Here is a 72,089-nt window from a genome sequence, read left to right as displayed (position 1 = left end):
GCAAAAATGTCCCCTTTTCCTCACATCTTCCCTCGAAATTTGTTGTTTCTGTCCTTTATAATGTATGACATTCTTATAGGTGTACAATGGTACCTCATTGTTGTCTTTATTTGTGTTTATAAAAGAAAGTCTGCACATCCAAAAAAACTTGTCCCCTCTCTTCACACACTATTTCCTTTATTCTCTCCTTTCTTTCTTTCTTTCTTTCTTTCTTTCTTTCTTTCTTTCTTTCTTTCTTTCTTTCTTCCTTTCTTCCTTTCTTTTCTTTCTGTTTTATTTTCTTTTTTTTTAAAGCTTGGACCTCACATGATGTGTGATATCACTACTCTCAGTCCACATGTTTTCATTCAGATGGAAAGACAGAGAGAAGGGGGTGGGTCAGTAGTGCAGTGGATTAAGCACACGTGGCTCAAAGTGCAAGGACTGGCGTAAAGATCTGGGTTCCGAGCCCCCAGCTTCCCACTTGCAGGGGGGTTGCTTCACAGGCAGTGAAGCAAGTCTGCAGGTGTCTATCTTTCTCTCCCCCTCTCTATCTCCCCTTCTCTCTCCATTTCTCTCTCTTCTATCTAACAACAATGACATCAATAACAACAATGATAACCACAACAAAGATAAAACAACAAGAATAACAAAGGAGGAGGGGAGGGAGACACTACAGCACTAGATCTTCTGCTATGTGTGCTGCTGGGGCTCAAATATGGGCTGCTGCGTGTCAGGTCACAAGTCCCACCTGGTGGGCAGTTCCTCTGGCCTTCCTCTAATTTTCATGGTGTTGATCTTTATAGTCTTCCTGCTTATCACGATATGAACTTTCTTTGGGGCATTTCCACTAGACATTCTGATCACCCATAAGTTTATGCTTATGCTTCTGGAAAATTTACATATAAAACTTCAAGTTATAGGTGGTGGGCACTGGTGCACCTGGTTAAGAATGCATAGTACTGTTACGCACACGTGGAACAAAGAGCAAGGACCATCGTAAGGATCCTGGTTCGAGCCCCTGGCTTTCCACCTGCAAGGGAGTCGCTTCATAAGCAGTGAAGTAGGTCTGCCAGTGTTTATCTTTCTCTCCTCCTCTCTGTCTTCCCCTCTTCTCTCCGTTTCTCTCTGTCCTATCCAACAACAATGACATCAATAACAACAATAACTATAATTACAACAATAAAACAACAAGGGCAACAAAAGGGAATAAATAAATATTTAAAAATATATTAATTTTTTAAAAGAATGCATAGTACTAAGCACAAGGACCAGCACAGGGTTTCAGTTTGAGTCCCCAGCTCCCTACCTTCAGGGGGGGCGCTTCACAAGTGGTAAAGCAGGTCTGCAGGTGTCTCTCTTTCTCTTCTTAAAAAAACTATATTTATTTTATTTATTTATTGGATAGAGACAGCCAGAAATAGAGAGGGAAATGGGTTTGAGAGAGAGAGAGAGAGAGAGACAAGTGCAGCCCTGTTTTACCGCACATGAAGCTTTCACTGATAGTGGAGGCCAGGAGCTCAAACCCGGGTCCTTGCTCATTATAACATGTGTGCTCAACCAGTTGCACCACTGTCCTGCCCCCAAGTTGTCTCTTTTTCTCTCCCTCTCTGTATCTTCCCTCCCTTTTCAATTTCTCTCTGTCCTGTCCAATAAAATGAAAAAAAAAAATGGCCACCAGGAGCCATGGATTCATAGTGCTTGCACCAAGCCCCAGTGATAAACCTGGAGGAAAAAACAAAAGAAAACCAAGAAGAAAAAGCAATTTATAGTTATAGAGAGAGAAGTAAGTGGTTTTTGCACCAGATTTTCATGTAACAGACCCAGAGATCCCAGTTTTAATCCTCAGCACCACTATAAACCAAAACTGAATAGTACTCTGTTGTCTCTCATTAAAATAAATAAAACATTTAAAAATATTATTTGTTTATTTGGGATACAAATATAGAGAAATTGAGAGGAAAGGAGAACTAGAGAGGGAGAGAAAGGGGGGATGACAGAAATCTGTAGCACTGCTTCACCACTCTTGAAGCTTGCCACCTGTGGGTAGGGGCTGAGGGCTTGAAACTGGGTTCTTGTGCATTGTAATGTGATCACTCAACCAGGCATGCCACCACCTGGCACAATTAATAAAATATTTTTTTAAATCTTCAATTTATGGTTATTTTAAATGTCTAGTGTGGAAAAGACTACTGCCTGACAGTGAGATTTTTCAGATCAAACAACAAGGACTCGTTGGGATGTAAATATTCTGTTTGCATAGAATTTCCCTTGAAGTACTCCTAATTCTTGGCATATGGTATTTCAGTAAGGCCTACACAAACCCTAAAGCACAGAGAAGAGTGGAAGAGCAAGAGGATATCTGTTCAATAGATATGGATATCAAAGCACTCAGTGAAGGTCACTAGTAACTGAAACGTATTTAAAACAAGCATTTATTGGATTGCTTCTCACTGTGTAGCTTCAAAATTGGCTCTCTCTGCTTCCTTAAAAAATCAATATGCACATGGGAAATAAAATGTCCACTTTATGTTCATTTTCAGAACATCAGAAACACAGGTTCTCAGGGAAGTTTCGAATTGCCTATTACTCATCCTTAATAGAGTTCACACATTTAACTGAAAGACGAAGCTGCTACAGTCAGGGTTGTGAAAGGAATTGATTTTGTGTACTTCATTGGGTGGGAACTTGTTAAGGACACCAATTTAAAACTTCACACAAAATGATTACAAGAATTCTGGGGCAGAACTGTGGTGACATATGCACAGAAATAGCCCTCCCCCAACAACAAATTTTAAAATAAAATATCAGGGTCAGGCAGTGGTGCACTTAGTAGAGAGTACATGTTACAGTGTACAAAGACCTACCTGGATTCAAGTTCCCTGTCCATGAATGAGAGAAGGCTTCATGAATGATGGAGCAGGGCTGCAGGCGTCTTTCTCTCTCCCACTTCCCTCTCAATTTCTGTCTCTATCCAAAAATTAAATGGAATTAAATATACAATGAATTGTATTAGAGCACAGCTGGATTTTTCTGGTAAAGAAAACAGTATCACTAAAGATAGGTAACTGCACATGGACATCAGGAACAAGAGGAGAGGGAGAATAAGACTCAAGCAAAGATGAAGCACTGTGTGCAAGGAGGAAAAAAGACGCCCCTCTTCCCCTCCTCTCTTGATTTCCCTCTGTCCTATCCAACAACGAACGACATCATCAACAACAATAATAACCACAACAAGGCTACAACAACAAAGGCAACAAAAGCAAAAGGGGAAAAAATAGCTTCCAGGAGCAGTGGATTCATGGTGCAGGCACTGAGGCCCAGCAACAACCCTGGAGGCAGAAAAGAAAAGAAAAGAAAAGGAAAGGAAAGAGAAGAAAAGAAAAGAAAAGAAAAGAAAAGAAAAGAAAAGAAAAGAAAAGAAAAGAAAAGGGATAGGATAGCTATCAGGGGAGGGGGTGGGATACGGAGATCTGGTAGTGGGAATTGTGTGGAGTTGTACCCCTCTTATCCTATGGTTTTGTCAATGTCTCCTTTCTATAAATATTTTAAAAAGTTTGCCATTACCAGACCTGTGTTGCAAGAGTTACCAAATAATAGTCACATAATAACAGAAAAATTTCCATATCAGGAAGCAGAGAACTCCCAAATACCTATACCCAGATTAACCTACACAAAGGCACATCATTATAAACCCATCAAAAGTCAAGGACGGAGAGCCGGGCGGTGGCGCAGTGGGTTAAGTGCACATGGAGGAAAGCACAGGGACCAGCATGAGAATCCCGGTTCCAGCTCCAGGCTCCCCACCTGCAGGGGAATCGCTTCACAAGCGGTGAAGCAGGTCTGCAGGTGTCTCTCTTCTCCCCCTCTCTGTCTTCCCCTCCTCTCTCCATTTCTCTCTGTCCTATCCAACAACAACAACAGCAATAACAATAATGATAACAACAATGAGGATAAACAACAAGGGCAACAAAAGGGGACATGTTTTTAAAGTAAGGACAAAGAAAAACTTACAAGCTGCCAGGGTAAAAAAGATAGTGCCTTCTAAAAATAGCACAGTCAGACTCTTATTAGACTTTTCAGCAGGAACCTTGGAGGCCAGGAGAGAATGGGATGGCATATTCAAAGTGTTTAGCTGCAATAAATGCCAGTCACATGTACTTTATCCTACAAGACTATCATTCAAATATGAAGGAGCAGTCAAAACTATACCAAATCTATAAAAGCTATAGAAGTTTGCCATTACCAGACCTGTGCTGCCAGAGTTATCAAAGTGCCACATAGAAAGAAACAAGGCTCTTAACAAGGTGATATACAGTAAAGCAGGCCCGCAAACATAAGCTGTAGAAATGTGAGAAAATGTTAAAGTAGGAAAGTAAAGGAACTGTGGCCAGGTGTTGGTGATGCTGGTAGAGAGCTCATGTTACTGTGCTTGAATACCCAGTTCAAGCCTGCAGTTCCCATCTGTAGGGGGGAAGCGTCATGAGCAGTGGGACAATGTTGGTGATGTCCCTCTTCTCTCTGTGTTTACTTCTCTCCCTATCATTCTCTCCATTTTTCTCTATCTCTCAGGAAAGGAAAATAAACAAATAATTGGAAAGTGAAAGGGTAAGAAGAAATTGTTCAAATGTGTGTGTGAATGTGTGTGTGTATGTGTAGGACACGCTTATGAGTGTATGTATATACGTTAATGTGTGGATAGTATGCAGTAATGACTGTGTGGGTCTGTGCAGCCCTGGAAAGTGATAATCATAGAGGTGAGAGTAAGAAAAGCGTATGATTGTGGAAACAGAGAGCATGAGAGTGGGAGCAAACTCACAACTAGACATTACCAGACCTGTGGTGCAAGAGTTAAGGAAAAAGAGCATGAGGAACTCTGATTCAAAGTGATGTGATTCAAAGACTCTTAATTTAATCTGCTCTATTCCTACATTTCCATTCCTGTTTATTAAACAATTTTTCCTGCTTTATCTCTTAACACCTTTCAGCCACCAAGTTACAGACTATGATTTCATCCTGACCTCCCTGGGCAGATAAACCCACCAGCATGTCCTAGAACCTCACCTCTCAAGAGCCCTACCCTACTAGGGAGCAATAGAGACAGACTGGGGGGATGGATCCACCTGCCAATGTCTATGTCCAGTGGAGAAGCAATAACAGAAGCCAGAACTCCTACCTTCTGCACCCCAAAGAGAATTTTGGGTCATACTCCCAGAGGAGGATAAATGTTAGGGGAAGGTGACTAGAGGGCTCTGAACTCAAGTTCCATCAGGACCTTGAGAAAGAGAAGGAAAAAAAGGAAGGACAGTCAAAAGTAGTTAAAGGTGTAGGTGTGACTTAGAAAGGAAGTAAAGGCAGAAACCTAGAAAAAATGGGCAAAAAAACAACCCATAGATGATAGATAGACAGATAGACAGATAGCTAGAGATAGAGAAAGAGATAAAGATGTAGTTATAGATATAAAGTCATCCCTAATCTATAACCTTGGGAAAACTACTGCAGGTTCCAATGGAGGGAATGGGGACAGAACTCTGGTGGTGGGAACCATATGGAATTATATCCCTGTTATCCTACAATTTTGTACATCAATATTAAATCACTAATTAAAAAGCTAAACAACAACAACAAAAAAAAACACCACCTGACATCAATCAAACTGAAAAGCTTCTGTACATCAAAAGAAAGCTCTAGAAAGATAAATGGGCACTTGAGCCATCACACGTCACACATCTGACAAGAGATTGAGATTAAATACCTATAAAGAACTCATACTGCTCAGCAACAGGATACCAAATAACCCAATAAATAGTGGGGAAATACCTAAAGTTTTCTAAAGAAGAGACACACCTGGATCACAGAAATATGAAGAAATGCTCCATTTCACTCATTATTAGAGAAATGCAAATTAAAGCCACAGTGAGATGATATGGAGAATCCTCAAACAAATACAAATGGAAATACCTTATGATCCAGCAACTCTACTCCTAGGCATTTATCCAAAAAAGATAATAACATTAATTCGAAGGGATGTACGTATCCCCATGTTCATAGCTGTACTGCTAATAATAGCCAAAATATGGAAGCAACCAAAATGCCCTTCAACAGATGACTGGATAAAAAAGTTATAAGACAGATACTCAATGGAGTACTACTCAACAATGAAAAAAGATGATAATGTGTTTTTTGGAATAAAATGGATGGAATTGGAGAAGATTACACTTAGTGAAGTAAGTAAGGAGGTAAAGGACAACTATAGAATGGTGTCACACACACACACGTGAACTATCAGACTTGAACATACAAACATGAAAACAAACAAGGAAACAAGAGTCAACCCATATCCAAAACTGTGGGAAAACTATAGTAGTTATCTAAGGGGTGGAGGAGAGGGGAACAGAACTTTGGCAGAGGTACTGGTGTGAAATTGTACCCCTACTAACTTATAATCTTATAAATCACTATTAGTTCAATATGTCAAGGAAAATTTTGATTTAATACTTCAAGTTATCTAACTGCCTAGATCATAGCTCTGAGTATACATCTTTTTTTTTTTAGCCTAAGTACTTAGTGTTTCAGATTCGTAAGATGATGAAATTCTGATACTGGGCTTAAATTGTATTAGCAGCTCTAAAATACATTTGTGTGTATACATATTGTTTAAATACCTAAGTTACCTTCAACTTAGGACAAATAGATTGAAACTATTTGGCCCTGTCAGTATCTGACATAATGTTATTAGTAGACATCTTTTTAAAAATTTATTTATAAAATAAAAATATCAACAAGACCATAGGATAAGAGGGGTACAATTCCAAACAAATTCCATTACCAGAATTTCGTATCCCATTCTCTCCCTTGGAAGAAGACATTATTAGACATCTTTAAATAGTATAAAACATAGTGAGGTCAAGTATATTACGGTAAATCCCAAGCACTGGATTTTCAAAGAAAAGCAAGCTCCCTTGGACTGGAGTTGGTGTATTGCACTAAAGTAAAAGTCTCTGGGGTGTGGGGGGTGGAGTTCAGGTCCTGGAACAGGATGGCAGAGGACCTAGTGCGGGTTGTATCATTGTATGGAAAACTGAGAAATGTTATGCATGTACAAACTATTGTATTTACTGTTGACTGTAAAACATTAATCCCCCAATAAAGAAATAAATCAGGACTTCCGGAGGCGGGGCTACAAGCAGCAGCATATCTGTTTCTCTCCTCTCCTCTCCCGGATCAACTAGGAATACCAAAGGAGACCACCTGGGACCGAAACAAGACAGGACTACAGGACAGAATGTCTACAGGAACCCACCAAATCACCGGTGAGTGCAAACACACATTGCTGGTGACAGAGAGGAGCCTAGGGAGAGACTAAGTGGCTGGTAGCAGTCCGGCAGTTTATCAGCTGAGACACCACCTCCAGTCTGCTCCACCAACAAGGAGACAGCTAAAGAGAGGAGACGACTCCCCAGAGACTCACCAAGTGCAACTCTGAGTCTCCATTGCTACTGCCCTCAGAATCTGGAGCAGTGTCAGGGAGGGACACTGGGGGACAGAGATCTAACCAGGAAACTCAGGAGAAGACCTATACCTCGGTGGCATAGCTGTGGGGCTGTGAAAGTCTCTTTGCATAACCACCGGATTATCTCTGCCACACCCTGCTTTGTCTCTTGGTCAAGAAGCCTAATTATAGTTTAGAAGCCCTCAGGCTCCCATAACTACAGAGAAAAAAAAGAGGCTTTTAAATCACTGAGCTCCAACTCAGGAATTAAATACTATTGAAACAACTGTTAACTTATACCACTGTGAACCCTTTAAATACCTTACTTAGACACAAGTCAATCCAGGAAATAGTGATCAGTAATTTGAAAAGTACTAAGAGAGGGAACACATAACATAACATAATATATAAAATGGATAAACCAACAAGAAGAAATATTGGAGAAACTAACCAGGACAACAGTCCAGCTAAAAGCCCCCCAAAGGGTGAAGCACAAAATAACGAGAACACAACTAGCTGAACAAGCTAAACAGTATCAGAACAGGGAAACAAAATAGATGAACTCCAGAAAACAGTAGAGGGCGGAGAGAATAGAATCAATGAGGATGAAGACAGAATTAGCAAGATCGAGGATGAATCAGAGACAATTAAAAAAGAAGTAAGAGATCTCAAAAAAAGATTAAGAGATGCTGAAAACAACAACAGAGACCTATGGGATGACTTCAAAAGAAACAATATACACATTATTGGCTTACCAGAGGAAGAAAGAGAGGGAGAGAAAGAAAGCATTCTTTAGGCCATAATAGCCGAAAACTTCTCTAGTCTAGACAACATCAAAGACATAAAGATTCAAGAAGCCCAGAGGGTTCCAAACAGAATTAACCCAGACTTAAAGACACCAAGGCACATCATATTTAGAATGGAAAGGAACAAGGATGAAGAAAGGATCCTGAAGGCTGCAAGAGAAAAACAAAGAGTCACCTACAGAGGAAAACCCATAAGGTTAGCAGAAGATTTCTCCACACAAACACTACAGGCCAGAAAAGAATGGCAAGATATCTATCGAGTGCTCAGTGAGAAAGGCTTTCAACCAAGAATACTATATCCTGCTAGATTGTCATTCAGACTAGATGGAGGCATCAAAACCTTCTCAGACAAGCAACAGTTGAAGGAATCGACTATCACCAAGCCTGCCCTGAAAGTTCTGAAAGGTCTTCTAGAAACAGTCAGACCATCATAAATAGGACATATATCAGAACACTCTAAAACTCTACAAGAATGGCATTAAAATATCTTCAATCTTTGATATCAATAAATATCAATGGCCTGAATTCACCCATTAAAAAACACAGAGTAGGAAGATGGATCAGAAAATACAACCCAACAATATGCTGTCTAGAGGAAACCCACCTAACACAACAAGACAAACACAGACTTAAAGTGAAAGGATGGAAAACTATCATACAAGCCAATGGCCCACAAAAAAGGGCAGGAGCAGCTATTCTCATATCTGACATGATAGACTTTAAAATAGATAAGATTAAAGAAGATAGGAATGGACACTACTTAATGCTCAGAGGATCAGTCAATCAAGAGGACTTAACAATTATTAACATCTATGCACCCAATGAGAAGCCATCTAAATACATCAAATATCTACTGAAAGAGCTACAGCAATACATTAATAGCAACACAGTCATAGTAGGGGACTTCAACACCCCACTCTCTCAACTTGACAGATCATCCAGGCAGAAAATCAATAAAGACATAAGGGAGCTAAATGAAGAGATAGATAAACTAGAACTATTGGACATTTTCAGAGTCATTCATCCCAAGAAACTGGAATACACATCTTAGTGTATTCCACATGGATCCACATGGGTCATTCTCAAGGATAGACCACATGTTAGGCCACAAAGACAGCATCAGCCAATTCAAGAGCACTGAAATCATCCCAAGCATCTTCTCAGACTACAGTGGAATTAAACTAACACTTAACAATCAACAAAAGATTAGTAATAGTCCCAAAATGTGGAAGCTCAACAGTACACTTCTTAACAACATCTGGGTCAAAGAGGAAATCAAGGAAAAAATCACAATGTTTTGAGACTTCAATGAAAATAAAGACACAAGCTATCAAAATATTTGGGACACAACTAAGGCAGTACTGAGAGGGAAGTTCATAGCTATACAAGCACACATTAGGAAATAAGAAGCACAAATAAACAGCCTGATTGCACATCTTAAAGACCTAGAAGAAGATCAACGGAATCCTAAAGCAACAAGAAGGACAGAAATCACTAAAGTTAGGGCAGAAATAAATAACATTGAGAATAAGAAAACCATACAAAAGATCAATGACAGTAAATGTTGGTTCTTCGAAAGAGTAAACAAAATCGACAAACCTTTAGCAAGACTCACAAAACAACAAAGGGAGAAGACCCAAATAAATCGGATAGTAAATGAAAGAGGAGGTATCACAACAGACACCGCAGAAATTCAACATATCATGCGAGGCTTCTATGAACAACTATATGCCACCAAGCTAGAGAACCTGGAAGAAATGGACGATTTCCTAGATGCCTACCAACTTCCAAAACTAAGTAGAGAGGAAGTGGATAACATGAATAGGCCCATCACATTTAATGAAATTGAAACAGTTATCAAAAATCTCCCCCAAATAAAAGTCGTGGACCAGTGGTTTTACAAATGAATTCTACAAAACCTTCAAAGAAGAACTAATACCTCTACTTTTAAAAGTCTTCCAGAAGATTGAAGACACTGAATACTCCCTGCCAGCTTCTATGAAGCCAACATCACTCTGATCCCAAAAGCAGACAGGGACACAACCAAAAAAGAAAACTACACACCAATATCTCTGATGAACATAGATGCTAAAATACTGAACAAAATTCTAGCCAACCGGATACAGCTGTATATCAAAAAGATTGTTCATCATGACCAAGTGGGGTTTATCCCAGGCATGCAAGGTTGGTTTAATATACGTAAATCAATCAATGTGATCCACCACATCAACAAAAGCAAGACCAAAAACCACATGGTCATATCAATAGATGGAGAGAAAGCCTTTGACAAAATACAACATCCCTTTATGATCAAAACACTACAAAAAATGGGAGTAGATGGAAAATTCCTCAAGATAGTGGAGTCTATATATAGCAAACCTACAGCCAACATAATACTCAATAGTGAAAAACTGGAAGCATTTCCACTCAGATCAGGTACTAGACAGGGATGCCCACTATCAACATTACTAGTCAACATAGTGTTGGAAGTTCTTGCCATAGCAATCAGGCAGGAGCAAGGAATTAAAGGGATACATATTGGAAAAGAAGTCAAACTCTCCCTATTTGCAGATGACATGATAGTATACATGGAAAAACCTAAGGAATCCAGCCAGAAACTTTTGGAAATCATCAGGCAATACAGTAAGGTGTCAGGCTACAAAATTAACATTCAAAAGTCAGTGGCATTCCTCTATGCAAACACTAAGTTAGAAGAAATTGAAATCCAGAAATCAATTCCTTTTACTATAGCAACAAAAACAATAAAATATCTAGGAGTAAACCTAACCAAAGAAGTGAAAGACTTGTATACTGAAAATTATGAGTCACTACACAAGGAAATTGAAAAAGACACAAAGAAGTGGATATTCCATGTTCATGGGTTGGTAGAATTAACATCATCAAAATGAATATACTACCCAGAGCCATATACAAATTTAATGCTATTCCCATCAAGATCCCAAGCATATTTTTTAGGAGAATAGAACAAATGCTACAAGTGTTTATCTGGAACCAGAAAAGACCTAGAATTGCCAAAACAATCTTGAGAAAAAAGAACAGAACTGGAGGCATCACACGCCCAGATCTCAAATTGTATTATAAGGCCATTGTCATCAAAACTGCTTGGTACTGGAACATGAATAGACACACTGACCAGTGGAATAGCTTGAGATCCCAGAAGTGAGCCCCCACACCTATGGACATCTAATCTTTGACAAAGGGGCTCAGACTATTAAATTGGGAAAGCAGAGTCTCTTCAACAAATGGTGTTGGAAACAATGGTTTGAAACACGCAGAAGAATGAAACTGAACCACTGTATTTCACCAAATACAAAAGTAAATTCCTAGTGGATCAAGGACTTGGATGTTAGACCACAAACTATCAGATACTTAGAGGAAAATATTGGCAGAACTCTTTTCCACATATATTTTAAAGACATCTTCAATGAAACGAATTCAATTACAAAGAAGACTAAGGCAAGTATAAACCAATGGGACTACATCAAATTAAAAAGCTTCTTCACAGCAAAAGAAACCACTACCTGTGCTCATATTTCTTGATGTTTCTTCTCTCTGATCTCTTTACTTGTTATACTGCCTCTGTTGACCTCAACTAAATCAAGTTACCAGTGCCACCATGCCACATTATGCTGCTACTGACTTATAACTGTATATTGTTGCCGAAGACACCAAGCCTGAGATGTCAACCTCCCAACCCCCCTAATCTGATGAGATCTTTCCTAACACAGGGTACTACCTGGATCCATTACAGATGGCATGTTTTCTAACACAGTTACAGATACTAGATACAGGCCAGGGCCTAGGGCTCTGGGCACATCTGTACATGTATCCATAAGCAAGGAGCAATTATATGCCTCAAAGTAAAAGTGCTCAAGAAGCCCTCCATAATTAGACTTAGACCTAATAGCCTGGAGTTTTTGTAAAGACCTAAAGAGGGCATCATAAATTCTCTAATAAAATATTTACTACTTAGGCCTTAGACCCTCCTCCCCTACCCCTTACTTTACTTCCCTTAATCAGTCTATCTATTCCATTAACTATACAAAAGGAAGTAAGATATATTCTCCCATCTTTTTAAGTCTCTTCTGACAGAGCATCAACATTATTGTTATCCCTTGATAAGCTTTAGAAGAAACATTATATGACTGGCTAAGAAATATATTGTCCAAAACTATATATATCAAGTAAAGGACAATTATTGTCCCTGTAAAAAACTCCTGTTTCACATTGGACTGTATTCAGAGATGCCAAACCTGAGATGTCAACCCTCCAACTCCAATAATTTGGTGAGAACTTTCCTAACACATGGGACTCCCTAGTTGTTTTTCAAATGGCTCATTCCCTAACAAAGTTACAGACTGTAGATGTAGAACAGGGCCTAAGGGACAGGGTGCATGTGTACATGTATCCATAAGTTAGGGGAAAATATAGACCTTAAAAGTGTGCAACAATCTGCAGCAAGTAGTCTTAGACTCAGTAAGTGCAGCAAGCAAGTAGAAAGACCTAAAGAAGATACCTTATAGTACCTAATCAAATATTTACTACTTCGAACTAGACACCCTCCTCTCCTACCCCCTACTTCACATCCCTCAATCATTTTATCTACTCAATTAACTACAAAAAAGAAAGTAAGAGGTATCCCATAATCTCTTCTGACAATGGCATTAATGTCACCCCTTTGATAATCTTTAGAAGAAATACTGTATACAACTGGCCAAGAGATACACTGGCAATATATATATATGAAAGGACAATTACAGCCTCCTATGACGACCTCTATTATAATCAGAAAACAACTAAAAGGCAGTAGAACTTAAGGATTCTAACATCCCCCCCTTTCCTTCCCTTCCCCCCTCCCCTATACTCCCTTCCCCTTCTTTTACCAGAGTCCTTTTCAGTTCTGGCTTTTGGTAGTTCCTAGGATTGAATCTGAAACCCTGGAGCCTTAGGTATGAAAGTCTTTTGCATAACAAATGAGCTACCTATCCCCTCACGCACACAAAAATACGGGGGGGGGGGGAGAGGCAAAGTCAAGAAGTTTTATTCTTCATTTTTAAAAATTATTAAATGACTAAGAAATAAATTAGAGGTTGGGTAAACAGCATAATGGTTCTGCAAAAGACTTTCATGCCTTTCTGAGAGGTTCCAGGTTCAATCTCCAGCACCACCATGAATCGGAGCTCAGCAGGGCTCTGGTCAGTCTCTCTTTCTCCCCCCACCCCCATATTCTCCTCACTCTAAAATAAAGAAATAAATTAAAACATAATAATAATAAATCACAAATAAGCTGATGCTAGCAATTACTGTGTAAAACTTAAGTAGAAGAAATGACAGGCACAGTGCACCATTCTTGCTTAATAAAAACTTGTCCTTGAGGTAGTGACACTATTATTTATTATTGCAATAATCCTTGAAGACTAATATTACTGTCCTTCTTATTTTCAAGTAGAATAAACTAAAGGTTAACAACTAAGATATATAGGAAATAGAATTAATATAGCATACTGATTGTAGATGAGCTTTAAGGAAGTGAAATCTCCATAATACCTAATTTTATACTGTGGGCAACTGATCACACGATGATGTTCCTCTGTGCCAAGGCATTAGAGAGGAAAGTAGGAATATGTTAACTAGGCTAGTATGGTGCTTTGCCATGTGCCTGACCCTCATTTGAGCACAGTCCCCACCACACTGGAGGAAATTTGGGGGCTATAGCTTCTCTTTTTATCTTCATCTGCCCTCTCTCTACTTTTCTGTCCCTATCTTTAAAAAGAAGAAGACATGTATCAAGTAAACCGATGGCAGTCGTAAGCTTTGGGATCTGAAATAGGTGCCCAGTTGTCATAAATATCTCAGTCTAGGTTATAAGAGATTTTTTGGACTTCGTTTATGTGGGAACATCAGCAGAAAGAATGACAACCAAAACAATGGAAAATATTGAACCCATTCAAGAAAAGTTGGAAGCGGGAGAAAAGAAGTGAATGTAGGGAAGAGCTTTGTGAATCATGGACCTATGAAAAGAAATTAAGGAACTGTCACAAAAATGGGAGGGAAGCCAGGAAGGTGTAAGATCTTAGGAAGACTACAGAGAACAGAGAGTAATCTGAAGTGAACGTTTGTGCATCACCCCAATTTATAAATAAGATCACTGGTATTCAACATTATGATATTTGGAAATGAGGACTCCGGGAAGTCATGAGGTCCTAATTTCGATGCCATCATGAATGGAATGAGTGTCCTTATGAAAGCTGTGAGAGAGATGAGGATACACCAAGAAGGCAGAATTCTGCAAGCCAGGAAGTGGGTTTTCTACAAAACTTGACCGCACCAGCACTGCACTCTGAAACAAGCCAGTCTCCAAAAATTCAAGATTTTGTTATTGTTGTTGTTGTTGTTGTTATTTAAGACATCCTGTCTATGGTATTTTGTTAGGGGTGATTAAAATGAAAAAGATTTCAGGAGGGAGGGACTAAATAATGCAATATATCTTAGAGTTGAAATATGGTAATGGTTGAAAAGCACACATTACACTTTTGTGCGATCAGATGCAAAACTGTGGAAAATTTTTACTGGAGAGGTAGGAGAAAGACCACAGCTTTCTATGTGTGGCAAGGGTCTTTTATTTGTTTGTTTGATTGATATTTTTGAGGTGGGTGCAAATGTTGAGTTTGGAATGGTTTAAATGGTAGAAATTTTTCAGAATTTTTTTTTTTTAACCAGAGCACTACTCAGCTCTGGTTTATGCTGGTGCAGGGGATTGAACCTGGGTCATGAGAGTTTCTTTGCATAACCATTATGCTATCTAGCCCCCTGCTCATGGTAGAAATGATTTATTTATTTGATTTTAAAAAATCTTTATTTGTTTATTCCCTTTTGTTGCCCTTGTTGTTTTATTGTTGTAGTTATTACTGCTGTTGTTGATGATGTCGTCGTTGTTGGCTAGGACAGAGAGAAATGGAGAGAGGAGGGGAAGACAGAGAGGGGGAGAGAAAGACAGACACCTGCAGACCTGCTTCACCTCCTGTGAAGTGACTCCCCTGCAGGTGAGGGGCCGGGGGCTCGAACCCGGATCCTTACGCCCGTCTTTGCGCTTTGTACCGTGTGCGCTTAACCCGCTGTGCTACCACCCTACTCCCTATGGTAGAACTTTTGACAATCTCTCAATACCGATAGCGGAGACAGCAAGTATGGAGTCGCTGATGAGTCCTGAGATGGAGATGGTTTCATCATGGAAATGATACTGTGAGTTGATAACACAGACTGGGGATATGAAAGGTAGGGGGCAGCCCTAGATCAAAGGAGCGTAATTGTATTGTTATTGTTGCAGTAACAAAGGGAGAAAAGATTGCAGAGTGGTACAAGGTGCTTGGGAGATTTCATGGTGAAAGTAGGAGGGACTTGTGGTAGCAGACATTCGAATTTTTCTGGAAAATAACTGGCGACGCCAGCGGCGAGATGAAGTGGCAGGATGGAGTGGTAAACTGAGTTCGTCTTTCTTCTCTACAGAGTTGTACTTGTTTCTATCTGCTGCCGAGATGAAGCGAGCACGAGAGTTCTACTTGTTTACCGCCGTCGGTGGGGCCAGGACGCGGCCAGTGGGAACTACTACTCCCGAAATGCACCAGCACACCTGAACAGCACGGCGTTGGAAACGCAGCACGCCCGGCCGGCTCCCGCTCCCATTGGTGGAGGGTTCCCTTCCCAGGAGTCCGCGCGCGGGCGGGGCGCTGTACGCGGAAGCGGGCCGTGTCGGTCCCAGGCTCCTCGGAGAGTGGGCTGTAGCACCGCACGCAGGCCCGCGCCCTTGTCCCCAGCCCGCGCGCTCTCCGAGGTTGCGCGGACAGGTAAATGGAGCGGGGCGCGCTCAGCTGGTGATGGGGAGCCGACGACCGAGGGACGGCAGACGCGTCCAGGGAAGGTGCCGCGGGGGAGCGAGGTAGCAGTCCAAGGGTGACTGGCATTCTCTGTTGTCGGCGAGTCCAGTTGTCCGGTTCCAGTTTTGTCGAAATGCCTTTTCCGCTGCTGTAAAGGGCCCTAGTTAAATAGTGTCAGTATATGTCACTTCGTTGTTAGAGTAGGGAGAAAAGACCTTTTTAAAACGTTCCGTTTACATTCTGCAAGACCTGCTGTAGTATTAAAATCTCCCGAGGTGTCTTCTGCAAACTCCTCTCCTATGTGCTTGTTTAATCATCGTCACTTCCTGCTTCCCCTCCTACTTCTGGGCTCCTTCAAGAGTAGGTTCTGGCCTTCACGCTCTTCCTTGGCGCCGCCTTCTGTTGCTATTCCTTTTTCTTGCTCACTTTAAGAACTGTCTAGCCCCTCCCCTACTGACTTCCTCAGCATCAGACCAATACGTTATTGCTATCCTTATTGACCAGTATTTGACAAACTGAATATGCTACTAGACTCTTGCAAGTACCTTGCATCCCTCTCCCCTATTACCCTCACAAAGTAATTAATATCATCACAGTTATTTTCTTCCTGTCTTATTTACTGCTCTCTATCTGTACCACCATTGATGGCATGGGATACTACCATGTTTATAATGAATAGCTCGGCCACTCAGAATTTAACAAATACTTGTCGAACAGTTGATACAAGCTACATAAGTGTAAGCGCTAGGGCTATGGCTGGAAACAAGACATAGGACATCAGTACTCTCAATGGTTTCCATAGTTTTATATGTGCGCACCTAAACAAACACGATCAAGATGATGGTGTGTAGTGGCTGCAGAAGAAAACATGATTGACTTGACAGAGTACGCTCTGCTTTTGAGAAAAGAGGCTTGAATTGGATCTCGGATCAGTCCGAAAAGAATACTTACGATATCAGCAAGTGTAATCTTGATCTCTGGTGACCAGGTTTCAGGTTTTTCATAAACACCTTGCTATCATAAACACCTCCAACATCCCTACATCAGAATTGGTGGTTTCTCTGTCATTAGCTTATTTCTTCCAGAAATCCAGATTGAAGCGTTTAGAGTTGGATTACTCTTAGGTCAGCTGCTTTACTTAGTAAGGTGATTTATAGTAATATTTGGTCTTACTAAATACAAAGTTTTCTGTCATAGCTAGACATAGTAGGTATTTATTCAGAAGATTCTTGAGTGGATATTGTCTAGTATATCACGATCTGTTCTTAGCACTGAGGACTTCAGGTAAAATATTAACTTCTTTTTCAAGGAGAACTAATTGTTACAATATCTCAATGAAAGCTCCTATATACAGACTAATACCTGCATTGTTTTTCCCCCATCATTTTATGGAGGTGGGGGGTGGGGGATAACAATACTCTTCACACAAAACTATTAAGAAATACCCCAATTGGATTATTAAAAAGTTCCATTCTTAGATGGCTCACTATTATGCTTCACTGCTTTTCTTTCTATTCTTTCTGTTGGTATTCATACCTGCTACATTGTCTGCCATAAAGTGGACCCTCAGAACATGTGCTATTTTGAAAATGGACTATTTGATTCAATACAAATAACTTGATTTATACAAGCTTCTCTTTATAAAATGCCATCATGATTTCTCCTTGACTTCTTTTATTTCCCCTTTTGTTGCCCTTGTTTTTTATCATTGTTGTTATTGATGTGTCGTTGTAGGTTAGGACAGAGAGAAATGGAGAGAGGAGGGGAGGACAGAGAAGGGGAGAGAAAGACAGACACCTGCAGACCTACTTCACCGCTTGTGAAGCGACTCCCTTGCAGGTGGGGCCTCCAACCGGGATCCTTACACCAGTCCTTGCGTTTCGCACCACGTGTTCTTCTTTTTTTTTTTTTAAATGTATCTTTTATTATTATTTATTTATTTTCCTTTTTGTTGCCCTTGTTGAGCACCACGTGTTCTTAACCTGCTGTGCTTCTGCCTGACTCCCTCTCCTTGACTTTTTTTTTTTATTCACCAGAGAGTGACCAGTCAGCATACTCAGGCTAGTTTATTTACTTTCCCTAACAGGTTCTCATTTTTATGCTTACTTAATACCTCTATCCTAAAATGAGTTCCCATATCTGTCCTGAGCACCTTGTATACCACTCCTCCCTTATTTAGCTGGCCAGTTGAATTGTGTATGTCAGTATCCCACCTGATTCAGGGCAAAAAACCTTGACTTCCGTTTTATATTTCCTATGAGACATCCTACAGACTGACTGTTGCAAGGATATGTGTACTATGTCTCCTTGTGATACTACTAATTATGATACAAAAAGATTTCTTTGGGTTTTGCATTGAATGCTGCCAGGTACTATGGTGAAGACCCAATTCTTTAAAAAAAGTATTGGGAGGATTAATAGTTTACAGTAAATACAGTTATTGGTACATGTGTGGAATTTCTCAGTTTTCTGAAAAACACTCTCACCCGGAGCCTAGGTTCTCTTCCAACATCATGTGCCAGGATCTGAATGCCCCCTCCCCACCCAGAGCCCAAACCCAGTCTAAGTTCTGCTTTGTGTTTCCCCTTATGCTCTGATTTCTCAGCTTCTGTCAATGAGTGAGATCATCTCATATTCATCCTTCTCTTTCTGGCTGATCTCACTTTATAGGATTATGAATACCTACTTCTTACACTGTTTTGTTTTGTTTTGTTTTGTTTTTTGTTTAATGATTGCAAGATCTCTTGGTTTCTACTTGGTGAAATAAGTAATCTGTGAGGAGCATTTTCTCCTTAGCCTGAGATGATTGGTGTGTGCTATTCTAGCACACTGTTGTTTTCACTATGTTAAATAAAAGTTTTAATTCTTGGGGAGACGGGCGGTAGTGCAGCGGGTTAAGCGTACATGGCGCAAAGCGCAAGGGCCGGCGTTAGGACCCCGGTTCGAGCCCCCGGCTCCCCACCTGCAAGGGCCGGCTCGCCACCTACAGGGGAGTCGCTTCACAAGCGGTGAAGCAGGTCTGCAAGTGTCTGTTTTTCTCTCCCCCTCTCTGTCTTCCCGTCCTCTCTCCATTTCTCTCTGTCCTAGCCAAGAATGACAACATCAATAACAACAATAATAACTACGACAATGGCAACAAAAGGGAAACTAAATAAATACTTTAAAAAGTTTTAATTCTTAAAGACATTTTCCATGCAAATACCTTTCCATTGTTAGTTGTTATTGCTACAAACCTTTGCCTGTTAAACTGACTAAAATGTTGCAGGTATGCAACAGGGTTTGAATCATGGCTGTCATGACTTCAGAGTGTGCCAAGCTAAGAGCAGCAAGCAGACTCCCAGGGCATTAAAATTTAAGTATTGCCATTTAAGGATATTGCTCTGCATACTTAATGCAGACACAGCACATTTATAAGGTATATGTGTTGATGATCCTAAATATGCATATGCCTTTTTGAGGTTTTCCAAACAGAAATACATAAATCGTTTCTCAGAACATAGAGACTTGACCTATGTCAAGTGTGAGAATTACCAACTTGACCATTTGCTTCTACTTAATGCCCTGATACCTTCTTCTACTTGTACTGACTCCTTCACTGAGGAGGATTGTATTGTTCTTGTGTTCTTATATAAGCATTCTTTTAAAAATACAGAGACTCCCTTACTTGCAAATTAATATATCCCAAAAGTTCACTAGTAAGATTTTTGCTTGAAATTATTGATACATTTTTCTTTATGATTCATGTAATCCATAACATTTCAGTTGTCGGCCCAACTTTCTTTTTAAATTTTAAATATATATTTATTCCCTTTTGTTGCCCTTGTTGTTTTATTGTTGTAGTTATTATTGTTGTTGTCGTTGTTGGATAGGACAGAGAGAAATGGAGACAGGAGGGTAAGGCAGAGAGGGGGAAAGGTAGACACCTGCAGACCTGCTTCACCGCTTGTAAAGCGACGCCCCTGCAGGTGGGGAGCCAGGGGCTCGAACCAGGATCCTTAAGCCGGTCCTTGCGCTTTGCACCACGTGTGCTTAACCCACTGTGCTACCGCCTGGCTCCTGTCGGCCCAACTTTTTTTTTTTAATATTTATTTTTATTTATTTATTCCCTTTGGTTGCCCTTGTTGTTTTATTGTTGTAGTTATTATTGTTGTTGACGTTGTTGGATAGGACAGAGAGAAATGTAGAGAGGAGGGGAAGACAGAGAGGAGGAGAGAAAGTCAGACACCTGCAGACCTGCTTCACCGCCTGTGAAGCGACTCCCCTGCAGGTGGGGAGCTGGGGTTCGAACCAGGATCCTTATGCCGGTCCTTGTGCTTTGCGCCACCTGCGCTTAACCCGCTGCGCTACAACCCGACTCCCCGGTCCAACTTTTAATGGAGTTTTGCCACTGTTTATCATGATCCTTTTGTCAAAGTATGCATTTACAGTTTTCACTGCATTTATTCATAATATAGTTTTCTTTGGAGTTCCATGAACTGGAACAAGGATATCCTTTCCTTGGAATATTGTAGGCAGTAGAAATAGGCATTTCTTTAAAAAATTTATTTCAATTAATTAATTTTATTAGTGATTTAATGATGATTGACAAGATTGTGAAATAAGAGGTGTACAATTCCATACAATTCCCACCTCCAGAGTTCCATATCCTATCCCCTCCATTGGAAGGTTCCCTGTTCTTTATTCCTCTGAGAGTATGGACCAGAGATCTTTATGGGGCACAGAAGGTTGGAGTTCTGGCCTCTGTAATTGCTTCTCCACTGGACAAGAGCATTGACAGGTCAATCTATATACCCCCAGCACAGAGTGTAGTGGCAGTGGTACTTAAAGAGATTAAAAAAAAAAAAAAACTCTGTTCCTTAATGTATTTTAAGATTCAGTACACATTTTAAAGAATCAATGACCTCATGTCCTTTTATAGTGAACTTTCTTTTTTTATTTATTGCCACCAAGGTTATTAACTAGGATGCCATGCCTGTGGGATAAATCCACCACTTCCAATGGCTGTTATTTCTGTTTTTTCTTTTTTTTTTCTTGCTATTTTATTCTTATTTATTTATTTTTGCCTCCAGGGTTATCCCTGGGTCTTAGTGCCTGCACTACGAATCCACTGCTCCTGGAGGCCATTTTCCCCACGTTGTTGCCCTTGTCGTTGCGCTTGTTGCAGTTATTATTGTCACAGCTGTTGTTTTTGTTGGATAAGACAGAAAGAAATTGAGAGAGGAGGGGGAAGACAGAAGAGGAGAGAAAGATAGACAGACACCTGCAGACCTGCTTGACCGCTTGCAAAGCGACCCCCCTGCAGGTAGGGAGCCAGGGGCTTGAACCGGGATCCTTATGCCGGCCCTTGGGCTTTGCACCATGTGTGCTTAACCCGCTGTGCTACCGCCCAGCTTCCTTCTTACTATTTTATTTATTTATTGGATAGAGACAGAAGGTGAGAGGGGAGAGAGCGACAGAAAGACACCTGCGGGATTGTTCCACCCTTTGTGAAGCTTCCCCGCTTACAAGTGGGGATTGGGGACTTGAATCTGGATCCTTGCACATTGCTGCATGTACACTCAACCAGATGTGCCACCCCCTGGCCCCTTGTTTTTTCTTTCCTGTTCTTTTCTTTTTGATAGAGGCAGAGAAAACTGGAGAGAGACAGAAAGCGACTTGCAGTGCTGTTTCACCGCTCCTGAAGCTTCCCACCTGCAATTGAGGATTGGGAGCTTGAAAGGGGTTCATACACATAGTAACATGTGCTCTACTAGATGGGCCAATGGCCAGCCTTTTTCATAATGAACTTGTGAGAAACTAAGACACTGTGCTTTCTTTATTAAGCTGTTAAGGGATTGAGGCTATGACTTTTTCATCTATGGAACTGATTTCTTGTCTGTTTTTATACTACTTATACTGCATGTTTCTCTGAGCATAGTCAATGACCTTCTTCCTTGTAACTTGCAATAACTTTTATTGTCACACTGTGCATCAGTAAACACTGCCAAGAGCTGATACACTTGTTCCTTCTTGAAGCGTTTTTTTTTGTTGTTTGTTTTCTTTCTTTTTGGCTCTCTGCTTATCTACCTTTCCATCAATTACTTGTTGTGCCTTGATTTTTTTTTGTTCCCTCAACTTGATTGTGCCTTGATTTTTTGTTTAGTGTGCCCTCAGCAAATAAAGCATTTTTAAGAGGGCAGGGATAGAAGAACTCATCTAGGGATAAGAGGGCACAGAACCAGTCTCTCTGGAAATGTAACATGTAGAAGTCAACTTGAGTTAAGATAACTCATCAAGAAGACAGAAGGAACAATGAGACATGTAGAAGTAGTTCAAGAAGCAGAATTAGTCAGTGATGACTGTTACACTGAGATATTAGTTGAGGTAAGAATAGAGAAATGGCCAATACTTTTTGCAACATTAGATGATGTTGGTGATTTTTGCAACAGCTTGAGTTTGTGGAATGTTAAGGACAAAGTCAATATGGTGAGTTAGAAGGTAGAGAAGCAGAGATAAGTGTATAGATGGTGGTTTTAGAAATAATGCAGTGCCTGGAGAGTGTTACAGGGTCAACTAAAGCTTTGGGGACCAAGGGACATAATATATGAGAAAATGAGTTAAAAGTACGCCTACATAGGCATGACTTAGAAAGGAAGTCAAGGCAGAACCGTAGAAAAAAATGGAATATATGTATGTGTGTATCTATTTATATCTATATAAACTACCGATATCATACACACAAACACACATAATATAGTTAGATAGTTATAAAGTCAACCCATATCTGCAACTTTGGGAGAACTGTAGTTTCCAATGGACAAGGACACAGAACTCTTGTAGTAGAAATGGTATGGAATTTTACCCCTATTGTCTTATAATTTTGTAAATCTGTATTAAATCACTAATAAAATATCAGTTAAAAAAACGAAAACATGGGAGTCGGGCTGTAGCGCAGCGGGTTAAGCGCAGGTGGCGCAAAGCACAAGGACTGGCATAAGGATCTCGGTTCGAACCCGGCTCCCCACCTGCAGGGGAGTCGCTTCACAGGCGGTGAAACAGGTCTGCAGGTGTCTATCTTTCTCTCCTCCTCTCTGTCTTCCCCTCCTCTCTCCATTTCTCTCTGTCCTATCCAACAACGACGACAACAACAATAATAACTACAACAATAAGACAACAAGGGCAACAAAAGGGAATAAATAAATAAATAAAATAAAATATTAAAAAAAAAATGAAAACATAAAGTACACCTACATATATATAAGGACAAATGTAGGAAGGTGGCTGAGGACACAGACCTTAAAGAAGCCTCACTTAGGGGCCGAGTCGTGATGCACCTGGTTGAGCGCACATGTTACAGTGCGCAAGGACCCTGGTTGGAGCCCCTGCAGGGGGAAAGCTTCACAAGTGATGAAGCAGGGCCACAGCTGTCTCTCTGTCTCTCTCCCTCTCTATCACCCCTTTCCCTCTCAATTTCCGGCTGTCTCTATCCAAATAAATAAATAAAGATAATTTTAAAAAGAAGCCTCATTTAGAGAATGGAATAAAGAGAAAGTTTTGGTTATTCACACTGTTTCTGTTACAGATGATGGCTTTTTATTAGAGGTAGTATACACAATCAACTATGGATTCTAGAATCGTACTGCCTAGGTTTAAACTCCAGCTCTTACCACTTTCTAGCTCTCTAATTTTGGGGAAATTACTTAAGTCATCTATCTGTACTTTTTTAAAAATCTGTCATGGAAGCCTAACTGTATAATTCTACTGATGTACAAATCCAATTAGTTAATGATTACAAAATACTTAAAATAGTGCCTGGCACATACTACAGACTAAATAAAGATTGTGTATTATTGTTAATGTTAATGGGGGTCTTTGTGAACCTGGAATCTAAGTTCTGTTGAAATATTTGCCTAAGATACATTTTTAAAATGGGGGGTGTCGGGCGGTAGTGCAGCAAGTTAAGCGCAGGCGGCACAAAGCGCAAGGGCCGGCGTAAGGATCCCGGTTCGAGCCTCCGGCTCCCCACCTGCAAGGGAGTCGCTTCACAGGCGTGAAGCGGGTCTGCAGGTGTCTGTCTTTCTCTCCCTCTCTCTGTCTTCCCCTCTCCTCTCCATTTCTCTCTGTCCTAGCCAACAACAATGACATCAATAACAACAACAATAATTACTACAACAATAAAACAACAAGGGCAACAAAAGGGAATAAATACATAAATATTTTTTAAAGTTTTTAAAAAGATGGGATTATTATATTCAAGGATAAAGATAGTTTTATGTTTTCTATATCTTATAATTATTGCTTATTGCTTTTCAAAGGATGGTATTTAGTTGATATTGTCACATTTTGTTTGTTTTTTGCAATTGTTGGGGCTTCACGGCACTACAATGGCTTTTTCAGATACATATATAGAGAGGGAAGAGATAGACTGACAGAATGTGTGCATGCGCACACACACACACATGCACGCATGCATGCACACGTGTGCACTACAATACCAAAACTTCCTCTAATGTGGTGGGTACCGGGTTCAAACCTACCTGGGTCCCACACATCACAAAGCAGGTATACTGGCTGGGTGTCCTATTTTGCTGGACTAATATTAGATGACTTGTAAAATTGACCTATTTACCAATATATGGCACAGATCCAACATATCTACACAGAGACACATGCATACCCTTATGTGTGTATTCCGAGTGTGTATACAGAGTGTGTCTCTATCCATCTGTGTGCATCAGCATGATTTAACTGGTTATACTGAATGACATGGCACGTTGGCAAGAAGTTTCCAGGTGCAGCTTTGCCTTGTGTGTGACCCAGATTTGAGTCCAGGCCCCATGACATTGGAGGAAGCTTTGGTGCTATGGTTTCTTTTACTTTGTCTAATAAATAAATGAATAAAATGTTTCCAGGTGGATGTCAATAAATGATAATATATAAGTTACTTTTGAAAGATTATGTCATATAGTTGTTCTAAGTCTCGTGTCTTTTATTATTTTTTTTTCTCTTGATAGATCGAAGCCATGGCCATTCTTTTTGCTGTTGTTGCTAGGGGAACCACTATCCTTGCCAAACATGCTTGGTGTGGAGGAAACTTCCTGGAGGTGACAGAGCAGATTCTGGCTAAGATACCTTCTGAAAACAACAAATTAACATACTCACATGGCAAGTGAGTTCTGTTCTTCATGTGATAGAGAGTAAAAGAAGTGGATTCTGTTATTGTAATCAGCAACAGAAGACTAGAAAACAGATTTCTCAGTAGATAATTTGAATAAGCTTTCAGGACAGTCACTTTTAACAACTTAGAAAGTGTCTGGTTCAACTAACTATAAATTTAACACGTAACTATTTTATTCCATCATCAAAGTAGTACTAACATTTAAAGAATGATTCAGAAACCTTAGATGTAAAATTGACTGCTGTAGAGTTCTAGAATAAGTGAAATTTGATAACATATAAGATAAATAATATTCCTTTGTTCATTCTTTCATTAAATATTTACTGAGCACTTGACTGTTGTCAGGCAACTCACTTGCTACTGGGGACACAATATAAAGTACAGTACTTACCCTTATAGAGGTTATAATTTGATTAAAGAGATGATGACTATTATAGATAATCATGGTCGAGGGATGGAGCTGTAGAAGGAACAGCTTGAGGAAGTCGGGCAGTAGCGCAGCAGGTTAAGCGCACATGGTGTGAAGTGCAAGGACTGGCGGAAGGATCCCGGTTCGAGCCTCCGGCTCCCCACCTGCAGGGGGGTTGTTTCACAAGCGGTGAAGCAGGTCTGCAGGTGACTATCTTTCTCTCCTTCTTTCTGTCTTCCCCTCCTCTCTCCATTTCATCTGTCCTAGCCAACAACAATGACATCAATAACTACAACAATGAAAAACAACAAAAGGGAAAATAAATAAGTAAATAAATAAAATTTTTTTTAAAAACAGAAGGAACAGCTTACAGAGAAGTGTAGGGCAATTAGATCAGAGGAGATGTTTAGGGAACCATGTGTAGTTCATTGTTTTCACCATGCTGTAAAGCTGGATAGATGTCATACAGAGCCTCATAGATCATGTTAAGAAATTGGATTTTACCCTGGTGGCAGTAGAAAGGCACTGGAGGTTTTCAGGTAGCATATGATATGGTCTGTTTTTACTTTAGAAAGGTCATTTGCAGCCTGGAGAAACAGCTCAGTAAATAGGGTACCTGCCTTGCCATGCTTGCAGCCCAGATTCAAGCACCAATGAGAGAGAAGTGCTATGATGGCACTGGAGGAGGTACTGGTGTTGTGGTATCTCTCCTCTCTCTGTCTCTTTCTCCCCCCTTTTTTTGCCATCAGGATTATCACTGTGTTTCAGTGCCAGTATTATGAATTCACTGCTCCCAGTGGCCATTCTTTTCCTTTTTTTTTCATCCTTTTCTGTTCTATTTGATAGGACAGAGAGAAATTGAGAAGGGAGGGGAGATAGGGAGAGAGAAAGATACACACCTGTAGACCTGCTTCGCCGCTTGTGAAGCATCCCCCCTGAAGGTAGGAAGTGGGGGAGTGGGGGCTCGAACTCTAGTCCTTATGCATGGTAGTATGTGTGTTTAACCTGGTGTGCACCACCTGCCTCCTGCCTCTGTCTATCTGAATGAAAAAGTCAGCCCAAAGCAGTGAAAATGTGCATGTACAAGGTCTAGGAAACACTAGAAAAGAAAAAAGAAAGATCATGTTAGTTTCATGGGTTGAAAAGGACATAGATGGGAGATCCTGTTAATTGGATAAAAAGTGCCTCAGCCATCCTCATCAGTATTTTAAAAAGCGTTTATAACTTAGTTCGTCTCTGTCTCCTTAGTTTATATTTCAGATGGAGGTCCATATTGCTTGCAGGGTTAATTCTTCTGTAGTTTGTACTCTAGTCTAAGCTACTGCAATAAAGAGGCCTCCCAAATAGTTTGAATTGAGTTACCCCAGAGACAAGTGGTTCAGGGCTCTCCAACTCTTGCCATGGCAGTTCTTACTGTTCTTGTTACCTCCTTGCTTTTGTCCGGTATTTTTTTTAATGGTTATGCAAAATATTTTCTTTTTTTGTCTTTTTTTTTAAGTTTTTATTTGTAAAATGGAAACCTGACAGGGCCATAGGACAAGAGGGGTACAATTCCTGCCACCGGAACTTCATATCCCATCCCTTCCCCTGGTAGCTTTCCTATTCTTTAACCCCATGGGAGTATGGACCCAGGGTCATTATGGGGTGCAGAAGGTGGAAGGTCTGGCTTCTGTAATTGCTTCCCCGCTGAACATGGGCGTTGACAGGCTAATCCATTATTTTTAAAAGCAAAGCTCAGAAGTAGCTTGCCATTTTATTGTTTAGAAGCTTTGATTTACATTTCATTGTTTGCTGTATAGTTTTTTCCCTTTCGTTGCCCTTGTTTATTGTCATTGTTGCTATTGTTATTGCTGTCATTGTTGTTGGATAGGACAGAGAGAAATGGAGGGGGGGAGAGAAAGACAGACACCTGCAGACCTGCTTCACCGCTTGTGAAGCGACCCCTCAAGGGCTTGAGCCAGGATCCTTACGCCGGTCCTTGCGCTTCACGCCATGTGCGCTTAATCCGCTGCATACTGCCTGCCCCCCTGCTGTATAGTTTAGGTAGCTGACTTACTTAGAAGGTAGAATTTGTCTTTCTGGCTATGCAGTAATAACTGAAACTCTGTTACTCTGTAAGAGATTATCAGTTTATCAGGAGATAACTTGCAGTCTTCTAGTCTACTTTATTCTAGTAGTGGTTTCTTTGGCCCACGGATCATAAACTAAATGACAAGTCATACTATGTTTCCTGTGCTCCTCCGTCCAAGCCCAGTAGACAGTGGCAGGAAAAGAAGAACATCATTAGGATGGAGGTTTCAACCTCTAATAAGAAACATGTAGAAGTCACCACCTCCTAGCAGCATTCTACTGTGCCACTTCCTGGGCCACATTGCTGACCTTTCTGTCCAGATTACAGTAAGACATCCTGCCATTCTCTGACCTAGCCTGTTATTTCAGCATTTATTTTTGGTTTCTTTGTTTGTGCCATGCTTTTATATTGCGAAATGCCTTTCCCTTCCTGGCTTCCCTGATAAACTTAAGTTTATCATTTTACAAGTCTGTGAGAAATGTTTTCTTAAATTATTACTTCAGTCCATCGAAAAGGGTAATTCTGATCATGTCTTTTCGTACAGTAAGTGCTTACCCATTAGAACACACATATTACCATGTGCAAGGACCCAGATCTGAGCCCCAGGTCCTCGCACGGGAGCACCGATATGCAGGAGCTTCATGAGTAGTGGAGAAGTGTTGGTGTAGTGTCTCTCCTTCTCTGTCTCTCATCTAGCTCTGGCTCATTATCTAAAGGAAAGGAGGAAACGGTCACTGTGAGGGGTGGAGTCACACAGGTACCTAGCCCCTTTGGTAATCCTGGTGGCAATAAAGACATAACAAGTAAAAATGATTCCATTAAAAGAAGGCTATGGAAGGTTCTTCCGGATCTGTTGTTGTTCCTTCCTTGGCTTAGCTTTCAATACTTTAATTCTCAGTTTTGTTCATCATACTTAGGCATTTGCATTTCAACTTGAGTTCTGTTACCTTTTATGGAATGTGTCTGTCTTACTTGCTTTTTGAGCTTACCTGTTTCCTCCTCTGGAAATCCCTGAACTCCCAAACTGGGTCAAGTGCTTCCTTTTTATGTGTTTCCATAGCATCGTGTTTTTGTTCATATTGATCCATACTTCTCACACTGCATTAAAATTTCAGCCTTTTTTTTGGGGGGTGGGGGTCTGTCCCCTGATAGTAGGTTTTCTTTTTATTGTAGACATTGTGCCTTAATACCTTTTCTGTTGCATATTCTGGCTCTACCTTGCCATCTCTTATTGATTTAGATCTCAGCTTAGACATCGCTTATTCCAGGAAATCTTCCCTATTTCCCTTTGCCAAACTCAGGTTCTTCCTGTGTGTTTCTAAGAGCGTCATCATGTGCTGCCTTTAAACTCATAATACCCTACTTCCCTTACTGCTCTGTAATTGTTTGCACTGTATCTCTGTGAAAGCAGAGCCCGGTGGTGATGGTTTTGCTTATTTATAGCCTCAGCACCCAACCTAGCAACTGGCTCTGGCTCAGAGTAGATAACAAACAAGTATTATTGTTGAATATTTGGTTGAAAAATTGTTCACTTGTAGATGGGCGTAGATAGCATCATGTTTATGCAAAGAGACTCTTATGCCTGTGGCTCCAAGGTCAGTCCCCTGCACCACCATAAGCCAGAGTTGAGCAGGGCTCTGGTGTAAAAAAAAAAAAAAAAAAAAAAAAAGTCCCAAAATTGTTCACTAAATATCTTAAGGAAAAGCAAGGAAGACTATAATGACCTGGTGTGTTCCTTCTAAAATGTTATTTCTTATTCAAGCCTTAAGAGTCTAACTGTGCTGAGAAATGTTATACATATATAAACTACTGTTCTTTACTGTTGACTGTAAACTATTAATCCCCCCACCCCCCAATAAAGAAAAAAAATGATTTAAAAAGTCTAAGTGTGCTTTTGCAGCATTTTAGTGAAATCGTGCATACCATGGTGCTGTGCAGCTAAAGTAGAGATCTTTTAATGTCTTGTTGATTTTTATCAGGTCAACTCGAGAGAAACAGTATATAGGGGAAGGGTAGAGGAAGACTTAGTACCTAAATAATATGCTAAAATTGGCTATATTTAATTTGCTTATACGTAAGTAGAAATGAAAGAGATGTTGCTCATAACCACAGTAAGTTCTATATTTTTTTATTCTGCAGTTATTTGTTTCATTACATCTGTCAAGACAGGATTGTTTATCTTTGTATCACTGATGATGTAAGTAACCGAAAATATAACACTATTTGAATATGTATGCAATTGGTAGAGTCAGTTATCTAAAGGTGATGCAAATACAGCTGTCATAGGTGACATTTTTATGTACTTTGTATTAATCGTATTGAATGCAAATGACAAGAAAGTTGATATCTGGGTAAGTGTAAATCATCACATTTTAAAGTGTTAGCTTAAGTTATGGCAACTTTTACATTCATATTATGTAGTAAGAATTTAGATTCTTACTGGGGAGTAGCATAATGGTTATATAAAAACTTTCCTACCTGAGGCATCTCACATCCCAGGTTCAGTCCCCATCACTACCATGAGCCAGAGCTGAGCAGTGCTTTGGTATAATGAAAAAATAAGGTTCATAATTATGATCCCTACTATAAACACTTTCAAAATGTATCTAAAATATTAACCTACATATATTATTGCATTTCTCCATCCAGTAGTTGGTTGGTAAAATTTTTGATGTGTATGAAATTTGGGAAAACAAAATCACAGTGCATTATGATCTGCTTTGCAAATCTGTCATCCATGTTGGTAGGTTGTTTTTAAGTTTAGACTCTAGACTCAAAATGCTCAAAAAATTAAGTGTTATCAAGGCCCTTTCTCTTTGCTGACTATAATGTTGGCTTTTTCTACACATTCACCTAATTGTTGCATGAAACCACATATGTATTTATTCATATCCAGAAAAAAATGGGCCCGTGTCTTCTTAGTCTCTTGTATAATTTGGAAAATATTTCCCAGATGCTTGCCTTTCCCTCTCTCTGCTTTCAAAGTAGACTTCCTGTCATATTTTTTAAAAAATTTATTCCCTTTTGTTGCCCTTGTTTTTATTGTTGTAGTTATTATTGTCGTTGTTATTGATGTCATTGTTGTTGGACAGGACAGAGAGAAATGAAGAGAGGAGGGGAAGACAGAGAGGGGGAGAAAGATAGACACCTGCAGACCTGCCTCACCACCTGTGAAGTGACCCCCCTGCAGGTGGGGAGCTGGGGGTTCGAACTGGGATCCTTACGCAGGTCCTTGTGCTTTTCGCCAGGTGTGCTTAACCTGCTGCGCTACCACCCAACTCCCTCCGTCATAGCTTATTGGCCAAGACTAGATTACTAATTTCCGTACTGATCACTGAGAAGAGGCATAAAATTGGCATGATTGCCCTATGTCAGGGTTCCTGACCCTTACTATGTCATAGATTCCTGAGACCTGTGAACCCTTCTCCAAATGTTTTGACATGTATGAAATGAATAAGTGAATCAATTATACTGGCATACAATGTTTAAAATAGTAATAATTGGCACATATGCATTTTTGTGAATCCATTTAAAAAGGTCTAGTTATAGATTGAATAACCAATGATAAATTTGAAGTAGCCTTGAATATAAGTGAGATTTTGAGATGTCAATAACTGATGGTATGTGAAAAAAGATTTCTGCTGGTCACAGAGCCAGGTACTATTTAATACTATTCTGGTTTGTTTACCTGCCTTCACAATTGAACTTAAAAGTAAAGATTGTTGAAAGTAATGGTGCACATTTTTTATACAGTTATATGGGCTGCTTGAATGTTATCCAGTGTCCCCAGTTTAAGAGCCCTTGACTTATTTAATCATATATGTGTAGTGGAGATGAGTCTCAACCACAGTGGATATCACACTAATTTTTTATTTCTGGTTTTTAATATTTTCTAAAATAGTAAAAAATATTAATAACCCTTCTGTATTTAAAATGACTAATATGAAGGAGCTTGGAGTAGTAGGAAATATCACTAAACATATGTAGGTTTTGATTGCTTGGGACTAGACACAAGTATATCATTTGACTTTATAAATGTATCATCACTATATAGAAAAATACCAATGTTCATATCAACATAGTATTATCTTTATGTGTAAAAGACTACTATTATTGACTTACTATACATATACTTAACATCTTTTTATACTAGACCTTCTAGTAGATTATCTGAAAGAAATGGAGGAAACTGCCAATTCCTGCTAAGAAGCTAAAGTTGGTACCATTATCTTTAGTTGTTCATAATCAGACATTTGAATTATACTCTCTGCTCTTTGATTTACTAGTTGTTTGAGTTTTGGCAAGTTTGTTACCTTTTCAGTATTTATTTCCTTATTTGTAATATGAGGTACCTTTTCTTTCTTATAGAACCTTTGTTCAGTAAATCTTAGTTATTCTTATTGGTTGTTGTTAATCACCCACACGTTCTTTGATTACTTTCTAATGTGAACAATGTCTGGTCTCTTTTCAGGATTTTGAACGTTCCCGAGCCTTTAATTTTCTGAATGAGATAAAGAAGAGATTCCAAACTACATACGGCTCAAGAGCACAAACGGCACTCCCATACGCCATGAACAGTGAGTTCTCCAGTGTCCTGGCTGCACAGTTGGTAAGATATTTAGCAGGATAGAGCATTCTGATTATATCCCTTATTACTCTAAAGCACTGTGACTAGAAGGAACCCTGACTTGCAATTTACTTTTCTGACTTTGTTATTAAACACCAATAAAATAAAATTTCCCTGACCAAAAACAAAAAACAAACAACACCTGGCTACTTAGTGTGGCAAACAGCAATCAGTGATGTTCTTTATTGACAGCAATGAGAGTATATCAAGATTGGGAAAAGCATAGAAGATCACCTACTTCAGTTATATGTCTGAGGCACTAATCAACATGGCAAATGACCCCTTGGTTTATACATTAGCCTTCTACTCTCCCAATAGATAAGTTTGATTTTTTTATCAGTTCATATCAATCATTTCAGAAAGCCTGATCATCTGTATGCATACCTAATGGTCAACTGTAATGTTTTCTGCATTTGTCTGTCTGTCTGTCTGTCTGTCTATCATTTTACCAGACAGTATGCCATCTCCCCCACCCCGTCTTTCCTTCCTTCTCTATTGGCATTGCTGGGGCCTGTTACTTACATAGTTTCACTGCTTCAGATTGATTGATTGATTGATTGGACAGAGACAGAGAAGGAAGAGGAGATAGAGAGGGAGGAAGGCAGGTAGAGAGAGAGAGATGCCCTGAGACCAAGACCTGCAGCACTACTTTACCACTTGTGAAACTTTTCCCCTGCAGGCTTGAACTGGGGTCCTTGCACATTGTAACATGTGCACTCAACTGGCTGTGCCACCAGACATTGTTTTAGACAGAGACAGTCAAAGATAGGAGAGACACTGTAGCACTGGAGCTTCCCCACTGCCACAATACTCTGATGTGGTGCTGAGGACTCAAACCTGGGCCACATGTGGTAAGGAAAGTGCCCTGCAGGTGAGCCATCTGTCTGTCGCCCACCCCATAGTGTCATGGTTTATGTTTGTACACATCTGTGGGATATTACTCATTTCAGTCTAGAAAGCATCTTCATGTCCTAATGTCCCTCATGTGCCTTTTGCAGGTAGCTCTCCCCTTACACACACTCTGTCCAGGCAACTACTATTCTGTTTTCTGCCGCTATTCATCTTTACTGGGATTTCCTATAAATGGAGTCATATTTTATATACTTTTTTGTGTCTTGCTTCTTCTACTCAATGTAAGACTTTTGAACTTTGATGTCATCCATGTTTTGTGAGCTTTTTTTATTCTGCTGGGTAGTAGTATATGGGTATACCACACTATATTGTTATTATTTTCATTATTTATTTATTGAATAGCGAGAAAAATTGAGGGGCCAGGTGGTAGCGCACCTGGTTAAGCATTCACATTATAGTGGACAAGGACCCAGGTTCAAGCCCCTGGTCCCCACCTTCAGGGGAAAAATTTCACAAGTGGTGAAGCAGGGCTGCAGGTGTCTCTCTGTCTCTTTCCCTTTCTATCTCCTCCTCCCATCTCAATTTATTTCGGTCTCTATCCAATAATAATAAATAATATATATAATTTTAAAATGAGAAAAATAGAGAGGGGAGAGAGATAGAAAGAGAAAGTACCTGCAGCACTGCTTCACCACTCATGAAGATTCTCCCCTATAGTTGGGGAGCAGGGATTTGAACTTGGATCCTTGCACTCTGTAATGTGTGTGCTTAACGGGGTGCGCTACTGCCTGGCCCCCCACAATTTGTTTATATACTTACCTGCTGCTAGATATTTGAGTGCTTCCAGTTTTCAACTATAGTGAATAAAATTTATGAATATTCTTGTATGTGTCTTTGTGCAGACATCTGTTTTATTTCTGGTAGATGGCTGCAAATGCAATTGCTGGGTTACATAATGAGTGATATTTAATTTTTTGATTATCAAAAGTTTTTCCAAAGTGGTTTATCATTTGTAGTCCTGCCGACAGTTCTAGTATTTCTTCATTCTCGTTGTGGTCTGTCTTGTTAATTCTAGTCATTTGAGTGTGTGATAAAAATTCATTGTGGCTTTAATCTGCATGTCTCTGAGGATAAGAGGTGTAGAGGAGTTGGCAAGATAGCTCACTAGGTAGGGTGCCTACATTGCGATGCATGCCATCTCAGATTAAGACTGAGCCCCTTCACCACATGAGAGGTGCTTCACTAAAGGAATCTTCAGTGCTTTGATCTCTCTCTTTCTCTCTTTTTCTCTCCCCCCCTCTCCTTTCTCCCCTCCCTCTCTCCCTCCCTTCCCCTCTCTATGTCTCTGTCCTCCATTTCCCTCCCCTTCTCTCCTGTAGAGTTCAGGACTTACTCTGGTTTCAAGCCATGGTACCACATGGGAACACTATGGATGGTGGAACAGTGCTGTGGTATCTCTCTTCTGTCTTTCATGGTCTCTCTCTCTCTCTCTCTCTTCCCTTCTCTCTCTAAAATAAAAAAATGGCAGTAGAGTGGGCAGGGTGGTGACACACCTTAGAGAACATATGGGTTACCATGCTTGGGACTTAGTTCAAGCCCTGAGTCCCCATCTGCAGAGATAAAGTTTCACTAGAGGTGAAGCAGGGCTGCAAGTGTTTTTCTCTCTTCCTCTCTATTTCCCCCTTCCTCCTCAATTTCTCTTTGTCTCTATCCAATAAATAAATAATTAAAACTTTAAAAAAATTATTTATAAAAAGGAAACATTGACAAAACCATAGGATAAGAGGGGTACAGCTTCGCACAGTTTCCACCACCAGACTTCTGTATACCAACCCCTCCCCTGATAGCTTTCCTACTCTTTAACCCTCTGGGAGTATGGACCCAAGATCATTGTGGGATGCAGAAGGTGGGAGGTCTGGCTTCTGTAATTGCTTCCCCGCTGAACATAGGTAGGTGTTGACAGGTCGATCCATACTCCCAGCCTGTCTCTCCCTTTCCCTAGTGGGGCAGGGCTGTGGGGAAGCGGAGTTCCAAGTCACATTGGTGGGGTTGTCTGTCCAGGCAAGTCTGGTCGCATCCTGCTAGCGTCTGGAACCTGGTGGCTGAAAAGAGGGTTAATATACAGAGCCAAACAAATTGTTGGACAATCATGGACCTAAAGGCTGGAATAGTGCAGGTGAAGCGTTGGGCGGGGGGGGGGGGGTGTGTCCTCCATTTTGTAGATAGCAAGTAGGCATATTTTAGTTCTATTTCAATAATTAAAAACTTTTAAAATATTTTATTTATTAATTACAAAGATAGGAAGAGAGAAAGAAGGGACCAGACATCACTCTGGTACATGTGCTGCCAGGAATTGAACTCAGGACCTCATGTTTGAGAGTCCAATGCTTTATCCACTGTGCCACCACACAGTAAATTATTACTATTTTTTAATATTGGCCCTGGGTAGGCTTCTTATATGCATGAGACCCTGGATTCATTCCCCAGAGCAATATATGTCCCAATGCACAGTAAAAAAATACTTAGGGGGGTTGGGTGGTAGCGCAGCGGGTTAAGCACACATGGTGTGAAGCGCAAGGACCAGCGTCAGGATCCCGGTTTGAGCCCTCGACTCCCCACTTGCAGGGGAGTTGCTTCACAGGCGGTGAAGCAGGTCTGCAGGTGTCTCTCTTTCTCTCCCCCTCTCTTTCATCCTCTCCTCTGTTTCTCTGTGTCCTACCCAACAATGACAATCAACAATAATAACTACAACAATAATAAAACAACAAGGGCAACAAGAGGGAAAATAAATAATAATAATAATAATAAATATTTTTTAAATACTTAGGATCGGGCTGGGGAGACAGCATAATGGTTCTGCAAAAGCCTTTCAAGCCTGAGGCTGTGAGGTCCCAGGTTCAATCCCCAGCACTACCATAAGCCAGAACTGAGCAGTGTTCTGGTCTCTTTTTCTCGGTATCTACTTTCTCATTAAAATAAAATAAATAAAAATATTTTTTAAATACATAGGATCAGGTCCAGAAAGCTAGCTCACAATGTGCCTCACCATGCACACGGCCCCTGTTTGAGTCCCTAGCGCCACATGGGGGTGTTACTGGCACTGAAGTAAACACTGGTGTTCGGGGCCGGGTGGTGGTGCACCTGGTTGAGCACACATGTTACAGTGTGCAAGGACCCGGGTTTGAGTCCCTGGTCCCCACCTGCAAGGAGAAAGCTTCACAAGTGGTAAAGCAGGGCTGCAGGTCTCTCTTCTCTACCCTCCCCTTCCCTCTAGATTTCTGGCCATCGCTATCCAATAAATAAATACATATAATAAAAAAGAAAGCACTGGTGTTGTGATATTTCTCTCATTCTCTATGTCAGTGAAAAGCTTGACTAGGGCTCCCCATAAACAACCTTGACCCAGACTCCCAGCTCCATCAGCACCCAGAGAGAGAAGGAAAAGGAGAGGGACATAGGGAGGTAGCTAAGATGCTATGAGTGGCTTAGAGGGAAGAGAGGGTTGAATCAGAAAAAGAAGGGGCAACTATGTATAAATGTGGACAGATAGTGGTAGAGAAGATGGTTGGCCCATGTCTACAACCTTAGGGGAACTGTGGTGGATTACAGTGGGGGGACTGAAGATTCAGAACTCTGGTGGTGGGAATGGTGTGGATTCAAACCCCTGCCAACATGTAATTCTGTACTATAAAATTTTTTTAAAAAATTAAAAATTGACTAGAGAGTGGTGAAATTGGCTATGCACGAGGCCCTGAGACTGCAAAATAAATAAATAAATAGCATCAGTTGGTGGCAAAACTTTCAACTTAGTTTGTCAGTTAGTTCCAAATCTCCACATCTCTTAAGTCTGTGTCATTTTTTTTTTATATATAAATGAAGAGTAGAATAAGTATCTTCATCATAGATTTTAGAGGTCCGTTTACTAATGTCTCCTATTTCAAGCACGTATTTCACATAATGAAGTGATTAGAATATTATGTATTGGGGCCTGGCAGTAGTGCACGTGGCTGAGAGCACATTACTGTGCGCAAGGACCTGGTCCCAAGCCCAGGGTCCCCACTTGCAGGGGGATGTTTCACAAGAGGTGAAGAGGTGCTGCAGGTGTCTCTTTCCCTCTCCCTATTCCTCTTTCCCCTCTCAATCTCTCTGCTATCAAATAAAAAAATATTTAAAATATTATGCATAACGTATTCCATAACTGTTATCTGTAGGTAGTGATTTAAAAACATACTTTGGTGGGTGTAGTGTGGAACTGTACCATGTAATCTTAGAATCTTGTAAACTACCATTGATCACAAATGAAATAATGGCTTCACAAAAAAGCAGGATGAGTTGGGGGAAGAGGTAAAGGGGAAAGAGAAGAAGAAGAAGAAACAGGTTATCTGAGTGAGAGAGCTAGCTTGCTGGGTAAGGAGCACGCACTTCAGATCTGGGCGATGGAAGCAAGAGAAACTTTAATGCCGTGGTGCCTGCCCCTCTCACTTTTTCTGTCTCTGAATGACAAAGTCATCTAGGGAGCAGTGAAATTGTGCGTGCATAGACCCCAAGGCTGCAGAAACAAAGCAGCATGTACTGTTATCATTGTCTTAGATTTCTAGATCCTGTGAGCAGTTAGTCAAAACCAGATGCTTACTCTGATCCCAACAGATACAAGGACAAAGACTCAAAAGCTGAGCCACCGACTAACCTCATCATACCCAAGAAGTAGGAAACAATTGGAGTGGCCTTTCTTTGGCCTGTTCCCCCAGCCCCAAGTATAGTCTTCTCCTTTCTCCCTTATCTTAGCATGGATTATATAAAGCCCTACTTCTGTCCTCAGATGTATATTTGATATTCTATAATATATCTAGCTTTATTTTTTTAATGAAGTGGTATCTTTTGCATAACACTTAACTTTCATATGGTGCTGCTTATATTTTTCCTTGGGTCTAAGTAACAATTTTTGAATGATGTAACGTTGATCTTTTGTATCAATAGAGAGCTGATCTTGGCAAACGCTAGAAGAAGAAGAAGAAGAGCTGATCTTACAGTATTCCTCAATGCCACTCCTTTTCCTTTTGTTTCCCTATTGTAAATAATGTCTGCATACCATAAATAAGTCTTGTTTTCTAACAGAAGCATCACTCTGAGAATAAGGGCCTAGACAAAGTGGTGGAGACTCAAGCCCAAGTGGATGAGCTAAAAGGAATCATGGTCAGAAACATAGGTATGTTTCATGGCATAGTCCAAATATATATGGGTGAAAACAATAATGGATTACTTGACTGGGGTGAAAATAGGCAAAGGGGCTGAAGCAGCACTTCCCTTTTTTTGCTCTTAGATCCTATTGTCAACTGAAATGTAGAGACTACTTACCTATGATGCTGTGTTCTGTATGAATGGTTTCTTAGTACTCATGACTGGTTCTTCATTGTATGTTTGTTATTTTACTTAGCAAAAGTCAGTTACAAAGCTCTCAGAATAGCTGGCAATTTAAATATTTTTTTTCTTCTGGATAGGAAGTAGAATTTATTGGTAGGCATGGTTACAGAGGGGTAGATCAGAGGCTCTCATGAGTTCAGGGACCAGTTCAGGGAAGGGGCACTTTTCAGCCACCATATCTTCAGATTCATACATATAAACTTGGTAAAATCCCACTTCTGAGAGATGTGAATTTTCCAGTGGCCAGGGAACCTGAACTTGGCCCTTTCAAGGTCTCAATCACATGCTCTTTCACAGGTTCTCAATCACATGTTCTTTATCCCTCTGGGAGCATGGACCCAGGGCCATTATGGGGTGCAGAAGGTGGGAGTTCTGGCTTCTGTAATTGCTTCTCTGCTGAACATGGGCGTTGGCAGTTCGATCCATACTCCCAGCCTGTTCCGATCTTTCCCTGGTGGGGCAGGGCTCTGGAGAGGTGGGGTTCCAGGATACATTGGTGAGGTTGTCTGCCAGGGACATCAGATTGGCATCAAGGTAGCATCTGCAACTTAGTGGCTGAAAAGCATTAAGATATAAAGCAGAACAAATTGCTTAATATTCAAAAGCCTAAAGGCAAAAACATCGCAGATGAGATTTGGGGTCTCCATTTTGGAAAAAGCTAGTAGGTCTATTTTAGGCATATTCCAAGGGGCCCACGACTTTTACAATTTTTTACCTGAGCCCAACAGCTAACATGCAGCTGGACCAAAGGTATTGTCTGGGAATAGGACTAAAAAGCTAGGTCAAGGCAGAGAGTAGCTCCCAAATATGGGAAAAGTATATAAATATTGTTAACTGTAAAGCCCATCGATGTGATCTGGGGCTCATATTCAGCACAGGAGCCTGTGTAACCTCTGCATCCCTGTAGGTCTGAGCACGCTTTCTGTATTAGTAGCTAGGAACATTCCAGGCTGCACTCATTGCAGGACCCATCTTCCTTGAGTGGCAGAGTATGTTGACCCAGCGTCCCTTCGGAGAGTGAGGCAGTTAAAGTATAGTTTCTAAAAGCAGCATCTCACATACCTTTGTAAAATTGAATCAGAATGATTATATGGTCGCTTATATTTAATGGAGATGTTACAATTCACAAATGTTCATTTACTTGTACTCTAGTATTTACTGTTTGCTTTAAAGAAATTGTTTCATGATGTAAATACTGGGTTACAGTTTCATATCTCTTCAAATGTATGTTCCCACACCACACCATAACCACACCACACCACCTAAGTACCAATATTCCTCCATCAGAGTGCACTGGAGCCTCTCTACCCACACAGTCCTCTTCCCTTTACCACTGTTAGAGCTTCAGTTCTGCTGTCAGAATGCAAGGGTTTGTTGTCCTTTCACATTGCTTGCTCCCTTGCTTTGTTTCTTAATGTTCCACACTAAGAGAGATCTTTGAATTTACTATTTGTATTACTATGACATTTAGAATTAGAACAGTTACAAATTATCAGAGACATTTAAAAAGTTAACTATTGGGGGCTGAGAGGTGGTGTACCCAGTTAAACGCACATGCTTAAGAACCTGGGTTCAAGCCCCTGCTCCCCACCTGCAGGGGGGAAGCTTTACATGCAGAGAAGCAGGTCTGCAGGTGTGTATCATTCTCTCTCCCTCTCTGTCTTCCCATCCCCTCTCAATTTCTCTGTGTTCTGTCAAATAAAATAGAAGGAAAAATGGTCACAGAAAGTGGTGGATTCATAGTGTTGGCCCTGAGCCCCAGTGATAACCTTACTGGCAATAAAAATAAATAAATAGCTATTGATCTCATCAGCCTAAATATTTGTTTTCTGTGCTTTAAATTTTCATTCACACTTATGCATAGTTGTAATTATAGTGTATGTGCAGTTTTGTAAACACAGCATAATATAGTGATCAAGATTTGAATCATATTTCTGAATTTGAGTCCCGATTTCACTTTCTATTTACTATTCCAATTTGATCAATCCTCTGACATTTTTTCAGTGGTATTTTTTTAATCTGCCAAAAGGATCTAAGAAAACCTACAGTTGCCAGGGGAAAATAAAGGACTCTGTACACTTGTCTGACACATAGTAAGAGCTAAATGACTGCTACCTGTTGTTGATCTACTTTATGATCATGCATTAGTGCTTATTTTAGATACTTTGAGTCTTCAAAGAAATGTTACTCAGAGTAAAGTGTTACAGCCAGTTAAGGAGCTATTCCAGAATGTAAGTCAGTGGTTTACATTTTTCATTGAAAATGTCTTGTTATAAAAATATCAGTTGGACTGAACAGTATACTTAGAAGACTCATTTGAAACAGTACTATTATGTTTTCGTGCCTACTATTTTTCTCTTTTCCGTGATCAATTTCTAGTTATGAGATTGATAATCAAAAGCCATAAACATATATATGGAGAAGGAGAGAGAGAAAGAGAGAGAGAGATGGGTGAGAGGAAAACAGCACAGCATCGAAGCTTCTTCCAGTGCAGTGAAAGCTGAGTTTGAACCTAAGCTGTATGCATGGCAAAGCAGGTACACTACCCAGGTGAGCAACTTTCCTAGCCAGAAACATTTTTTTTAATAATTTATTTCTTTATTGGGGAATGAATGTTTTACATTCAACAGTAAATACAATAGTTTGAACATGCATAACATTCCCCAGATTCCCATTTAACAATACAACCCCCACTATGTCATTCATCATCCTTCATGGACCTGTATTCTCCCCACCCACCCACCCACCCAACCCCAGAGTCTTGGACTTGGGTGCAATACTCCAATTCCATTTCAGGTTCCACTTGTGTTTTCTTTTCTGGTCTTGTTTTTCAACTTCGGCCTGAGAGTGAGATCATCCCATATTCATCCTTCTGGCCAGAAACATTTTTTTGAAGTTCTTGAAATGTGTTTCCCTTGACTATTTGAACTGATTTCCTTTCATAGTTTCTGACTTTAATTACGTAACTGCAAGAAGGCTAAAGAACCTATTGAAAAACATAATACTTCTTTTTTCTCCTAATTCTGATCACCAGGTATATTTACTTTGCCTGAAAATAGAATCAGCAAATCTACTACTGTATTATTTACTGTAGATACATAATGTTCCCAGTTAAGCCATTTTTTTAACACAAACTCATTTTCAGAGCTTTACTTTTAGAATCACAGCAACGACAGGTGTAAAATGTAACAGGGTATTTCTGATCATCTCTCTGACTTTAACAGCTTTGAGATATGATTGATATAATGTAAAATAGATACAATTTCAAGTATATACTCAGATGGTTTTTACTATATTCACAGTGCTATACAACCACCCCCACAAGCAATTTTAGAATTTTTTGTCATCATAAAGAGGAACCATGTACCTATTTTTTAATATTTATTTACTTTCCCTCTTGTTGCCCTTGTTATTTTATTATTGTTGTAGTTATTATTGTTGTTCTTGATGTCATCGTTACTGGATAGGACAGAGAGAAATGGAGAGAGGAGGGGAAGACAGAGAGGGGGAGAGAAAGAGAGACACCTGCAGACCTGCTTCACCGCTTGTGAAGCGACTCCCCTGCAGGTGGGGAGCTGGGCTCTCGAACCTATATCTTACTCCACTCCTTGTGCTTTGTGCCATGTGCACTTAACCTGCTTCGCTACCACTCAACTCCCACCATGTACCTATTTCTAATCATTTCCCTTTCTCTTCAACCTCTAGATCTAAGCAACGGTTCATCTCCTTTCTGTATCCATGGATATGCCTTTTCTGGACATTTCATATAAGTGAAATCCTCTGTTACCCTTTGTATTTTAATGTCTTTCACTTAACGATTTTGAGGTTCATTTATACTATAGCACATATTCAGAATTCATTATTTGTTATGGCTGAATATTATCCCATTATATTAAAGTCTTATTTGCTCCCTCGTCAATTAATGAACATGTTGCCTATGGTTTTATTAGGAATAATGCTTCTGTGCACATGTATGTATACTTTTTTGTGAGCTTGTTTTCGAGTCTTTTGGGTAGAAGAAGAGTAGAATTGCTGGGTTAAATGTTAACTCCATGTTTAACATTTTGAGTAAGGGTCACACTTTCCTTTTTCTATCTGATTTATGTCACTAAAGCATAATGCCTTCAAAACACATCCATGCTGCTACAAATGGCAGAAATTCTTTCAATATACTTGAGATATTTAGGTGTAATAATTTTATTGGACTAGATATGTCTGATTGTTATAGCCTAATGATGAATTGACCTCTTTATTATTATATGTTGACCTTGTTTATCTTTGGTTACTGTTTTAGGTTTAAATTCAGTTTTGTCTGATACAAATACAGCTATCCCCACTTTTTTTGGTATACACTTGTACAAAGCATCTTCCATACACCTTCATTTTGAGCATATGTGAACTTAAATCTGAAGTAGTCATTATTATTACTATTATTAGGAGGTTATTGGTTTACAGTGAATACAGTTGTTGATACGTGGGTACATTTTCTCAGTCTTCTGCAAAACACTACCCCCAGCCTAGGACCTCCTCCACCCTCATTCACCAGACCTGAACCCTCCTTCCCCAGAGTCCTTTACTTTGGTGCAATCCAACAAATCCAATCCGAGTTCTACTTTGTGTTTCCCCTTCTGTTCTTATATTTGTCCATGAGTGAGATCATCCCATATTCATCCTACTCTTTCTGGCCGATCTCACTTCACATGACTCCTTCAAGTTCCATCCAAGGTGAAGAAGGTGACCTCATCATTCTGAATAGCTGAGTAGTACTCTATTGTTTACAGACCACAACTTTCTCAGCCACTCAGCTGTTGCTGTGTATTGTGTATTTATTCACTAGTTACCCTTTGCTGTTTAATTGGCAGATTCAGCCCATTTACATGTAGATAATTACTGACAGGCAAGGAATTATTAATGCCTTCTTATTCACTGCTTTCTGGCTGTAAAATTCCATTCTACCTTTTTCCTTTTTTTTCTTCCTACCCTTGTAAAAATTGATGAATTTTCAAAGGCAATATGCAGTGCATTCCTCCCTCATTTTTTATTGTCTTTAGAGAATTTCTTGTAGGTTTTTGCTTTGTGGTTATCATAGAGCTTTTATATAAAACTTTTTTTTTTGTCTCTAGGATTATTGCTGAGGCTGGGTGCCTGCACTATGAATCCACTGCTCCTGGAGGCTATTTTTCTTCTTTCGTTGCCCTTGTTGTTTATCATTACTGTTATTATTGTTGCTATTGCTGTCGTTGTTGGATAGGACAGAGAGAAGTGGAGAGAGGAGGGGAAGACAGAGAGGGGGAGAGAAAGACAGACACCTGCAGACCTGCTTCACCGCCTGTGAAGAGACACACACCCCCACCCCTCTACCCTGCAGTTGGAAGCTCAAACCTCGAACCGAACTGGGATCCTTAGGCCGGTCCTTGCTCTCTGCGCCATGTGCGCTTAACCCGCTGAGCTACCGCCTGGCCCCAATATAAAACATTTTTATAAATACATCAGTCCATTTTAAACTGATAGTCACTTAGCTTCAATCATGTACTTAAACTACATCCTTTTTACTTCCTCATTTTTTATTTATGATGTTATATTTTACCTTTTTTATGTTGTATATTAACAAATTGTAGTAGCTATGATTCTTCTTTATATTCTTTTCTTTGGACCTTTATACTGTTATTAGTGTTTAACACACCATTCTACTATAGAAATAATACTTTCTTTTTAAAATATTTTTTAAAATATTTTTATTCATTTATTATTGATAGAGGCTGAGAGAAATTGCTAGGGAGGAGGAAATAGAGAGGGAGAGAGACAGAGAGACACCTGCAGCCCTGTGAAGCTTTCTCCCTTGTGGGGACTAGAGGCTTGAACCCTGGTCCTTACGCACTGTAATGTGAGCTATAAACCAGGGATGCCACCACCTAGCCACAGAAATAACACTTTCTTTTTTTTTTTTTTTTAGATTTTTAAAAAAATATTTATTCCCTTTTGTTGCCCTTGTTTTATTGTTGTAGTTATTATTGTTGATGTTGTTGTTGTTGGATAGGACAGAGAGATGGAGGGAGGAGAGGAGGAGGAGAAGGAGAGAGAAGGAGAAGACAGAGGGGGAGAGAAAGACAGACACCTGCAGACCTGCTTCACCACCTGTGAAGTGACTCCCCTGCAGGTGGGGAGCCGGGGGCTCGAACCGGGGCTCGAACCGGGATCCTTCCGCTGGTCCTTGTGCTTTGCGCCACCTGCGCTTAACCCGCTGCGCTACCACCCGACTCCCTAGAAGTAACACTTTTTAAACTTGACTATATTTTATCATTGTTTTTTATACATTTATGTGTTTTCATGTCACTAATTAGAATCTGTTCTTTACAGCATATCTTATATGACAGGTCTAGTAGTGATGAAACTCCTCGACTTTTTGAATTATTTAAATTTTTTACGTTTTTTGGTTTTATGAAATGTCCAACTGCCACTCATTTTCAGGGTTCTGTATTTTGTTTTGTTTTTTCCTTTGTAGATCGTATCCTTAATAGAGGAGATAGCCAACCTGTAGCCCTTGGTTCAGATCCGGCCTACTGTATGCTTTTCTTTTTTCCTTTTTTAAAAAGATTTGTTTTGGTGGTCGGGCAGTAGTGCAGCATGTTAAGCACATGTGGCGCAAAGCGCAAGGACCGGCATAAGGATTCGGGTTCGAGCCTCTGGCTCCCCACCTGCAGGGGAGTCGCTTCACAGGTGGTGAAGCAGGTCTGCAGGTATCTGTCTTTCTCTTCCCTCTCTGTCTTCCCCTCATCTCTCCATTTCTTTCTGTCTTATCTAACAGTGACGACATCAATAACAACAATAATAAATACAACAACAATAAAAAAATAAGGGCAACAAAAGGGAAAATAAATTTAAAAATTAAAAAAATTAAGATTTATTTTATTTATTGCATATGAGAAAGAAAGCTTCACATGAGACAAACAGAAGGAAAGAGAGGGCATTAGCTAGAACACCACTCTGCAACATGCTGCACTGGGGTTTGAACCAGGAGCCTTGGACATTAATCATTTGAACTATTTCCCCATCTGCCTGCTCGTTTCTGTATAAAGCTTCATTTGAATATAATCATGCCCAGGGTGGGGGTAGATAGCATAATGGTTATACACAGAGACACTCATGCCTGAGGCTCCATAGTCCTAGGTTCAATCCCCCGCACCACTATAAGCTAGAGCTGAACAGTGCTCTGGTAAACAATAAAAAAATAAAAATAATAATCATGCCCATTTCTTTACATAGTGTTTGAATCTGACAGTTGAGTAATTACAGCAGAGACTGTTTGGTCCTCAACACCCAAATCTGGGCGAGACGAGAAAAAGTGCCAGTCCCTACTTAGATAAGTTTTACTAATTCCCTATTTTTGTTCTAAAGATATGATACTTTTGTAGTCAAATGAGTTGTAAGGAATGCCAGCTTTGATTAAAATTTAGTCTTAAAGAGGTGAAAATAACAGATTTGTAATAACAACGTATTTTCTGTTTTCCGACATTTTCAGATCTAGTAGCTCAGCGAGGAGAAAGATTGGAATTATTGATAGATAAAACAGAAAATCTTGTGGATTCAGTAAGTATGAAATATAATAATATTTTTCAGAATGTACAGAAACTGATTGATAAATAACATAATAGGGACTTGTCTTAAGTTGACTACATTACTGGTTTTTCCTTCCCCATCATGATGTGATTATGTAATAAGATTACAGTGAGGCATAGCAAAAAAAATCATAATCCATTAAGAACCTTTAAACTTTGGATTAGAGCATCTACTTATGTATAGAAATATTATTTATTGGGGGTCGGGCGGTAGCGCAGCAGGTTAAGCGCACATGGTGCAAAGTGCAAGGACCAATGTAAGGATCCAGGTTCAAGCCCCCGGCTCCCCACCTGCAGAGGAGTCCCTTCACAGGCGGTGAAGCAGGTCTGCAGGTGTCTGTCTTTCTCTCCCCCTCTGTCTTCCCCTCCTCTCTCCATTTCTCTCTGTCCTATCTAATAATGACGACATCAATAACAACAATAATAACTACAACAACAATAAAAAAAAACAAGGGCAACAAAAGGGAAAATAAATAAAATTTTAAAAAAGAAATACTATTTATTGGAATTGGCATATTACACCAAAGTAAAAGACTCTGGGGTGGGGAGAGGGGGGAGAATACAGGTCCAAAAAGGATGACAGAGGACCTAGTGGGGGTTATATTGTTATATGGAAAACTGGGAAATGTCATGCATGTACAAACGATTGTATTTACTGTTGAATGTGAAGCATTAATTTCCCAATAAAGAAATTTAAAAAAAGAAAGAAATACTATTTATGTATTTGTTTTTAGAAATAGTTTTTAAAGTTTAGGTTGATGCTTTCATAATTTTGCAGCTCAGTTGCACATGCTAGTTTGTTTTCTATATAGTTGGTAAATCTTGAAACGAATAAGTGTGCAGGTCAGTTGTGACTATGAATCCTGAAAAGTGGACATTCCAACCACTGTCTTCCTTACCATGGTGATGACTTGAACAACATCCCTTGTATGAAATAAATCTCATGGTTTGTAGTGGACCAGTGAGCTGTAAAGCATGTTCGTTGTGTGTCATTGTGACTCATCTGTGTTACAGTTACGTTTGTCTTTATATTTTCCATCTGGATAGTGGAGATTCTGAGAAAAGCAGATAGAATGAGTAGAAGAAGCACAGAGGTCTGTTAAAATTTAGGTCTACACAGTTAGACTTAAATGTGGAATTGAACTTAACACCTTGAGTGGATCAGTGAGTAATCATGTTCAGTGAGTGATGGTGTTCATGACAACTAAATCGTAATGCTTAAGAATGCAAGGCTTGACTGTCTACCTCCAGTCTCATTTTGTCCTTCATGAAAAAATTTAAGTGCAAAGTATATAGTCAGACTGTCTGGGTTTGAATCTGATGTCTGCCTTCTACTGGCTGTGTGACCTTAGACAAGTTACTTAACCACTCTGTACCCCAGTTGTCATCATCTGTAAAATAGAGATATACCTACTTCAAATAGGTTAAAGAATGTGTGCAAAGAATGCAGCATAGTGCCTGCTATAGTAAGAACACTCTTAAGTGGAAGTATTACCTCTGTATACTCTGAAAAAAGAGTTTAGATACCGTCCACATTATCTGTTCCTTAGATGTTTGGAAGAGCTTTTTTTTTTTTTTTTTTTTTTTTTGGAGGACTTTTAAAATTATTTATTTTCCCCTTTGTTGCCCTTGTTTTTAATTGTTGTTGAAGTTATTATTGTTATTGATGTCATCATTGTTAGCTAGGACAGAGAGAAATGGAGAGAGGAGGGGAAGGCGGAAGGCAGAGGAGGGGAGAGAAAGACACCTGTAGACCTGCTTCACCGCTTGTGAAGCGACCCCCCTGCAGGTGGGGAGCTGGGGGCTTGAACCGGGATCCTTAAGCCGGTCCTTGCACTTTGTGCCACATGCACTTAAGCCACTGCGCTGCCGCCGGACTCCCTTTTTGGAGGAATTTTAAATTTTATTCAGAGAGGGGCCAGGTGGTGGTGCACCTGGCTAAGCGCATACATTACAGTGCGCAAGGACCAAGGTTCAAGCCCCTGGTCCCCACCTGCAGGGGGAAAGCTTCATGCATGGTGAGGCAGGACTGCAGGTGTCTCTCTAGCTCTCTCCCTCTCTGTCTCCTGGCCCTCTTGATTTCTGGCTGTTTCTATCCAATAAATAAAGATAATAAAAATTTTAATTTTATTCAGAGAACATCCACATGTTAGAGTACATATAGGCAGAGAGAGAGAGATGGAGGGGGTGCCATTTACTCACGTGTTGGTGCTTCCTGGCTTGGCAAAGAGAGAGGTGTGTGGAAGACCTTAGTGAAACAGTATGAGACTTTAATTTTCTTGGGGAAGGTTTTTAATCTACTGTCTTCACTGTTTGGATCCTTTTTGTTCATATATTCTTTGTCAACTTCCCTTTTTACTTCCTTGTGTTTGAGTAATTCTCTCTATATATATGTTGAGCCAGGGCCTCCTGTATAGGTGATTTCACCATTCCTAGTTCAACTTTTTTTTTTTTTTTTTTGTGAAATAGAGGAGAGGAGAGAGAGAGGGAGGGAGGGAGGGAAGGAGAGAGAGAGAGAGAGAAAGTGAGAGAGAGATGCTATAGCACCCGAGCTCCCCCCATTTCTGTGGCACTCCTGTGGTACAGAATCTCAGACCCAAGCTATACGTATGGTAGGGCACACAGACTGCCTGGATAGTTATATCTCAGCCCCCAATTAAGTATTTTTAGATTCCACTTTGACCTCCTTCGTTGGCTTTTAGCTATTAACTATTTCTGTTATTTTGTGTTTGCTTTAAGACTTACAGTTTGAGTCTAATTTATCATAGTTGACCTTCAAGCTGTAACAAATAGTAAAGTTAAAATAGTCTACCTTGATTCTTTTGTCCTGGCATTGATGCTATTGTCATACTTGTGATTTAAACACATAAGCCTCACAACACATTGCTGTTATTTTTCCTTATATGGTTGATAAATTTTAAAGAGAAATTAAGAAAAACATCTTTTATGCTTACTCATCTAGCTTCCATTTCTAGGCTTTTTATTCTTTTGTATAGATCTAGATTTTTTTGTTTGAACTATGGAATTGTAATTGTAAATTTCATCAGATTATGAGACTCTTTAGCCATTCTTCAAGTGTGTTCCTAACCCTGTCCTCTATGATTACTTGTCTGGGGAGCCACTTGAAGTTCTCTCACAATTTTGTTCATTTTTATCAATCTTTTTTTTTTCTTTCCTTTGGGATAATTTCTGTGCTGTGTATTCAAGTTTGCTCTTTCCTTCTGTCTGCTATCTGCTATACACCTATCCTAAGTATTATTTTTAGATAGGCATAGAAAAGAGAGAAAGGAAGAGAGAGTGAAAACAACTGCAACACCAAAGTTTCTTTCAATTTCATCATGTGAATTTTTTATCTTTACTACTTTATCTTTACTGTTTTGAAAAGTTTATTCCACTTGTTAATAATGCATATTTTGATGGAGTTATGTTTAAGCCATCTTGCATTCTGTTTCTTTTTTGCTTTCTTTTTTGTTTACTTGAATTCTTTGACAATTACCTTGTAATTTTTCAGACAACTTTATTGTTATTGTTATTTTTTTATTCTGGGTAGACAAATTGATGGGGGAGATACAGAAGGAGAGAGACACTTGTGAAGCTTCTTCCCTGAAGGTGGAGACCAGGGGTTCAAACCCAGTAGCTTGTGCTCTCAACCAGGTACACTACCACCTGGCCCATGTATTATTATTAATTATTTGCCTTCAGGGTTATTGCTGGGGCTCAGTACCTGCACTACAAATCCACTGCTCCTGCATATATTATTTATTTATTTTGTGGGTAGGACAGAAATTGAGAGGGGAGGGGAAGATATAGATAGATAGATAGATAGATAGATAGATAGATAGATAGATAGATAGATGCTTACAGACCTGCTTCACCACTTGCTTGTAAGTGAAAGTGAGGAGGTGAGTGAGGAGCCAGGACTCAAACCAGGATCCTTGCGCGAGTCCTTTTGCTTCATACCATGTGCCTGTAACCCACTGTGCCACTGCCCTGCCCCCTGTAATATATTTTTATTGATACAAATTCACAGATTAGCCATTTAAAGTGTACAGTTTTTAAAGATCTATTTTTTGTTATCTTTATTTATTTATTGGACAGAGGCAGCCAAAATTCAAGAGGGAAGGGGGAGACAGAGAGGGAGAGAGACAGAGACACCTGCAGCCCTACTTCGTCACTCACAAAGCTTTCCCCCTGCAGATAGAGACCCGGGGCTTGAACCCAGGTCCTTGCACATTGTAATATGTGTGCTCAACCAGGTGCAACACCACCTGGCCCCAAGATCTATTTTTAAAAATAAATATTTATTTATTTATTAGCAAGAGATAATAAGATCCAGAGTATCATTCTGGCAAATGTGATGGCAGACAGCAAGCTTGGGACCTCACGTATGTGAGATTAGTCCTTTTTTCGTACTACATAATCTTGTACATTATCATTTTTAATGTCGTATGAAAATATATACTCAATTTTTCACTTTAAATGAATAATTAGGTGGCACTACTTAGATTTACAGTATTATGCAAGCCTCACTGCTGTCCTTTTCCAAAACTTCATTATCCGAACAGAAATTCTGTGCCCATTAAGCATTATCTCCCCATTCTTCCAGAGGTCCCTATAGCCTCTAGATCTATATAGATCTACTGTTGTCTCAGGTGGCAGTTTCTTTCATTGTGAAACTTCAAGTCTCCTTTAATTTGGGGATATTTTCTTCTTTTGAATTGTTTATTGGTTATTAATAGTATATCAGAAGATTGTCAGATTATGATATATAGTTCCCGCCCACACTCCCAAAGAGAACCACCAGAGCCTTCCTCACAAGTCTTTGCTTGCTTCTATTTTTCCCCTCTTCTTTTTCCTCCTCCTCCTCCTCTTTGTCCTCCTCCTCCTCTTTGTCCTCCTCCTCCTCTTTTTCCTCCTCCTCCTCTTTTTCCTCCTCCTCCTCTTTCTCCTCCTCTTCCTCTTTCTCCTCCCTCTTTCTCCTCCTCCTCTTTTTCCTCCTCCTCCTCTTTCTCATCCTCTTCCTCTTTCTCCTCCTCTTCCTTTCTCCTCCTCTTCCTCTTTCTCCACCTCTTCCTCTTTCTCCTTCTCTTCCTCTTTCTCCTCCTCTTCCTCTTTTTCCTTCTCTTCCTCTTCCTCTCTTCTTCCTCCTCCTCTTTCTCTTCTTCTTTTTCTCCTCCTCCTTTCTTCTTTCACCTTTCTCCTTTCTTCTTTTTTGCTTCCAGGGTTATCACTGGGTCTTGGTGCCTGCACTATGAATCAACTGCTCCTGCCAGCCATGTTTTTTCTTTTCTTTTCTTTTCTCTTCTTTTCTTTGTTTTTTCCATTGTTGTTGTTGCTGTTATTGTTGTTGGATAGGACAGAGAAAAATTGAGAGGGGAGGAGAAGATAGACACACACACACACACACACACACACACACACACACATATACATGTAGCCCTACTTCACCACTTACAAAGCAAACCCCCCTGTAGGTGGGGAGTGGGGGGCTCGAACCGGTGCACTACTACCTAGCCTCCTCCTCTTCTATCAGTCCCTTGATTATTGGGGTAGTGTTCTTTAGTCCTTGAATTGCTAATATATGCCAAGATTAGCACTAGGCATTAGCAGATGCTAATTAAATATTCTATGATTGTATAGATTGATTCTTCATCTGCTTGAAGTTTTCCATCTGTCTTATTCTTTCTTTCATAATTTCTATCCTAGAGGGGTTGGGTGGTAGAGGACCTGGTTGAGTGTACATCACAATGTCCAAGGACCCAGGTTCAAGCCCCGGTCTCCACCTGAGGGAGAAAGCTTTACAAATGGTGAAGCAGTGCTGCAGGTGTCACTCTCTGTCTCTCTCCCTTTCTGTCTCCTTGATTTCTGGCTGTCTCTGTCCATAAATAATGATAATAAAAAATTTAAAAAGAAAATTAATAATTTCTATCCTAGATATTTTCTGTCTTCTCAGATTTTGACCATTTATACCCTGATTTTTATTTTTAAAACTGTATTTATTTATTCATTTTATTTGATGGAACAGAGAGAAATTGAGAGGGAAAGAAAGAGAGACAGAGACCTGAAGCACTGTTTCACTGCTCATGAAGCTTTCCACCTACAGATGGGGAGCAGGGGCTTGAACCTAGGTCCTTGTCCTTGTACATGGTAATATATACACTTAATGAGTTGCACCACCATCTGGCTCCCTATACCCTGGCTTTTTATAATTTTTCAAATCATATTAATTTTAGGTGTATTTTGTGGTGGTGTTTTGCATTTTTTTAAATATTTATTCCCTTTTGTGCCCTTGTTGTTTTATTGTTGTAGTTATTGTTGTTGTTATTGATGTCGTTTTTGTTGGATAGGACAGAGAGAAAGAGAGAGAGAGGAGGGGAAGACGGGGGGGGGGGGGAGAGAAAGACAGACACCTGCAGACCTGCTTCACCGCTTGTAAAGTGACTCCCCTGCAGGTGGAGAGCTGGGGGTTTGTAGCATTCTGTTTTTTTTTTTTTTTTCTTTGTCATGCCTCATAACTTTTAACTGTTTTATGTCACTGCAGTGCTTTGAGGATAATTCTTAGAGGTTTTTTCACTTTTACTCTCTCTTGTTTTGTAAATTAACTTTGTTCTATTGAATGTTGTTCACTGTGATTGCTTGATTTTGTCTGCTCTCGACTGACATCCGGTTCTCCTTATATGTTCTATGTGCTGTGTATATTTCACCCCATCTGTATATTTAGGCTTAGATGTAATCCGGTTAGTTATTGACCATGTATTTGGATTTGTATGCTCTGTATCTGGTGAAACCCAAGAGTCAGTGTCCCTGTCAGTTGCTCTTCCGGAGAGACTTTGTTGAGTAGGTGTCTAGTGACAAATGTTTGGTTATGGGAGCAGAATTTCAAAAGCAGTTTATGACAGCATAACCATAACATATGTGAGGACAAGTGCAGCAACCCTAAGCAAATAGCTTGTTGTGTTTTCCAAAGTGAACCTATGAAACTGACCTCACCCCCAGAACTTTCTTCTGGTATTCTCCCTTCAAAGGGTGACCATTGTTCTGAACTCTCATGGCATTGATTAATATGCTACAGTGTGCACTCTGTGTTGAGCTTTAGTTGCTTAAAATGATGTTTGTGAGATGTGCCCATGACCTGTAACTTGGTAATTATTGTTATATGTAGATTGTTGATTGTAATTGTTGAGCAGCTTTCCACTGTGTGAATCTGCCGTAACATATTCATACATTTTTTTAGTTGCTGGACACGCGGGTTGTTTTCAGTTTTGAGATGTGACAAGTAGTGGAATCAGAGAAAATGTGTTTATTTTGATAAACTTGTATGTACATCTCTGGGTACATACATATATAAAAGTGGAAGAGCTGAACTATTAGGAAATTTGGTGTGATTTGTTTGCTTGCTCGTTTATTTTAAACTATCTGTGTCCTTTTGGGACTATTTCAGTAAAACACTGCGTAACTGATAGAGAAATGAAAATGGAATTGAACAGGTCTTTATTGATTGAAAACACAGGATTGTACTGGACAAAATAACCAAATATGTCTTCAGCCAAGAGCCTGAAAAGCTGAAAGAGGAAAGAGATTTTTTTTTCCATTGACAGGCAAGAAGCACTTCTACTGTTGACATAGCATGTGTTGCTATAGTGGACAAGAAAAAGGGTGAAAGCCTTTCCAGTGGCATTATATTGCTTAAAATAGTTTACCTGGGGGCTGGGCGGTAGCGCAGCGGGTTAAACACACATGTCGTAAAGCGCAAGGACCGGCATAAGGATCCCAGTTCGAGCCCCCGGTTTCCCACCTGTAGGGGAGTCACTTTACAAGCGGTGAAGCAGGTCTGGAGGTCTTTCTCTCCACCTCTCTGTCTTCTCCTCCTCTCTCCCTCTCTCTCTGTCCTATCCAACAACAGCAGCTATAACAGCAGTAACAACCACATCAAGGGCAACAACAAGGACAACAAAATGGGAAGAATAGCCTCAAGGATCAGTGGATTCGTAGTGCTGGCACCGAGCCCCAGCGATAATCCTGGAGTCAAAAAAAAAAAAAAAAAGATCATGAAAAAGAACAGTTTACCTGCACCTATGTTCATAGCAGCACAGTTTGTAATAGTTCAAAATTGGAAGCAACCAAGATGCCCAATAGAAAATAAGTGGCTAAGAAAGTTGTGAGATAGATACATAGTGGAATACTTATAGCTGTTAAAATGGCAAGGTTATATCCTTTGCAGTATCTTGGTCAGAACTTGAAAGTATCATGCTGAGTGAAACAAGCCAGAAGGAGAAAGACCAGTACAAAATGATAACACTCATAAGTGGAACTTAAGAAGAATAAAGGAGAGTAAGGGAAAGCATAAGGGGAAACTTGGCCTCAGTGTGGTGTATTGCACCAAAACAAAGGACTCTGGGGAAGGAGATGAAGGGACAGAATGAAGGAACATTGAGGCCCTGATGTGTGATGGGGGAAGGGGTCCTAGGTTAGGGGAGCAGGTGTCTCCCAGACACGTGTCAAGGGAAGATGAGGAACTGTGTCTGTGTGTCAGAGACTATCCTGTAAATCATTAAACCCCCTCCCCCATACAATTAAAAAATGAAAATGCTTACCATGTGGCCTCAGAGGTGATACACTGGATAAAGTCTTTGACTTTCAAGCATGAGGTCCTGAGTTCAATCCCCAACATCACATGTACCAGAGTGATATTCTGGTTCTCTTTCTCTTTCTTATTAATAATTCTTAAACAAAAAACCAACTTTTATCCTGTGTGTACCAGAGTCCTGCTTTTGGGAACTAGTGGGTTATGAATAAGAAATCTTTGAAGAGAAGGAGGGGTAAAGAGCATTGGGACTTTAACCTAATTCATGAAAATAAACACTTTGTTGGTTTTAGTCAGTGCTGGGGATCCAATGATTCATGCTTTCCCCCTGCCCCTAGTCTGTCACCTTCAAAACAACCAGCAGAAATCTTGCCCGGGCTATGTGTATGAAGAACCTCAAGCTCACCATCATCATCATCATCGTGTCAATTGTAAGTTTTTATCCTCTAGCATGTAGTTTTATCTATCAGTCTCTAAAAAACTGGATGTTGAAATTCTTTCTCAGTGAGTAGCACTGTGAAATGAGCTACACATACCTTTTTTTTTTTTTTTTTTACAGATAGAAACAGAGAGGCAGAGAGAGAGTGAAAGAGGCCATAGCGCCAAAGCTCCAGTCAGTGCAGTGGGGGCTGGGCTCAAACCTGGCTTATGTTATGCACTTGTGTTTAAATGGCAGAACACTTCCCGGTAAAGTGCCATGCGGTAGTATCTCAACTGAAGTCTCATTTCTTTAAATAGATTTTGCTTTCCTAGATTTCATGTTCTATTTTTGCTGTCACTTTTCTGATTAAAGGTTAGTCAGCTGTCTTAATTAACCCTTATTAGTTGTAGCTTGTTGCTTGATCTTTTGCTGTAGGTCAGGAGTCAACAGATGTTCTATCTAGTACCAGAAATCAAACATTTCAGACCTTGTGGGCCATATATAGTTTCTGTCACATAATTCTCTGACTTACTTATTTATCAGAGAGACAGAGAGGAATTGAGAGGAGGAGGGGAGATAGAGAGAGAGAGAGAGACAAATGCAGCCCTGCTTCACCACTCATGAAGCTTTCCTCAAGCCGGTGGGGACTAGGGACTCGAACCTGGGTCTTTGAGCAATGTGTGCACTTAAGCAGGTGTACCGCCACCCAGCTCCTCACATACTCTTTTTCAAACACTATTTGAAAAATATAAAAATCATTCTTAGCTGTGAGCCATTGTCTGTTTGCTGACCTGTAGCTACAGTTAGTTAACTTAATGATACACATACATACATATGCATTTGTGTGTGTGTGTATGTGTCTGTGTGTACACAGAAAACATATACTTGCTGTGTATGATTCATCAGTGAGCATCTTTCCTTCCCAGTATTAATTGTAATGTTTTATTTCTTTTATCAAAGTGATATTTATCATGAATTCTATTACATTTTTATTGCCAAATTAAATAACTTTCTATACTACTAAAGTGTTTTTAAGGAATAATTTTAGGAAATGGTATTTCTTTACTTAATGATTTGATAATTTTACAATTTCTATTTAATATGAATGCATTGACTATTATTAACTATCTTTTGATTTCTGGGATAAATACCTAAAGGTCACTATGTAGTACTGATCGAATGTATGATGAGTCCAGTTGCTAAAAAATAGTTCAGTAATTCTTGTGTCTGCAATTAGAGTCTATAAACAGTTCTTCTTTTGCAACCCATATGTAAACCTCTTTGAAGTATCATACAGGTTTAATGAGCCCCACAGTATTTCAAACTTTAATTTTTGTTTCTTTTTTTCTTTTAGATAGAGACAGAGAAGCAGAGAGAAAGAAAAAGAGTGAATGGGTCCGCAGCTGAAGCTCCCTTCAATGCAGTGCGGGCTAGGTTCAAATCTGGTCTTGCACGTAGCAAACGTGTTCTGGTTTTTTGTTTGTTTTGGTTTTGTTCTTGTTTTTTTTTATATTTTATTTTAAAGAGAGAAAGACAGAGAGGAACACCAGAGCACTGCTCAGCTGTGGTTTATGGTGATGCCGGGGATTGAACCTAGGATCTTGTAGCCTCAGGCACGAAGGTCTTGTACACAACCATTATACTGTCTGCCCAGTCCCACCAGACTGTTTTTGCCTTGGGCTATGGGGTAATCATTCAGCAAAGTCTTCCACAAAACTTATTTTAAACTGTTTATTCTTCTACCTTTTTTTTTAGTATTATCTTTATTTATTTGATAGAGCCATAAATTTAGATAGAAGGGGAGGTGATAGAGAGAAAGAGAGAGACACCTGTAACACTGCTTCACCACTTGTAAAGCTTTCCCCTACAGGTGGAGACTGGGGGCTTGAACCTGGGTCCTTCTGCATTGTGACATGTGCAGTCAACCTGGTGCACCACCACCAGGCCGTGCTACCTAACTCTTATGTTTGTTTTTTCAGTCATACTTTAAATTTCTAAGATTTCTTATTATTCTTATTGCAATCCTCTTTTCATTAATTTCATTTTTATTAATATGTACTTAAAAAAAGATTTGTTAAGTACACACAGAGGAGGCAATATGAACATGAAGACAGAGATGGGAAGGATATTTCTATAAGTCGGAAATAGTGAAGAAACTGGAAGAAGCAAGAAAAGACCTCTTCCCTGTAACCTTGGGAAATGGCATGGTCAGTACCAACGCTAGCTTTGGATTTAGCCTCCAGAGTTGTGAGACAGTAAATCTCTGTTGATTGTGGTACCTTGTTGCAGCAGTTTTAGCAACTTATACCAGGGGTACTACCTGCCAGCCTTTTTTTTTTTTTTTTTTTTTGCCTCCAAGGTTATCACTGGGGCTCAGTGCCTGCACTATGAATCCACTGCTCCTGGAGGCTATTTTTCCCATTTTGTTGCCCTTGTTGTGGTTGTTATTGCTATTGTTGTTATAGCTGTTGTTGTTGTTGGATGGGACAGAGAAATGGAGAGAGGAGAGGAAGACAGAGAGGGGGCGAGAAATATGGACACCTGCAGACCTGCTTCACCGCCTGTGAAGCAACCCTCCTGCAGGTGGGGAGCCAGGGGCTCGAACCAGGATCCTTGCGCTGGTCCTTGAGCTTTACTCCATGTGCGCTTAACCCTCTGCACAACCACCCAGCTCCCACCTGACAGTTTTTATCATAAAGCTCCCTCACTTCCTTATTGGTCTGGTCTGAGGAGAGTTGACTTTTCTTGCAGGACACCTTGCTGTCAAGGTCTGCCCAGGTGAAGCCTCTATCTTGTATGTTCCAGTTTATCTGTATAGGTTCTAGTTTATCTTTATTTTTCCCAAGTTATATTCATTTTTTTTCCCAAAGGCACACTTTGTGGATTTTAGATTTCAGTCCCAGACCTCTGGGTTCCCTGTGGTTCTAGGGGGGAAAAATTGTTAATATAGTAACAAGAGTAATAGAACAAGGACATCACTCTAGCATAATCCATGTTGGGGAGGGAACCAAGGACCCAGTGCATAGGCATTCAACCACAGTGGCACCTCCTGGGCTGTAGGGAACTTGTACTTAAAAGAAAAAAAAGGAGGCAGGCGGTGGCGCACCTGCTTAAGCACTCACATCACAGTGCACAAGACCCAGGTTCAAGCCCCTGGTTCCCACCTGCAGGGGGGAAAGCTTCATGAATGGTGAAGCAGGGCTGCAGGTGTCTGTCTCTCTCCCTGTCTATCTCTTCCTCCTCTTTCCATTTCTCTCTGTCTATCCAATAGTAAATTTTATAAATATTTTTTAAAAGGATCTATTTTATTTATTACATATGAGAGCCAGAGTGTCACATGGGGCAGGAAGAAAGAGAGATGAGACAAGCCAGAGTATCACTCTAGCACATGTGGCAGCGGAGATCAAACCAAGAACCTCAGGCATGCATGTTCAGTGTTCTGCAAGTTAGCTAGTTCCCTGGCCACTGGAAAGTGTATTTTTTTTTTTCAGATATACTCTCTCCTTGCATTAAGAGCTAGAACATAGGGAATTTATTTTTACAGTGGCAGGAGTCTGCTAGGCACACCGAAAATCAGTAAGAAAGGCAGGCTGAACCTGTGGGGCAGAAGCAAGCTGTAATTTACAGGCAGAAGTTTTTCCCAAAGGAAACCTCAGCACTCCTCTTATCTGACTCAGTCAAGTTCATCTATATTATACAGGGTAATCAGTTCAGCATCTGGTTCAGAGCATTAATGACATGTACATGATACCAACAACACCTATCTGCTTAGGTAACTGTATATTATAGTCTAGCGAAGGTGTTATGTAGAACTAGTTTCATAAAAATGAAATTATGTTTGTAAGTAACTGCTTTATTATTTCCATTTTACTTTTGCAGAGCTGGGACTGGCAGCATACATGGATTTACCACTGGGTTACTTTTTTATTCAGATCGAGACAGAGAGAGGGAGGGAGAGACATCTCCACAATGAAACTTCCCCTAGTGCTGTCTCACTTCCATGTGGTGCTGGGGCTCAAACTTAGGCTACACACATGGCAGGGCATACACCCTATCTGGTGAGCTGTCTCTTTGTTCTTATTTTCATTTAAAATGGACTATATAGGTATTTTTATTTTATTTATAAAATGAAAATATTGACAAGACTATAGGATAAGAGGGGTACACTTCCACACAATGCCACCCCCAGAGCTCAAAATCCAGTCTCCTCCCTTGATAGCTTCCTTGTTCTTTATCTGTCTGGGAGCAGACCCAGGATCACTGTTGGGTGCAGAAGGTGGAAGGTCTGGCTTCTCTAGCTGCTTCTCCACTGAACATGGGCTTTTGCAGGTGGATCCATACTCCCAGCCTGTCTCTCTCTTTCCCTAGTGGGCCAGGGATCTGGGGAGGTGGGGCTCCAAGACACATGGTGGGGTCGTCTGCCCAAGGAGGTCGGCTTGACACCATGGTAGCATCTGGGCTGAAAAAGCGTTAAGATATAATGCAACAATGACATCAGTAACAACAACAACAACAACAACAATAATCACAACAACGATAAAGCAAACAAACAAGTGTAACAAAAGGGGAAAAAATGGCTTCCAGAAGCAGTGGATTCATGGTGCAGGCACTGAGCCCCAGCAATAACCCTGGAGGCAAATATATATTAAAAATATATATATTATATATAATATATAATATAATATATTATATATATATAAATATATATATTAAAAATGCAGAACAAATTGTTGACTAATCATGAATCGAAAGGCAAGAATATTGCAGGTGAAGATTGGGGTCTCCGTTTTGGAAAAAGCTAAGTAGGTCTTTTTTAGGTATATTCCAGAGGGCCTGTGACTACTAGTTTTTGCCTGAGCCTGACATCTAATTTGCTGGCGGACCCAGGCTATTGTCTGGGGAGATGGTGTCATAGTTGGAAAAAGGACTAGAAAGCTGGATCAGGGAAGAGAATAGCTCCTAAATATGGGGGAAGTATATGAATGTTGTTAACTGTAAGCCCCACCAGTTTGATCTGGGGCCCATATTCAGCACAGGAGCCTATGTAACCTCTGCATCCCTGTAAGTCTGAGCTTGCATTCCGTGGTCACAACTAGGAACATTCCAGGCTGCAGTAATTTCAGGACCCAACTTCCTCGGGTAGTAGGTAGAGTATATTGTCCAACTTATGTAAGTATTTTAAAAAGATTCATTTGAGGGGCTAGGTGCTGGCACACATGGTTGAGCACACAGGTTATAATGTGCAAGGACCCAGATTCAAGCCCCAGGGGGAAAGCTTTGCAAGTGGTGAAGCAGGGCTTCAGGTGTCTCTCTGTCTCTCTCCCTCTCTATCACCCCTTCCCTCTTGATTTCTGGCTGTCTCTATCCAATAAATAAATAAAGATAAAAATATAAAAGCTTTAGTTGTTTATAAATAAGAGAGGATTAAAGAGACAGAACTAATGCCTGTGGCATATGTAAATGCCAGAGGTCCAACTCAAGGCCTCATGCCTACAAGTCACACACTCTACCTGCTGAGCCACCACCATGACCACTCATTTTTTTCCCTACTATAGGTATTAAAGAATTCATTTTTTGTGATCACTTTGGCAACACATATACTAAAATTGGAACAGTACAGAGAATTTTTCTTTGAAAATAGTCTTCAGATGGCACATTCAAGGCTTCTTAGCTTCTTTGTTGTTTAGAATTTAGATTGATTTATAGTTGATTATTTTTTTATTTTAATTATTTATTTAATGGATAGAGACAGCCAGAAATCAAGAGAGGAAGAGGATGATAGGGAGGGAGAGAGAGAGAGAGAGAGAGAGAGAGAGAGAGAGAGAGAGAGCTGCAGCCCTGGTTCACCATTCTTGAAGCTTTCCCCCTGCAGGTGGGGACCTGGGACTCAAACCCGGGTCCTTGTGCATCATAACCTGTGCATTCAACCAGGTATGCCACCACCGGGCCCCAAGTTGGATTATTATTAAAGTCAACTTTCATTTATTGATTATTAAAGTCAAAGTTCATGTCGACCTTTGATTGAAAGAAATCCTGTGTCTATTTCACTAAAAGTTGTCGCCACCAAATTTATTGTGCTTCAACTCAAGAACTCTTCTAATTCAACTTTGGAAAATAACTGACTTTCTATCAGATTACAGTATCTGTCTGTGTGCATGTGTCACTATGTTGTGAGTAGCTTAACCTATTCATCAAGAGCCAGGATTAGCTGAAACCCTTCCCTCCCCAACATTTTCAGAGGTAGCAGGATACTTCGGTGACATTTGGAGAGGAGGCATAAAATCTATAAATTTATTTATTTATTTTCTGAAACATAGTATGTAAGTAATGGATTCAGTCACTTGAAGACTCCAAAAAGTTGTTTAAACCAAAGCAAGTGGCAAGAGCAGGAAATTTAATGTATTTTTAAAGATTTGTTTAGGGACCAGTGGTGCACCTGGTTGAGTACACATTACAGTACACAAGAACCTAGGTTCAAGCCCCTAGTCCCCACCTGCAGGGGGAAAGCTTGAGTGGTGAAGTGGTGCTACAGATGTCTCTGTCGCTTTCCCTTTCTGTCTCCTCTCTCCTCTGTTCCTCTCTGCCCCTATCCAGTAAATAAAATATTTTTATAAAAAATAGATTTGTTTATTAATGAGATGGGGAGAGAAAACCAGAGCATCACTCTGGTACATGTAATGCTAAGGATTGAACATAGGACCTTGTGCTTGAGAGTCCAAAGCCTTATCCACTGAACCACCTTCTGGGCCAAAAATGATACTCTTGAAAGGAATCATGTTTGGGGAATATAATAATATGAGCAATAAATGTCAAATAGTATAACTTAAATTTATAAATACTATAACTAAAAATCTAACTAGTATTTTTGTAGTATGCTCGTAGAACTAGTATTTTTGTGGTATACTTGTAACATCAACTTTCCTTTAATTTTGTCATTATAAATGCTGTGTCATTATCCACTGAAAAGTTCATAACAACATTCTAAGTCATAGGTGACAGAGATTTAAAGCCTCTCTAATTATACTTTTTTCATTTTTTTTTGTTTGTTTGTTTGTTTTTTCTCCCAGAGCCCTTCTAAGCTCTGGCTTATGGTCATGCAGGGGATTCTGGGACTTCAAAACCTCAGGCTTGAGAGTCTCTTTGCATAACCATTATGCTACCTACCCCCATCCTTTTCATGTTTTTATTTTGCTATCCTAAAAATAAAAAACCTTATTATTTATAAATTCGAATTTATTTGATAATAAAATCATACTTCAAGGTAATCATGGTCCATCTCTGTCTCTAAGAGTTGTTCAAGGAGCCGAGTGGTGGCGCATCTCGTTGAGCACACATGTTACAATGCACAAGGACCCAGGTTTTGGCCCCCAGTCTCCACCTGCAGGGGGAAAGCTTCACCAGTGGTGAACCAGGGCTGCAGGTGTCTCTCTGTCTCTCTCCTTCTCTGTCTCAGCATTCCCTCTTGATTTCTGGCTGTCTCTATCCAATAAATAAGTTAATATAAAAATAAAGAGTGGTTCATAAAGCTGACTTCTGTGTTGTTACCAGTAAAGAGAAGCAACCCTCCTATTTTCTTTCCGTGTAAAGGAAGCAGAATGGAAATCAAGTGCATGACAGTTATATCAGAAAGAATTTGCAGAGCTAGGGAAGTTTGCTGGGGACCAAACCCAGGGTCTCATACATGCCAAGTATGTACTGTGCTGCTGAGTACATCCCTTACTCCCAGAACAAGTCATCAGAACCAGTCTTTCTTCAAGATCTTTATTCTGCTTTATATATTACTTACAGCATATTATATAGATTCAAGAAAATAAAACTGTCTTCTTCCTTCCTTCAGGTTTTCATCTATATCATTGTGTCACTTCTCTGTGGTGGATTTACATGGACAAGCTGTGTGAAGAAATAAAAACAGAAAAAGTTGTCATTAGCCAAGGATATCAGAGAACAAAGAGCTAAAAGTTATCTGTGCAACTAAAGCCTTTTAATATTGACAGACGTCTGCCAGTATTAAACCCTCTTCTTTTTTTTTTCTAATCTTGTCCTTTGTCTCCAGATTATCTTTGTCCCATCAACCAGTAGTTTCAAGTGTACTTCAGATTGAACCATTTATTGCAGTAGCTGCTTTCAAACAAAGGCCTTTTGTTTGCTTAGTTTATTAAGTAGTGTCATCCGTGGAGAGGAACAGTTTTGTTTGCAGTTGCACAAAACAAAAACCACCACTTTTAAGAGCTATCTACTAAAACTATAGAAGAAGTTTATATCTTCACTCAAAAGTATTCAGAAGGCATAGTACTGCTTAGCATCACATCTTACTATCTTTTGTTACTGAAGAGTGTAGGTGCTTCAAAACAATGTAAATGGAAGCTAGTTATTATTTGATGATTTGTAGTTAATATGCTGGTGCTGTTTGATTCTAGGAGCCCAAGCAGGTAAAAGTATTAAATATCTCTGTCAGATGGAGAATGTTTTGTTAGCCCATTAGATGTCAATGGATTATCCTTGTTCTTTTACCATTCACTTTTAGGAGTAAGGTTATGACCTTTCATAAACCTCACAGAACTGAATAGTCTGTTTCCCATTGCAGTAGATTTGAGAAGATCATGGTTTAAATGCTGTTAGTTTGTTGTCTTACACATTCCTCTTTCTCCAGTGACTGTTTAGGGCTAGTAAATGAGTGATGAAGGGAATGAAGAAGACAGTCCTCTGGCTCACCAAAGATAATGAAGAGAATAACCGGTAGATGTGTCAGTGTCTTTGCTCTTTGAGGAAGGTAGTGTGGGAATTTTTTTTTCCCATCTGGGAGAAGCCCAACTTGAATATAGTCTACACTCAATCCGAGGATTTAGGTGTGACTGCTGTTGAGTAAGTTTGAGCATTCTTTGTGGCATAACGGTTTTTCTGCCCTAGATAAAATCACATTTATTCATCAATAAATGCCAGTAAATTGGAAATTATACTAAACATTTTTTCCATCGTAATTTTTTTTCCTGTAAACCTAGCTGTGTGTTCAGCTTAGTCATATGCCTTGAAGTGAGTGTCAAAGAAATCTGGCCCAAGCTTCCTGTCCTTCCATCTAACCCTTTGGACTCATGCTACCTGGTGGGGTTATTTGACATGTATTTCCGATCTGCTTGAACACTCTGTCGAGTGCATAGTGCAAACATTTTCCACTGCCATTTAGTCATGTCAGCATTTATTCGATATATTAGAAAACATTCTTGAATAGTGATTTCCAAATGTCTTTAATCCAAAGAGAAGGATGTACTTCCCTTTCTTGTACACACCTGAATAAAACTTAAGTGCATGTTTTAGGAGTTACTTAACTGTTCTTGATCTATTTATGTATAAGAATGCTGTTTAAAGCACATGTCTTGTTTTAAATGACACACAAACTGAAGGCATTAATAAAACTTAAGAGTAAAACAATGAGTTGCTTGTTTTAAAAGTTCTTCCTGGGGAGTCAGGTGGTAGCGCAGCAGGTTAGGCGCAAAGCGCAAGGACCCTCGTAAAAATCCCAGTTCGAGCCCCCGGCTCCCCGCCTGCAGGGGAGTTGCTTCACAAGCGGTGAAGCAGGTCTGCAGGTGTGTCTGTCTTTCTCTCCCATTCTCCCCTCCTCTCTCCATTTCTCTCTGTCCTATCCAACGACGACATCAATAACAACAGCAATAATAACTACAACAGTAAAAACAAAGACAACAAAAGGGAATAAATATTTTTAAAAAGTTTTTCCTGTGATCTAGTTTAGTCTGATGATGTTTTCTATAGTTTATGGTACATATATCTTTTTTATGTTAAAAAGTGATTTCTAGTAAAGAGCAATAGTATTGTGCCAGGAGTGTAAAAGTTCTTCACAAATGAAAAACAAGAAAACTGAAACATGGAGTTTGTACTGAAACAGATTAAAGGCCCTAAAATAACCACACAGCCTTGACAAATGTCACCCTGAAAGAATAGGTGATAAAGTAGAGAAAAAGAAGCCCAGGTATAGTAATCCAGTCCATCACAGTTCTGAAAATACTTTGCATCTACTAATATATAATTGAATGACTGGTTTTTAGAAAGATGACTCAGAGGCCCAAGGGAATGGGAGAGAAAAAGAGGGGCAGAGATCACATACACAGAAAGCTTAACCACAGCAGAGAATGGTTACTTGGCACTTGAACCTAAGCAACTGACCTCAGGAATTGTAGTGTCTTATTTTTTATTTTGTTTTTCACAGGCTAGTGCGACTCAATAAAAACCGATTGAACTTCTCAGGACTTCTCTAAGTTTCAACCGAAGTATGATTTCCCCAGACACTTCTTCTTCTAGCGTTTGCCCTTCTTCCGTAGCCAGTCAGCAGCGTCAGGTTGAGCCTGATGTCAAGTTCCCAGTCAGCAGCGTCAGGTTGAGCCTGATGTCAAGTTTCGAGACCTCCTTTGAATCTGGAGAGGTGGCAGTCATTGACTATGTGGGTCATAGTCTGTCTGGAGCCGCAGGGGCAGTTCGGGTCGTCTCTGGCTCCCCAGCGATGGAACATAGCGGCGCACCGGCCATGGCCTGTTCCATAGCGATTGAGGAGGGCCCAATCATAACGTGCCAGGTCAAAGCCGGGTGGACACTTGCAGGGGTCTGTGATGAGGTGTTTGTTCTTTACCTCAGCTGACTGCCAACTCTGTTTCCAAGAGACTGGAACAGAGAAGTTCAGTGTAGGCGTAGGGGACCAGATTGGGTGAAGAGAGGTCCAGCGTTGGACAGGGTGGGCGAAGATAGCCGCGTATATTGGCAGGTCCGGTCGAGCGTAGACGTGAGAAATGAATTTAGATGATGCCGCATCCCGACGAATATCTGGCGGGGCAATGTTGCTGAGAACTGGCAGCCATGGAACCGGGGTGGAACGGAGGGTTCCAGAAATGATCCTCATGGAGGAATATAATTTGGAATCGACCAAGTGGACATGGGGGCTACGGAACCATACTGGGGCACAGTATTCTGCAGTGGAATAGCATAATGCCAGAGAGGATGATCGTAGTGTGGAAGCACTCGCGCCCCATGAGGAGCTGGCCAGTCTTGCAATGATGTGATTCCTCGCGCCCACCTTTGCTGCAGTTTTTATGAGATGTTCGTGAAATGACAGAGTGCGATCGAGAGTAACGCCAAGATAGACTGGCTGGGCTTCACGTCGGATTCTCGTATCGTCAAGCTGCACATTAAGCTCACGTGAGGCCGAGGCATGGTGTAGATGGAAAACAGATGATACCGTTTTTGCAGTGCTAGGGATTAGTCGCTAGACACTGATTTGTTTAGTTGTCACGAACGATGAGAGATGAAAGTTTCCTTCCTTCACAGTGACTACATATGGCTTATATCAGATGGCAATTCCTCCTTGCTCTTTTGTCTGGGGAAAATAATTGATGATGATGATGGATCTGGGGAGACAGCATAATGGTTCTGAAAAAGACTCTCCTCCTGCCTGAGGCTCTGAGGTCCTCAGCACCACCATCAGTCGGAACTGGGTAGAGCTCTGGGGAAACTAATAACAATGGAGCTGGGGAGACAGCATAATGGTATGGTGTTGGAAAAAAAAAAAAGGCAGGAGTAGATAGCATAATGGTTATGCAAAGAGACTCTCATCTCTGAGGCTCCAAAGTCCCAGGTTCAATCCCAAGCACCACCATAAACCTGAGCTGAGCAGTGCTCTGGTTTTAAAAAAAAAAAAAACTGCCTTAGACTGCGAGGTCCCAGGTTTAATCCCCAGCACCACCATCAACCAGAATTGAGCAGGGCTCTGGGGGGAAATAATAGTAACAACAATAATGATAAGGTGGGAGGGGTGGCGCATAATGATTCTGCAAAAAGACTCCTGTCTGAGGCTCTGAGGTCCTAGGTTAAATCCCTAGCACCATCATCTGCCAGTGCTCAACAGGGCTCTGGGCAAATGATGATAATTTTAATAATAAGCTAGTGGAAGGGTTGGGGGTAGGTAGTTTAATGGTTATGCAAAGAGACTCTTGCCTGAGGTTCTATAAATAGTGTCAGGTTCAATCCCTCACCATCACCATGAGCCAGAGCTGAGCGGTGCTCTGATAAAATAAATTAATAAGGCAGAGGAGACAGCACATGCAAAAATACCTTGTGCCTGAGGCTCTGGGATCCCAGGTTCAGTCCCCAGCCAGAGCGGAGAAGGGCTCTGTACTCTTTAATTCTCTCATTTAAAACAGGAGGAGGGAGTCAGGTGATATTTTAATTCCTCTAACTTGGATACATGCATTGTTTGTTGCCAAATGAGACTCTTTTGGACAGCAGGTATCTGGAAGGGACCGCCCAGAAAATGGGAGTGGTGAAAGGTGTGGCTTGGAAAGGTGGAAGCGGCTTGGGTGTTAAAAACTAGACCTGTGGGCTTGGCTCTCAGTCTGCCCAGGTCACCCCATCAACATGTGAGTAAGGGAGCTCTGAGGGCCTCTGACTCTCTCTGTCTTTCTTTCTCCCTAACATGAATGTTCTCAGTTTTCCCGAATAAAGATTAAAATTCCTGAAAATCACACTCTCTGAATTCTTTGTTGAGATAATGTGTGAAAAACTTTTTAAATGTTGGGGAAACAAGCGCCAGTCCCTCTTCTCCCAATACAACTTTACAGTGACTCCACCCCACAAAGGCTAGTAAAATAAATTATTTGGCACTGAAACCATGATCTAGGAGGGTAAACAGAGCATTTAAATGTGATGAGTCCTGAGTAACTGACCACAAAGGCAAAAAAAAAAAAAAAAAAAAAAAAAAGGATGTAGCACAGTTAATTCTGAATTCTGGGGTATTGATTTTTATTTCTCAAAAAACTTGCTAAGGCAATCTGGAAATCTCCAGGACTGGGGGAAATATAGGCTCTATAGAGGAAATGGGAGGTTCCTGCTCTCGTAGGGTTTAAGAAGGCAATAGATAGTTAATGCTATAATCAAATCATTTGGCAGTTGGGTTAACTTTGAAAATCCCTTTGTTAGGATTTGCTGTATCATAATAGGAAACAGTGCAAAACGCACTCTGTCTATGCCTTAAAACAAGGACTGAGACACCGAGAGTCCTGAGCAAAGCAAAAGTTTTACATACATATACAGCCAGCAAGCACCCCAAAGGCCATCTGCAGAGCCTTTTTATACATTACTGGACATGGGAACAACCTGTCCTCTTCCCCTTTGGCGAGAGGGAATTGGCTCACAATCTAACCACGTTCAGGAAAAGGGGATGGGAGCAGATATTAGGAGGGAGCCTGGGGTCTACTATAATGAGAAAGGAAGTGCAAGAAAGGGGATTTTGGCCAGGACAATGTGGCTGTATTGGGAAAGAGAGATTGAGGAAGGGGCTTTTGGCCAGGAAGTCTGAGTTTACAATGTGGCTATAATGAGAAAAGGGAGATTGAGGAAGGGGCTGGGAAGTCTAAGCTAATTTTGAAGAAAAACAAGGTATGGTTGTAGTCACATAGACATGTAAAAGTCAGGGGTCTGTAGTCAGACTTCATTGATAGACATCAATGAAAAGGCTACAACCAACTGGGCTATTTCTCACAATAACATCAACATGATTTATGTCCTTTGACATTATTTGTATATAGCTGTGTCTTACAGAGTAATGCCACTGGTTGCTTCTGTTCTCACTGGTCTAAGCTTTTAGGAGAGTCAGCATTTCAAAGACTCAGCCTATGGTCTGTGCATTAAAAGTTTTGAAGCATTCAATCAATTTTTCTACAAAAGGACAAAAAAATACTTTCTAGAATGAAAGCATATGAAGTCGAATTTTTTTAGATTTCAATGTCAGGAAGTGACAGTTTAGCAAACTGATTTTGGAAAGTCTTGTTCCAGAAGGCACAAGGCTGGCCCTAGGGTTTATGCTAACTTAGTTTCCTTAGCCCCTGAGCACCCTGAATATTCAATGTAAATCAGCCTCTTGTCAGCAACTGCTCCTGCTCAAAGGAGGTTGGAACTGCTCTGCTTTCTCTCTACTGACCTCTGTCATTAAATCCAGCTTTTAAAATACATTTAGATCATTGAGCACAGCATGGAGAGAACCAGCAGCTCCTGTGGGAACTGGGGATCCATAGGAAGCCTATGGTGGTGTGGAAGCCTGCAGAGTACAGTGCTTTTTAATTAATTTTTTATATTTATTTATTTATTCCCTTTTGTTGCCCTTGTCTTATTGTTCTTGTAGTTATTATTGTTGTTGATGATGTCGTTGTTGTTGGATAGGACAGAGAGAAACGGAGAGAGGAGGGGAAGACAGAGAGGGGGAGAGAAAGACACCTGCAGACCTGCTTCACCACTTGTGGATTGACTCCCCTGATGGTGGGGAGCCTGGGGCTCGAATGGCATCCTTATGTGGGCCCTTGTCCTTTGTGCCACGTGCACTTAACCCTCTGCACTACCGCCCCACTCCCTGATTTTTTTTTTACATGTTAATTTTTCATTAATAGTCTCTGAGGTCCCAAGCTCAATTCCCAGCACCAGTATCAGCCAAAGATGAGTAGGCTTCTGGGGAAAAATAACAGTAACATTAATAATAATGAAGCTAGGCCAAAAGACTTTTCTTCCTGAGGCTCTGAGGTCCTAGGTTCAATCCTCAGCACCACCATTAGCCAGAGCTGAGCAGGGCTCTGGGGGAATTTTATGATAATAATAATAATGGGGCAGTAGAGACAACACAGTAGTTCTGATAGAAAAAAGTAGGGAGGTTGAGATGCAGAGTAAGAGAGAGACACGCATAACCTAGAACCAAGGCCAGAGAAAGGAGTCAAGACAGGTCCCCTCCCATACAAACCAGGATGCTTTATACTTTATACCTGTGTAAGAAGGAAGAGAATGAAGGGAAGGTGTTTGTATGTATGCAGGAAGTGAAGGTGGTCAGGTGTTGTGATTTGGGTGGGAGGGAGGTATGCTTCTGGGTGGGAACTCTAAAGCCTGGAACCCCACAGCCAGTCTGAGGCTGGAAAGTAGACAGTCCTCAGGCACTTTCCTATTCTCCCTTTACCACCTGAACCTGAGGACCAGAGCCTGGAGTGAGTGCCAGCTCCTGAGGAGATGTAGGCAAAGGCGTCAGTGCATAGCTTTGTTTCTAGTGGTGATCCTGAAATGGCAAGGTGGCTACTTCTATTCTTATGTTGCTGAGTTAGTCAGTCTACCTTTTTGTTTGTTTGTTTGTTTTGTTTTTTGTTTTCTTTGCCTCCAGGGTTATCACTGGGGCTCAGTGCCTGCACTAGGAATCCACTGCTCCTGTGGACAGAGAGGAGTTGAGAGTGGAGGGGGAGATAAAGAGGGGGAAAGAAAGAAACACCTGCAGGCCTGCATCACCACTTATGAAGCGACCTGCCTGCAGGTGGGGAGCGGAGGGCTCCAACTGGGATCCTTGCGCTGGTCCTTGCATTGTGCGTTATGTGCGCTACAGCACTACCGCCTGGCCCCTACCTGAGTGTTTTTTTAAGTGATTTAACTTTTATTCTTGAGAGAGAGGAAATGCAGAGTACTGCTCTTTGTGAGGTCGGCCATGCCCTGGAGGTCTACATTTTGCTCACAGCATATGTGCTTGTTCTCTTAGAAAGGTCTTTATAGGCGGTAGCTCAGCGGGTTAAGCCCCGGTTCCATGGCTGCCAGTTCTTAGCAACATCACCCCGCCAGATATTCGTCGGGATGCGGCATCATCTAAGTTCATTTCCCACGTCTACGCTCGACCGGACCTGCCAATACACGCGGATATCTTCGCCCACCCTGTCCAACGCTTGACGTCTCGTCACCCAATCTGGTCCCCTACACCTACACTGAACTTCTCTGTTCCAGTCTCTTGGAAACAGAGTTGGCAGTCAGCTGAGGTAAAGAACAAACACCTCATCACAGACCCCTGCGAGCGTCAACCCGGCTTTGACCTAGCACGTTATGATTGCGCCCTCCTCAATCGCTATCGAACAGGCCATGGCCGGTGCGCCGCTATGTTCCATCGCTGGGGAGCCAGAGACGACCCGAACTGCCCCTGCGGCTCCAGACAGACTATGACCCACAGAGTCAACAACTGCCACCTCTCCAGATTCAAAGGAGGTCTCGAAACTTGACATCAGGCTCAACCTGACGCTGTTGACTGGCTACGGAAGAAGGGCAAACGCTAGAAGAAGAAGCTCACGTGGCACACGTGGTGCAAAGCACAGGGACCCGCTTAAGGATCCAGGTTCGAGCCCTCAGCGCCCCACCTGCAGGGGAGTCGCTTCACAGGTAGTGAAGCAGGTCTGCAGGTGCCTATCTTTCTCCCCCGCCCCCCCCCCCCCACCGTCTTCCTCTCCTCTCTCCATTACTCTCTGCCCTATCCAACAACAACAATGTTAATAACAACCACAATAAAACAACAAGGGCAACAAAAGGGAAAATAAATAAATATTTTTTTTAAAAAAAGATCTTTATGGGGCTGAGGCCAAAGGCCTGTTGCTTTACCATCTGCACAAGCCGGGTCTGAACCTGTTACTAGTTTTGCGGGAGGTTTTCGTGCTGTGTTCTCTTCCTGCCTCTACATCTGTCTGCCTGTCCGGCATGCCCTCTCACAGTGATATTTTACTGACAGACACCCAGACACCAGAGCATTGCTTATCTCTCTCTGGCTTAGGGTGTGCTAAGGATTGCACCTGGGGCTCTGTAGCATCAGGCATATAAGTAATTTGCACAACCATCATGCTGTCTCTCCAGATAGGTGCCTGACTCTAAGAAATTATAATAAAGTTGTATATATATATTTGTCGAAGGAGAAAAAGCACCCAGA

At 40.6% G+C, this 72,089-nt stretch overlaps 1 protein-coding gene across 3 annotated transcripts; it reads left to right on the top strand.

The window, feature by feature from the left end:
- The first annotated feature begins 15,983 nt into the window (after positions 1-15,983).
- On the top strand, positions 15,984-64,759 carry VAMP7 (vesicle associated membrane protein 7). 3 transcript variants are annotated; one of them, XM_007536665.3, is made up of 8 exons: positions 15,984-16,142; positions 25,166-25,320; positions 29,949-30,006; positions 32,281-32,418; positions 38,404-38,494; positions 46,229-46,296; positions 55,248-55,340; positions 63,168-64,759. In XM_007536665.3, the coding sequence occupies exons 2-8, from the start codon at positions 25,175-25,177 to the stop codon at positions 63,234-63,236; spliced, it is 663 nt and encodes a 220-aa protein (XP_007536727.1). In that variant the 5' UTR covers positions 15,984-16,142; positions 25,166-25,174; the 3' UTR covers positions 63,237-64,759. The 3 variants fall into 3 exon arrangements, with proteins under 3 accessions (XP_007536727.1, XP_060038764.1, XP_060038765.1); XM_060182781.1 differs by lacking the exon at positions 63,168-64,759 and adding an exon at positions 59,210-59,958; XM_060182782.1 differs by lacking the exon at positions 55,248-55,340.
- Positions 64,760-72,089: the final 7,330 nt, after the last annotated feature.

This window comes from Erinaceus europaeus, chromosome X (assembly GCF_950295315.1).
Source record: "Erinaceus europaeus chromosome X, mEriEur2.1, whole genome shotgun sequence".
Classification (NCBI taxonomy): domain Eukaryota; kingdom Metazoa; phylum Chordata; class Mammalia; order Eulipotyphla; family Erinaceidae; genus Erinaceus; species Erinaceus europaeus.
This window is presented reverse-complemented; position numbering and strand designations above follow the sequence as displayed.

Coding starts and splice junctions, on each gene's coding strand:
- VAMP7 (XM_060182781.1), top strand. CDS start 25,175: ATGGCCATTCTTTTTGCTGTTGTTGCTAGGGGAACCACTATCCTTGCC. Junction 25,321..29,948: donor TTAACATACTCACATGGCAA/GTGAGTTCTGTT, acceptor TTTATTCTGCAG/TTATTTGTTTCATTACATCT. Junction 55,341..59,209: donor TCATCATCATCGTGTCAATT/GTAAGTTTTTAT, acceptor TTACTTTTGCAG/AGCTGGGACTGGCAGCATAC.